Source organism: Leguminivora glycinivorella, chromosome 15, assembly GCF_023078275.1.
Source record: "Leguminivora glycinivorella isolate SPB_JAAS2020 chromosome 15, LegGlyc_1.1, whole genome shotgun sequence".
NCBI classification, from domain to species: Eukaryota; Metazoa; Arthropoda; class Insecta; order Lepidoptera; family Tortricidae; genus Leguminivora; species Leguminivora glycinivorella.
Genome location: NC_062985.1, coordinates 17,014,507 through 17,086,595, shown reverse-complemented (window position 1 = coordinate 17,086,595; position 72,089 = coordinate 17,014,507). Strand labels below are relative to the sequence as shown.

Below are 72,089 nucleotides of genomic sequence, written 5' to 3'. Positions count from 1 at the left end.
AAATGAATCGTCCGAATTCAAACGATATCAATTTATTTCATCTCGACTTATAATTCAACCTGAGCATAAACCGATTATGCAGCATCTAAAAATAATCCTGAGCGATCAAACGGAACAATGGGAATCCCGTTCTGTCAAGTATTGTAAAATGAACAAGTCATTTTACTCAATTAGAGGGGTGGCAAGCGAAGATTTTTGCCTTCCTAATTTTGCCTTTGGGTGCAGAATTCGCGAGAAAATTATGTTGAACTTTTTACCCTCTGAGTATTTATTATGACCAGAGATCAGACGGATAACATTCTTAGTGACTTACGTTATTTTAATGACTTTTAGTATGAGATGACGCACAAAAATCCGATCTCTGATTATGACCATGAGTTCTTGACGATTGAGAATACGTTAGTCGATAGTTAGTCATACGACTCTTACATACTGTATCTTATAAAACAGTCACTAGGTATACGCAAGAAGAAAAATAAATCATCTTTTCTGTCCTCCGTTCGGAAAACGTCAAGTTTCAGGCCGCTGAGCTAAATAAAGTTACGTCTCCATCAAACAGAATAATAAAAACTTTTTACAAAAAAATACAACCGACTTCAAAAGAACAATCATCATCATGAGGTTTACAATACAATACAAATACTCTTTATTGCACACCTCAATACACGAAACAACATAGCAAGTATAAACAACAACTTAAGAGGTAAAACAAGAGGCGGTCTTATCGCTAAAGAGCGATCTCTTCCAGACAACCTAGGTAGTGGAGAATAAAAATTTAACCTTGTAAGTAGGTGTACTAAATGTAGACTTAGAGGAAATCTATCTTTATAAAAGTGCTAGTTTTTTAGAGTAACTACTCGAGTTACTTAAGAAAACACCGAAATCACCATACATGTGCCTTTAAAAATTGAAGAGTTCCTCAACTCTTCATGGATCCCACCATCAGAACTGCTCCAGATTAATATGGGACCACTTTGGCGATAGCTTGTGAAAATGCTCGTTTTCGAGAGAAACTGCTCAAGTTGCTTAAGAAAACGGCGAAATCACTATATAAATTTGCCTTTCAAATTTGAAGAGTTCCCTCAACTCTTCCTGGATCCCATCATCAGACCAGCTCTAGATTAATATGGGACCACCTTGGAGGTAGCTCCTTTCAAACAAAAAAAAATATTAAAATCGGACGACGGGTCTCGGAGAAATCAGGTAACATAGGTACATAAAATGATCCCGAATATACAACCTCCTTCTTCTTTACATTCGGTAAAGAAGTCGGTTAAAAATAGTGTGTACACCTTGGCCAGTAAATAAGAAAGCCTGAGATCACATGTCTATTGTTGCCCTGAGCTTCACCTAGCAATGCACGGTCGAGAAGTTTCCAAAGTTGCAGAATATTCCTAATGAGAATTTTCGGTGACTTCTGAGAATGTTCTCGAGAACAAGAATTTATCAGAATACTTAGTAACTTCGTAGTTTATACCATAATTTCGTCGAACTCAGCAAGTCAAGACGTAGTCCCGTGGTAGTGCGCTGGCTTCGTATGCCGATGTTCTCAGGTTCGATCCTGACAGCGATCTTTTTTTTTTGTTTAATTATATTGGCATGACCAAAAACAGGCATCAAGAAATAATAGTTCGGTGCCTAATTTAAAAAAGTCAGGACTAAAACTCTGAAAGTCTGAAAGTCGAAATGTTCCCTGAAGTATAGTGAGAATTTAAGCAACTTATAGTGAGCATTTAGGTAACTTATCACTTATCAACAAAACAGCTAGACTAGTAATAGACAATATTATACCTATAATAACATATAGTTTTATATGCCCATTTAAACATTATTTCAAGTATATTCTCTTGTTTAAATAATAAATTGCATGTTGCGGGAATGTTCTGCGAACATTCTCAAGAATGTTTCCGCTTTTTGGGAATGTTCTGCAATTTCTACATTACTAGCTTCACCTCGTCCGAGAATAACATGTGATATGAGACATATCTTACTTCACTGACATAATCTCACATTACATCCAAGTAGGATGTATTACGGATTCAAAAGTTTAAAGAAATTTTTAACCGACTTCAAAAAGGAGGAGGTTTCTCAATTCGGCTAAAGTTTTTTTGTATGTATGTTACTCGATATCTCCAAGAATTGTGAACAGATTTTCAAAAAAAAAAAATAACAGTAGGTACGTTACGGGTATAACCCCGAAATGGTCCCGTTAGCACCAAGTCAGGGTCTGATGATGGGATCTTGGAGAAATCGAGGGAACTCTTCAAATGGTATAAGCAAATGTATAATGTTTTAGTGTATTTTTCAAAGCTACACCAGTATTTACGCCTGATGGTAAAGATTTTATGTGGCTGAGCTGATGATGGAAGGTCAACTACTAAATGGTTAAGAGTAAAAGGATCTGGATCATTCTTCCACTACAGTACGCATATTCAGACTTCTACTTATAATATCAATAGAAACCGCTAAAAAGCAAGAAATAAATAAGCTTTAAAAAATAAGCGCGTTAAAAAACACGGAGAAACGAAAAAGCAAAAAATAATATAATGATTTGATATCCTACATAAACTTAAATATCTAAACATCCAAATTATAAAATAATCTATTGTTTTTGGAGTCAGGGCCAGCTTGCGTAAGGTTGGGTGGGGCAATTGGCGTAGGCACTAGTTTTTACGAAAGCGACTGCCATCTGACCTTCCAACACAAAGGGTAACTAGACCTTATTTGAATTAGTCCGGTCTCCTCGCGATGTTTTCCTTCACCTAAAGCGACTGGCAAAATATCAGTCAAATGACATTTCGCACATACGCTCAATTAGTTTTTGGATTGGTACGAGCCGGGGTTCGAACCCGCGACCTCCGGCTTGAAGGTCGCGCGCTCTTACCGTTAGGACACCAGCGCTTTTTTATTCTTCCTACACAATTTCAATATAGCCAGGAAAAAAGAAAATAGGCATTTTATATACGGAGAATGTGCTATTTACGATCCGTAAGGCCTTAATGCTCAATAAGTTAAGTAAATTGAAACATGAAAGGCTGAGACAAAGGCTGACGTAGAAATTCACGGTGCGTTTATGGAACATGCTGGTGATTTCACGAGATATAAAACGTAACTACGGTGTCCAAAGCCTTGAATATTAGGGAAAGAAATTTGTTGGGATAAGATGGAGTGACTCCCGTAAATGTCGATATAACATATTTCGACTTTTACAAAAAACCTACATCTAAAAACAGAATGGACCCGATTGTCTGTTTCATTGTAATTTTTGATACTGACACGATTAATGTCACGATCATGACACGATCAATTTAAACTTGATATCTTGAGCTGGCTGCTAGAATTTACCTTATAAATGACGATTTTGAATCATAAATATTGAATAAATTGATATATTTAATTTAGTTCGATGTTTTATAGTCAGTGTTTTGTTCGTGTTAGTGTGGTGTTTCACTCGGCTCATAACTATTTCGGGTTAAACCGTAGACTTCTAAGGTCAATGAGGAAAGAAAACACTATTACAGCTAGACACTGGTTTTTAATACTTACTAATTCAAGCTCGACTGTAGCGGAAAAGAACTTAACACAGCCATCTTTGATTTCCCTTAGGACCAAAATTGTTTGTTAAAGCGTTCACGGTAAAGTTGTCTACCGAGTGATTTGATTCTATTATTCTTTTATATTGAACTAAGGAGATTTCAAGTAAGACGATAAAAATCTCGGAACATTTACTAAAAATATTCACTGGTTTTCAACTATTTATTGATGTCGACAAATGAATAGAGAGAATTTTCCGTTACGTGCGATGCCTATGGATTTCCAGAAGAGTAGTTCACAGAACAGGGATGACGACTACATTAAAAAAATGGCATTCTGTTTTGTCCGAGTTAGATCGTCCAAAAATACTAAACATGTATTTTTCACTTTTTCTAATTAATAAAAAAATACAAAGGTATAGAGCATGAAAGTTCCGGGCTTGTGACGTCATTTCTAAGTAAAATTTGTGCCTAGACCTGACGTCTTGCGAAACTTCAACGCGCTGTACCGTCGTCACTTTTCGTTTAACAAAAAAAGGAAAAAAATATGTGTTTAAAATTCTTTGATAACTGACGGACTAATTAGTTTTTTTTATTCGTCTCGCCTATGGCTGATTGGACCTAATGTGTTATGAATGTTTATAAACATGATAAATAATATAAATATTCTTTGTCATACGATTGAATAAGTAAATGGGTGATTTCACGTAAAAGTAACGTGAGTCACGACTTCATTGAGTGGTTGTTTGAACTACAGCTGCAAATGAAAGGATCTATGCATGTATCGGAAAAGTAACACTTATTTAGAGACAGATTATCACTTGAACTTGCTTCGTGAATCAATGGAACATGCCATACAATCGTGACTCATGTTACTCTTGCCGCGGATTGATGAAATCTGTAAAGTAGGTATTTCTAACGGCCAACATCATTGCGATCTAACGCTCGACCCTCGCAATTAGATGTTAAAAGCGGCCAATCCATTAAAGTAGTGGACTAAATACAACTTTTTTAGGAAACTTCGGCAAAGTTTGTTTTCAGACTTGATTCGTCACAACTTTTTTAATTACATTTGTGTCTTGTCTCAGAATTATTTAGGGTCTTTTGATTTTTTTTTTGTAAATAGTACATGCGGGAGCATTGCTTTTTGTTATGAAGAGAAACCTCTTTTTTGGATTTGCATGTAAATGGGGACTTATTGCACACAAATACATAGTATCATACGAAATAGTATGCGATCGACGGATGCCCCTTAAACTTAAGGGGAAAATCTACAAGACGATTGTGAGGCCTGTTGTATTGTATGGATCTGAATGCTGGGCGACAAAGGTGGAGTGGACAGAATGGATCCGATCAGGATCCGATTAGGGGAAGTTTGAAAGTTGCATTTATAACGGAAAAGATGAGGAGTGGCAGGTTGGCGTAGTACGCCCATGTAATGATGAGGGATGAATGTCATATAGGCAAAAGAATGTTGGAGATGAAGGTTGATGGATGGAGAGGGAGGGGTAAACCCAAACAACGCTGGATAGATTGTGTGAAAGAGGATATGAGGAAGAAAGATGTGAGTGTTGAGATGACGAAAGATAGAGGAGAATGGAAGAGGAAGACGTGTTGTACCGACCCCACATAAGGTGGGATAAGGGTATAGGAGGAAGAAGAAATAGAATAATTTAATTAGTTGATTTGAATGATAAATATTGACTTGCTAGTTGCTACAAAAAAGCGCTGGTGGCCTAGCGGTAAGAACGTGCGACTTCCAGTTCGGAGGTCGCGGGTTCGAACCCCAGCTCGTACCAATGAGTTTTTCGGAACTTAAATGCGAAATGTCATTTGATATTTGCCAGTAAAGTTGCTTTCCGGTGAAGGCAAACATAGTGAGGAAACCAGCCTAATTCCAATAAGGCTTAGTTAACCTTTGGGTTGGAAGGTCAGATGGCAGTCGCTTTCGTAAAACTAGTGCCTAAGCCAAATCTTGGGATTAGATCTCACAGCGGACCCCAGGCTCCCACGAGCCGCGGCAAATGCCTGGATAACGCAAGAAGGATGATGATAGTTGTTAATAAATGGGAACATTACATTTTTGTTGCCAAATATTAACCTTGATTGAGGGTACTCCATAATATTATATTATTAACATAAATATATTAACCTTACTCTAGATATCGCAGCTAAGTGTGTTTTCTAATTGGAACTTTAAAGTGTTATTTGTGTGACGGCTGAAATTATGTTTTGCACTTAGCAAGTTAGCATGGCGCATCGCAATTAATTTGCATCCTTGACGCGGGCGAGCGTCGTCGCTTGCACGTGGCTACTGAGCCTTTAGCCAACAGTACATAATAATGTTAAAGCTCCGTGGCCAATACGCAACTGGCTAGAACGATAGGATACGGAATTTCAACGATTGGATTTTTGACTACAGGCATAATCGCTTACGCTTCATAATATAGGCTCCCGATGTATAGGTAAGGTACCAGAGAGTCGAAGCTGTTTGTTTTAACACGTTCACGGACGGCTAGTGACGTCATCTGTCATACATAGACCAAAGGAAACAAATGACTACTCGTATGCTATATCATACGTATCCACGAATGTGTTAACCTACACACACCTGACCAGCCAATTTGAACGACTACTACTGATAACAGAATGAAATTGATGTTATCTACCAGGGTACATTGTGACATGGCAAACCTGCATGTTGCAGCCGCCGCGCGCACTGGCCGCTGAGAAAAGTAAGGCCATGTCGCGCGCCTTTTTTTTTACACAAAATTTCCTCTGCCGGGAAAGACAAATGTACGTCTGAATTTGCATTTGAATTTTATCTAATGCTTGTGTTTTACTTCTATTGTATTAAATGGCGTGTAAAATGGGCTGAATAGGATAAATAGTTTTAAGTTTGTTCGTTTAAATGTTGAAACCTAATCCAAGTCTTCTAGGTTCAGACTGCAAAAAGCACGCACGATTGTCACAGCCCTTTCTGCTACTTTTAAATTAAAGAAAAACTTTTGTGGCTGCTTATACCTACTGAGTGCTGGAACATCTTCATCCTGGTTGTATTCGACGAGCGCAGTAGCACCCGTGGACAGACCACTTTTGTACGGCTAGATGAAGACCAGCATAAGGAACGTTGAGGCCAGTGACGACCTTTTATATAATAATTATATACCTTCTACTACTCGCGTACCGACCGATCTTCTTTATTTTATTGTAGATATTCATTTTATATTAAGCTTTTTCCGGAGTCTTCGCTCGCTTTAGAAAGAAGCAAAAAGTAGCCTATATGTCACTCACCATCCCAACTATCTCCACCTAAAAAATAACGTCAATTCGTCACTCCGTTTTGCCGTGAAAGACGGACAAACTGACACATACACACTTTCCCGTTTATAATATTAGTATGGATAGTATATTATTTACTCAAAGAACCTTTGTTTAATTTCTCCGCTGGCTAGCCGGCAACATTGGCGCCCCACGTTGGGCGCCAGTGTAGCTACCATCACAATCGTTTACGCTTCTTACCCCTAAGCGTATCGTGGTTAACTCTTCCTATCGTTCCTCTGTAGTAGCGCCACATAGCGAAACTGCGTTTCGATCGTCACGTATAGCGTCAACGATTTTGACTTTGGCTAGGCTAGTAGCAGAAGCGATATGGAGCGTCAATAACTGTAGGTACTTTTGGCTACAGGCTTTGAGAGCCTACTGCGAAATTTACGTCTGTCGCACTAGTAATTATATTTTCATTAAGTTTAAGGTCAGACTAAGCTAAGTTGGCAACGACTGTGCATGGGTTAAGTAACCGTCATCGTCATTGTTTCATCGAATTATTATAAGATTGACATATTTTATTAGGTCGTTTAATATAGTTTTAAAACAATGTTGTTAATTGCATAAATAAATTGCTCTGATATTTATAATAAAATAATATAATTGTACATAGTAATCGATTTGACAGTGCTTAATGTATGCATATTTGAATAAAAAATATTTTGACTTGACTTGAAGTTTGACGGATTTGATATGTGCATCGGTGAAGTTGTTATAACTAGGTAGTTATAACAACTTCACTAGGTACTTACTTCAGTAGTTACTTAAACTCGCTGTCAACTACGCACTTAACGAGGCATGTTATCAAAATTGAATTGTCATTACAAGAAAATGTTGGAAACTCTCAACGAGTTAATTTTAACAAAGTAGCGGCAGAGTGTAATCCGAAACTTTTAAACGAGTTTTCATAATATTCTTCTCGGTTTCGCCCCAGGAGTTAATTGTAGTTTTTCTTCGACTAGTTTCGTAGAATTAATAAGCACTAGAAGACTCACGGATAGAGGAGGCTTCATTGCCAGTTTAATGACGAAAGTGTTCTTATGAAGAAGGTATGGATGCAACAAAACTTAAATGGTCGATTTTTAAAACTCAATATCCGCCATATTGGTTTGGCCATTTTGTTTAGCATACTTATAAGCCTATTTAACTTCTGTAAAAAGGAAAATTAGTACCTCCGCATTATTTATGGTACTGAATATAAAATATTGTATTTACCCATTTAGTCCGTAGCTAATTATTTTATTGTTACTGAATATTGAGAGGTAAATATAAAATATTATCTTCGGCTGTAAGGTACCCCAAACGTTCCCTGTTCCACAAACGTGTCCGTTTATATATTTTAATTATATTACAAAATACTTTTGAGGGCTAAACCATAAACATTGGCAGTGGATAAACAAGTGGTTTACCGTTTGGTAAAATAAATATTGCGGGGCACGCAGCGTAGGTTTGACCGGCCAATTCGGACATACAAAGGCATTAATTATCGTGTGTCGCAGTTCCCACAATTGATCTACGGAAATGTACAAGAGAAATGCAACATAGAAAGACATTCTGATACCAGTATACATTCAAATTGGCTGGTCAGGGGGTTGATTAACGTCACAATCGCTAACGCATCGTAAGCATTTCGCAGCTAAATAGCTCTCACTATCGCTCTTCTACTGTGGCGTAACAGAGCCAAACTGCGTTTCAAGCGTCAAGGATTGTCGCGTCGGCTAGGCCAGTTGGTTCGTGTAGTTTAAAACAAACAGCGAGCTAGCTTCGACTCTGGTACCCATACATAAACAAAGATGGACAAAGTCGAGCAAAGCGGCCCCCGCAAATATTAGTGTACGGCGGCAAATATTTAATTTCGTGCCCGTTCAAAAATTCCCTCGTGAAACCAGCACACTGTTAAATTAGCTAATGTTGCTTGCTGTGTCGAAAATGTACAGCGTAATGAATGCTTTTGAGGTAGATTTAATAAATATCACGCTGTGTGCTAAACCGACATATTGACCAGTCGGATCGTGAGAAGAGTGATTTTATAACTCTGCACTACTATTGAGCCATTTAAATAGTATTTGACTGGCATTTCGAAGTCCAAATGTCATATAAACGAATTCGAATAACCCGAACGGTGTCGTAATGGTTGTCTTCGGGATGTCCTCTTGCTGATCGGGATTTGGTTGTAATAAGAGAATAAGGAATAAACAGACACTAAAAAGAATCAGAATTAATATTTAGGTCACTGCGACGGACTTGTAGTGTTATGATGCGAATATGTAGCTACTACATAATATCATTTCTTTGTGCTAATATGTATTCTGTGCTTCTACTAACAGTTACAATCGGCCGCCTAGCCGAAGTGAGAAAATCGTTGATACTGTGTGGCGTTCGAAAAGTAGTCAACGCCACAACATAAGAGCGATAGAGAGAGAGATAGCTACAACAAACACAAATACGAAGCGTAAGTGATTTTGCCGCTGGCTATGCACTCTGGTTAACAAACATCAATCGTTTTATTCTTCAGTTCGTCTATAAATTACGAAGATACGAAAAAGCACAATACAAAGAGAAACGATATGAATAAACATTCCTGCGACGCTTATTTACTGCTTCGTTGCGGTATAATTAAGTGCTCCGATTGCAAATCTGCCTGATAAGAAACAGTTGAAGAAACCGAACATAAATATTAATGTTTAAGTAGAAGATTTGAAACTAAGTCACACTCACAGATGTCATAATTATATACCATAGATCAAGCAAACGTATCTAGGTACTCAGCGTGTCAAATGAACTCAGTGAAATCCACTGATTTGTCCGTCTTTCTTTGCAGCTTTTAAGTTGAAGTCAACAAAAACATAAAAGATGCCTCGTTACTTGATATTTAATTGCAACAATACAAAAATAATGCACACTCAAGGGCCTGAGACATATTTAAAATCACAGGCAAGAACAACTTCAGTACAAAATCTGACACGCTCGGCCCCTATACAAATAGATGAACTTGTTTCTTCTATGTAAATCTAGTTTTGTGGTCACACTCTTATATCATGATGATTCCGTGTGGTGAGGCGGGTTATGCTTTACCACCCGCTTTTCTCTCACGGGAGCCGTAGAAGTAGATGGGTGTGGACGATGGCTAGTAACTTATGTCCCTGCAATGTCACAATTTTGTTTTCTTTCAAACTCTTAATTGTTAATTAACCCATTAATTAAGGGTGACACTGAAATTTCATCATACGCTCTGATTATTTCAGAATAGGTGCTCGAGTTTTTCTATGTTTTGTGATTTTTTTTGAAAAAGTCCATACTCACTTCTAAATGTAACGCTCAAACATGACACACAATTGCGACCAATGAATACATTATCCATTTATTTCAACATTACCTTCGACGGATAAAAAGTTACCTACCAAACTTGCCCATACCCCGACGCCATGTCTACATATTTCACTAAAACTATTTAGATCCCTATAGTATGCTCTATGAATGTCAAATGCGGGAAAGTTCGAGAGGAAAAAAGGTAACTTATTCGGCTAAGGGACGTGATAAAGTACAGAATTTGGCTGGAATATTTTTTATAGTTCCCCCTATCACTTCACGAGCACGTTGGTATATCATGTTTGAAACTTAAATACTTAGGTACTCATGTGATGTGCTAGACATTTCTTTTGTCTTATATCTATCTATATCCTTGGTTAGACTTTTTCTGTGGTGAGCGCAGCTACGTTTTATGTAAAATTATCGCAATAGGTATCGAGACAAACCTTAGTGGTTTAACGATACTTATATTAATTAGAGATTTTTGTTTGTAATTACCTAAAATAAATAATAAAATAAATAATAAATAAAATAATAATAGGAACTCATACGAAAAAAAATATGTACCTTTTTAGGGCTAGTACGCACTAGTCGGCTAGCCGCGTGCGTTTGCGGTAGACCGCATAGTGCGTAGTGTTTGCGGCTCTTTTTTCATACATTCTTACTCGCTGTGCGTAGTGCGTATCTATTTAGATTTTGGGCCAAAATACCTGTTTACTGAACTGACGTAGCCAAAGTGACATTGGTTGATGTTACATGGCGACCACGCCACTACAGAAGAGTGATGGGGAGAGCTAGCCACTATACGCTTACGAAGCGCAAGCGATTGTGACGTTACGTAGGTTCCCTGGACATCAAACACTGGAAAGTTCCAGGTCTCTTTAAAGCAAGAGTAAATAGGTATCTCATAGGTAAGCGTGATCCACCGTAGACCGCATCATCACTTACCATCAGGTGTGATCGTGGTCAAACGTCTGCCTATTCATACTAAAAAAAAAAAAAAGTTTCTACAATTTCTGTCTACATCTGATATCTAATACAATTTATAATAAAATATCACATTGAATATTAAAAAGGCATGATAATAACCTAACCACAAAATTAAAATTTTGAAAAAACCCCCAACCACGACATAGTTGTCCGATTTTCATGAAACATGGCTAAGAACACTCCCGACTAACTCAGCTTTCAAACAAAAAAAAAACTGAATCGAATGAATCGAACTGGTCGGTTCATCCGTTAGGCAGCTACGATGCCACAGACAGACACACACACACAGACAGACAGACAAACAGACAGACAGACAAACACGTCAAACCTATAACACCCCGTCGTTTTTGCGTCGGGGGTTAAAAACAGGAACGACACAAACATAAGCCGTGAATTTAAAACCTCTGTGACCTTAATCTCGCTATTATACACAAAAACCTTTTACGTAAAATCCTATGAATCAATCACGAATATTGGGCGTATGTTCTCATGAGCATAACCACAGCTACTTTTAAACCCCTTTTAATATTAACAAAGGGTAAAGGGTAGAATGATTATTGAGCTAAAAATAAATGGGAACTGTTAAATAAATAGTGAGGTTTAGTATATATCTTATACTAAGAGTTATGAACGTTTTAGAATACATTACTCTAGGGTAAAACGTCACGGAATATAAAAATGTATGGAGAAAGTGAACATTGCCTTTACTGCAACCAAAAATCACATTCATTTTAGTCGGTAGTGATCCTACCTGCTAAGCCGCGGTCCCGGGTTCGAATCCCGGTAAGGGCATTTATTTGTGTGATGAGCATATATTATATTTGTTCCTGAGTCATGGATGTTTTTCTATGTACCTCTATGTAAGTATTTATATATTATATATATCGTTGTCTGAGTACCAACAATACACACCTTCTTGAGCTTACCGTAGAACTCAGTCAATCTGTGTAAGAATGCCCTATAATATTTATTTATTTATTATTATTTATTGTTTTCCGTTTTGATAATACCAAGTAACGTAGGTATTCTTAAACAGCAAAATCTTAGTTGTGGCGTTTTCGTAACATTTTGGGCTCTAACGGACGTGTATTAAAGCCATGTATATTTGATACCTTATGTTCTTTTATCAAGTTACAGGTAAATAGCCTGCCCTGACTACACATGGACACCAACACAGAAGAAGAAGAGGAAGAGGACAATACCCACACTCCACACTGAACACCAACATCGCCACCACGCCCACGCTAGCCCGAGCTGCCGGTCGCCATTGCGGCCCCGAGCCTGGCCCCGCTCAAACGGTATCACCAGGCTAGGGGTCGCGGGGTTGGATAACAGTCGGTAGCGGTAGGGCTAGCAATAACCGGATCGCCAAGTCGTCCCCAAATAGACAGCGTCAGACCGCCCCACATGGATGGGGCGCGCCCCGACACAGCCCCCAAAGTGCCCAGCGCGGAAGGGGCCACACTCCCCAGCAGGGGTGTCGAAGGACATCACAGCAGGTAAACAGCCAGGTAATCACGGTCGCGCGATAAATGATAAGTGACGTTATCTGGGTAAAGAAACCTTATTGTCGATGGCGCTTACGTCCCTCTCCCTCGGCGTCGTGTTTGTATACGATCATCGCCCTTAACGCCGTAAGCGCTATCGACCAGAAGGTCCCTTTTCCCAAATAACGTCACAATTATACTTAGCATCCTGATGCCGTCCCTTTCTACACTATTGAGTTCCATATGTATCCACTGAACACGCGTGCCATGTATAACCAGTGGACACTCTAATTAATAATGCAAACGTTGTAAAACATGGAAAAAATGGTTCAGTTGCATTTGTCCCCGTAGTCCAAATTGCCCCGCAGTACCTTATGTAAGTTTTTATGTGAACAAATACGGGAGCTTAAAACATACCATAAAAACAGCGTCGATGTTTTTGATTGAGGCGCGACGCAAAAATATGCACCAGTGCACAAACTCACGCTTGCGTACCTTCTGAATTTCTGATGTTCTTTGTGAGTGGATGTACGAAATATTTTATTAAAGGAATTCTATGGGATGGTGAATTAGTCACCGGCAATCTTTGTTACAAAAACTCACACGATCGACCTTACCTTACTCAAATAATATTTTATGAAACTGGTTATTAAAAGAGGTCAAAAAAGGCGAGTAGCGTGGGTAACAATTTGAAGCGAAGCCGAAAATTGTTAATAAAGACGCCACGAGTATTTTTTCACTCAGTTAAACATCTTTGCATACAATACTTTTTCTACGACCATGGACTTACTTGTTTTTTAGTTTTCTAGAATAACTTTCGTGAAAACCACACTATTTCTTGGATTTTGACCCGGGAGGCCTCCACTCAACCTTGTCGCTTGCTCTTTCCCAAGCACCTCCGCCAGTCATTTTTGGGGAATAGACTTATAGTCTTTCTTGACAACTTTTATGAAGGTTTTTCAGACCCATGACCCTGTAAATGACGAATATGAGAGTAGAAAAAATACATTGCAATGTGCTAGAGATTGCAAAGCGAACTTATAAATACAGATACAGGTAGGGATTACTTTGTAATACAATTACGAATTAGTACCTTACCTTAGAATAATAATTCTGTCTCCTTCATGATAGAGTAATGGAATTTGAGACCGAACGCCTCATTGAACTTGACAGTAATTGAGATGAGCTTAAAGCCCACTCGCCATCCTCAATGTCCTACAATTATATAGGTAGTATGCTGACGTGATCTAAGTGCGCTCGGAAAAGCCATAAGATGTACGTGAGACCAGTTAAAGGCACACCAGAGAGTGTTGCACTCTCTTGGAAATTCTTCAAACTGTCTATGACCAAACATGTAGAACTGTTATACCTAGTATTAAGACCTTATTGTAAATACCATGTTTCAGCAAATAAATTTCTGAATCTGAATCTGAATCTGCTCCAGAACACACAGACGCTGTGACCGAAATCAGTCCCGACAAGATGCTGCTGACTTTGTTAGGACGTGCTCTGCGATCCTTAAGCTTCGATTGGTGCTGATTAATGAGCTTGAATATCAGATCTCTTTGATTGACGTCAAGAGCGCTTAGTCATGTCGCAACTTGCACAGTAGAATATTTACGACCATCGTATGAAATGTCTAATCCATATAAATGAATATCCAATTTACTCAAGAAATTCTAATTTTAAAAGTCGCGAGCGGACAAGCATATTGATTCGAATTTTCGAGAAATGTGGACCTGTCTAGTGAGCCTTGACTAAAGTAAATTGATATCGCTTATCTCTCTGTAGTACTTCAATAAGTAAATTCATATTATAAATGAAGTTGTTGAATTTAGAAGTAAACTGAACAATATACTGCATATTCATGTAGTATGTAAACAAGGATGCATGTGACAATGCTTCACCGTACCATGGTCCAGTACAACATCCCAGAAAGGACTTAAACGACATCTTAAAACTGTTTAAACTTATATCTATATTAAGAGAGTTTAAGGTTTACAAAGCTTTGACCGTTCGTCCCAGCTCTAAACGTTTTATTACCAGGTCACGTATTGTTAAAGTGCAGACTCGAGTATACGCGGGAGATTTTTCACAAAGATTTCGTGGCTCTTAGAATATTTTCTATAGAGTTGAGGTTATATGTAAATTTAGCAAAAATATTGCTAAGGTATAACTTAAAAAATGGCATATTTACAAAAATGTCCACAGTTTATTATACTTATAGGTAGGGTAAACTAAACCAAAAATCGTCTTTCGGAATAGTGCTTCAAAGCTTGTATCACCGAATTAGGCGTGTCATCGAATGAGGCGAGTTTACCCTACTTTATACTGGGATTAGAATACCTTTTCGATTACACTTACAACTAGAATCTTCCCTTTTGATTATTAGTATTCAATGTAGACTCAATCATTTCTTAAGATTTTCGATAAATCGGTTATAATTATGATGATTTTTTTTTTTTTGTTAGCCTATTTGAGTGTCCCACTGCTGGGCAAAGGCCTCTCCCCTGGCTCTCCATGACTCCCTGTTCTCTGTTTCCTCCGGCCAGTTCTTCAGAAAGGCGTCAAGATCGTTTCGCCATCTTTGCCTGGGCCTGCCCGGCCCTCGCTTCTTCGTCGGCATCCACTTGGTGGCTATGTTAGCCCACCTATCCGAATGCATGCGATAGACGTGACCGGCCCAGTCCCATTTAAGCCTGGCGGTTTTTTTGCCAACATCAGCAATGCGAGTTTTGGAGCGCAGCGTAGTGTTTCGGACTCGATCGGTCCTTTTGACACCTAGAATGCTGCGCTCCATAGCGCGTTGGCAAACCTTCAGTTTGGACTTCTGAATCTCTGTGAGTGACCATGTTTGGGCGCCGTAGGTTAGGACAGGCAGAATACACATGTCGACGAGTTTTCGCTTGAGTGACAGTGGAAGGTTTCCCTTCATAAGCTCCTTCATGGACCAGTAGCTCTTCCAAGCGTTATCGACACGGCGTTCGACTTCTTTGTCTTGCCTGTTGCTGAAAGAGACTAGCTGGCCCAAGTAAATATACTCGTCGACATATTGTATATTCTGCCCATCTACCTCGACCCTACGTTTCTTGCTGTTGGTCATCACTTGTGTTTTTGCACGATTCATTCGAAGTCCAACCTGAAAGCTTGCGTTGCTCAGATCTTGGAGCATTTCTTGCAGTTCGGATTCCGAGGAGGCAAAGAGGACAATGTCGTCGGCGAAGCGAAGGTTTGATAACCTCTTGTCTCCGACGACTATTCCTCTATTCTCCCAGGAAACCGCCAGGCTTTTAAAAACTTCTTCAAGGGTGCTGGTGGTGGTGGATTTTTTCTAAGTCAGAAAAACCATGCTGCTGGCTAGGATAATTAATTTTCAGTACAGATGGTGTTTTTTTTACGCACTAGTGCGTTAAGTGGTTCATTATATGCTAGGTCGAAACTTTGGAAGCTCATCTGTACTGAAAATCATCCCTTCGGTCGTGTTTTAATCTATCGCCACTCGTTTCGAACTTCCTTTTTTATGCACTTGTATCGTAATGTACTATTTTAACACAACTCAGGTACCGTCGCCGAATGGCATTTCTGCGACGCGAAACGAAAACGAAACGCCGCGAAAGATAGTCCGGCTCTGTCGCGCCAATACGCACGAGCGATAGAGATAGATATCTGCGAGCGGAAACGCTCACGAAACGAAAGTTTCGTGAGCGTTTGTGCCATTCGGCTACGTACCCAGGCTACCCTTTAAGGTATAACCACCTAAAAATTGTGAAATTGTCTTCTTCATGCCTAGGTGTACAAAACAATCCGTGCTGGCATGTGTCTATCTTTTAAAGAAAAAGGCCGAAGCGAAGTAAACTGCTTAAATATAATCCCTGATAGCTCGTGCAGGTGCACGTTAGTTTACTTTTACCTTATTGACACCGAGAATTCCTCTTTCCTTTGTCCCTATCGATTTTACCGATCTAGTGCCAATACAGGACTCGAAAGAAGAAAGTCAATTGTAATAAACTGCCAACAAAATTCCTCAACCAAGAATAATTTTTGAAATAAAAATCAAAGAATTTCGTAATAACGCTGGAGTAGTGAAAAGAATTTAAAATTGCGATCAGAACGGACTGGGCAAATAAGCTCTTACAGAAAAATTCTCGTTTGTAAAATAGCGCAAATATTTACAAATCAGTATGGAGGATCCAAGCTGATTGTTGGTATAACAATGTCGATGATGAAATGAATACCTACATTTTCGTTTCGGTAATTAAAAAGTGCACAACCCATAAAAAGCTGAATGACGGCGTTTTCTGAATAATATAGAGTTAATCCTGATCAAGTGAGGCATCAAGGAACGTGCAAATTTTCTCACTTATGAATGATATCCTCAGAAGTTATTCAACTGTCTCAGATACAGATGCCAAAGCCATAGTTCCTGGTATAGACTAGAGGTTTCTTATCCGAGTCCCCTGTGTGCATAGCCGAATCGAATGCACAAACGCTCACGAAACGCTCACGATAATATCGATTTCGTAGCTAATCTCTATAGTTATTTCGTGGCGCGATAAAGCTAGACTACGTTTTTGCGGCATTTCGGTGGCGTTTCTCGTCGCAGAAATGCCATTCGGCTACGGGGCCTGTACTTCCTTTGGCAGAATATTTTTTGAAAAAGTAAAATTTATTAAATAAGTTTTCAATTATGTCACAAGCATTAATCCGAATTGTAATTAAATAATTACTTTAATAATTATTCTATTTATTAAAAGATAAAATGTTTTACTCGTTATTAGTCTGAGCATTTCAGGTTAATTTCTGAATCTAGTCAGACTGAAAATATTAACTAACTGGGTAGAATTTAGTTACGTTTAGGAGATAATTAAGAGAATTATTATTCAAAGTAGGATTAGGTATAATAAAGTGTTTTATCTTGCAAATAAACACAGTCATTGTGCCTTTAGATCTGTTTCTTTGTTTGAAAGCCTTTGAAGTAAGTTATCTAGTAAAATAATTGAAATTATTCATACTATTATAATCTAGTTATTTATCAAGACAGTAGCATTGTTGTTGAGCGTGACAGGTTACTAAGCTATGTACAGTCCGGCATAAAGAAGTGATGATTTCTGTACCTTGTCACTTTTAATCGTTTGACAATTTCGTATGACATTTCAAACAAGACGTTAATATGCAATGGTACAGAAATCATCACTTATTTATGCTGGGACTGTACAATGTAAAGCCTGACCAGAAATATATGACTTTGCGCCATGTTGCGGATGTTCAATAGAACTATTTTCTTCTTATTAAACTGAACTGTCACCCCATACATCAGAATAACAGCGCCCTCCTCACAAAAGTCATATATTTCTGGGGCCCATTTCTCGAAAGGTACAAGCCTTGTATTACAAGTGTGTTTCCATGACAACCCATACGATTTGACAGTTCGCGCACTTGTAATACAAGGCTTGTAGCTTTCGAGAAACGGGCCCCGGGTCTCGTGGACTGAACACTCGTTGTGTTTGACAAGGTTATGCTGCTATGGTTGAAAAAAGGCGCTGTCATTCAAGTCTACACATTCAGTTCTTACCGCTCGCGCGTCGAGTGCGGCCATCACGAGCGTCACGAGCGGTGATGCACGCGGTAAGATCAAAATGATGTACGTATATTAAAATTTAATGCAGCTGATTTATACACCAGCAATACACAAAAGACTTAAAACCGCATATTGCTATTTTGTTATGTGTTTGCGACATCTAGATTTCTAAAGTTATTTTACTTACATACTTATTTTTCGTGAAATTTTGACAATGATTAAATACAAATATTTTACTTCTATCCATTTGCCTCAAACCATCTGTCTACTTAATCTCGTTTTCCATATAACCAAAGTACCTAATCCTTTATTCGTATTTAAGAAAAGATAAAAAGTTTATTCAAGCAAGCCATACCAAAATTGAAAAGTATATTGAGGTTTACCAATCGACGGCACAATGGCAGCAATCTTAAACCTCACATTGTTAATAGAAACATCGGCGTCAAAGCCTCACGATTCTTTATTATCAATTGAACTCAGCTGTATAATTGATTTTCTACGCCGGCGACCCCCTTTCTCATTTTCCTGAAGGGAAATATTGAAAGCCAGAGCGATTTATATTTTCAAGGTGCGGTTTATCGCTCAAAAAAGATGCTGGCGTTCTGAACTCACAAGACGGCTTCGCAAGGAGTTCAAATACTTACAGAAGGGACTATTGACATAAGTTTATTTATGTGTAGGTAAATATGTTTTTGGAGGGGGCTTCAGGGGAAACCAGCCACTCCAATTCGTAGATCTACTACTGGAACTGCTGGCTCGTGTACAACTGCTGCTGTCTGGAACTCAGGAGCTCGAAGCCCGAAGCGCGTCGAGTTAGCGTGATCGCGAAATTCGAATTACTGGGGGATTTTACGATGATTTCAAATAAAATATGATCTTTGGATTAAACTTGGTTTTTTAATTAAACCAACACAAAATAAGACAATTTTTACTGTTACAGTTTAACACGTTATTTTCGGCTAGGCCGAGGATAGAATGATGGTGTCTAGGCGGATAAGCCTTATATACTATCGGTTGTGCTCGGGAGTGGGAAATGGAAAAATAATAATATGATGAAATCTAAGTTTGATAAACAAAATCATACATTTTAACGTGACTAAATGGGTCCGTCACGCTGGGGACACGAAGTGTCTAATTAATAAGTTTTCCATCGATGAAAGTTTTTCATCAATTTTTCAGACAACGAGATTCGTACAATGTGGTTACATTGTAGTTACATTGTTGCTTAGTACTTAAATAAAATATATTTGTTCATTTCCCAACTACGCGATAAGGAATAGACTTGAAAGACAATATTGTCGTCATGTCGCGATGTGCATTGGTACTGGTACACCATCATAACTAGGTAGGTACTTATAGTAGGTACCCTAAACTTTTCCCAACATTTTGCTGGGACGACAATTTTGACGCGGCCACGACCAGTGTGCAGTGAAATCAGTGTCGTAACGTAGCCTAATAAAGCTACATAAGTAGTACATTTTCGATGGGCCCTCTTATTATGGGCTTTCATTTATTGAACAAGTGAGTTTAATTCTGAAACTCCCATGAGACTAATATAAAAATATTTTTGACATATTATTTCGATTCATTTTCCGAAGATCGTCTTCATCGTGAACGACCTACCTTCTTGCTTCAAAGGTGCGTGCGCTACGTACTTACTATACGAGCATTTGCTATGTATGTGTGAGTGTATCCTTGAAATTTTAATGAATGAAATAGGGTAGTAAAACAAATGTTGTTATCCTTATTAGATTTATTTTATAGATTTTACAGTTATTATAACCATAGTCGCCTTGTTTCTGTTAAAAAAGAGAATTTCAGTGTTTTTTTTTTCATAATTGTGCAACAACATATTATAAAGTATTTTTTAAAGATCTAATTGGCTTTGCCTTTTTTGATCGTTATTAATACAGATAATTATCTATTCCTTATTAACATTAGTTTTTAACTGTACACTTGCTTTAAGTATTACGATAAAGTGATTATCTACTTACCTACAAATATAACATTGAGATATATTACGAATACATATAACCTTATGTTATTTCTTTACATAGAAAATAATCTAGGTATAGAATAAAACCCACTATTTACAGTCTACGTGGTTATATTAAGGAGCATAATGTATCTTAATATAACAATGATTATACTAATCACAGTTTCTGTAATATTTTTATTTAAATATTTAATAATTTACAAAGACAAGTTTGACCATCTGTTGTTATATGAACTTTTATTATAAGTAAGGGAAATATAAATATTTTAAATAAGCAGGTTTCATCCTAAACTGAATCCGTACTTACCATGTGCTGTGGTCAAAGGTTTTAACTATCTCCAATTTATAAAAAAAAATGTGCAAGAATTGTCTTTTGAATATGTGTCAAACAATTAAAATGTAACTTTAGTTTCAAACAAATCATTTACGGAACTGGTATGCAAATTATTCACTGTTTATTTTTAGGATATATATTATTATTAGGATATTAAATATAATGTTTATCATAACTTTTTTGTGCATGGTAACATTCAAATACACAAAAAATACATTATAAATCAGCTGAAATACAAATATCCACGGTTCGATATTTGCACCATACATTGGCCTTGTTTTATTTTGTTTGTCACAGACAATTCAAAGATTGTTCTTTTCAATTATCAAATAACAAAAATAAATTTAAATTAGTAATATTTCATCAGTACTAGTGAACATTAAATACAATACTCCGAAAACGCAGTGAAGTAATTTACAATTTTTAAAGTCGCTAACGGGTCGGAAGTGATATAATTATTTTTTTTTAATTCTTTTTTAGACGTTTTTCAGCCAGGTCGCACTGTATCCTATACTCTGTCAAACAAGTCTGTCATTAAATAAGAACAAAGAAAACTATAGGTATCCTTTTGTATAGCACCCTAAAGAAAGGGATGCATATACTTTTCTTTGTTCTTATTTACTGACAGACTTGTTTGACAAAGTATATTTTACAGTAGTGACAATTGTCGCCCGACAGTAACACTTCGCAATTCATTGCCTGTTCAACAAGGAAATATTGACGCTGAGTAACAATGTTATTTATCAACACTGAAACAGGCACAGACTTGTCAATGTCACTACGGGGGAATAGCCCTCAGGCGCCCATTTCTCAAAACTACAAGTTACAATTTACAAGTGGTTGTCAATGTCTAATATGACGAGTTGGAATGAGACTTCCGCTTGTAACTTGTAACTTTCAGTTTTGAGAAATGGGCCCCTGGGGGCTATTCTTCCGTAGTGACATGGACAATTCTGTACCTATAACATAAACAACACCAAACTACCCATTCGTTTTTAGAAATGTTCGAGGTAGACAAATAAAATTGGTGGGTAGATTTAAGTTTAATATTATTCGAAAAAAGTTGTGCTACTGTTTTATCGCTTTCGACCCGTGAATGTCTTTTAAAATGTGTAGTAATTTACAATATTATCTAGTATCACCAATAGTGTACAGTCACGAATTTTAATTCGTCACTACTTTTAAAAAATCTCGTATCTCACGCTGCTCCTCAAAGTTAAAACGCAGTAAGTCTATATGCATTCCATACATACTTACTACAATTTTCTTCTCATTGACAGACGAAGATACAAGTTTTTTAAAAAGTAGTGACGAATTGTTGATCCACTTCTAGCTCATTTTATACTGGAACGTCATAGCTTAACTATGCTTAACTATGAGTGATCCAGTATAAAATGAGCTAGAAGTGGATCAACAATTAAAGTCCGTGACCGTACCAGCAATAGTGAAGCGCTGGTAGCCTAGCGGTAAGAGCGTGCGACTTTCGATCCGGAGGTCGCGGGTTCGAACCCCGGCTCGTACCAATGAGTTTTTCGGAACTTATGTGCGAAATGTCATTTTGATATTTGCCAGTCGCTTTTCGGTGAAGGAAAACATCGTGAGGAAACCGGACTAATTCCAATAAGGCCTAGTTACCCTTCGGGTTGGAAGGTCAGATGGCAGTCGATTTCGTAAAACTAGTGCCTACGCCAAATCTTGGAATTAGTTGTCGAGAGCGGACCCCAGGCTCCCATGAGCCGTGGCAAATGCCGGGATAACGCAAGGAGGATGATGATGATCACCAATAGTGTACGATTTTCAATAAACAAAGTCTTTACATTGTCTTAGTAACCACTATTTCAAGTAGCAAATATTAGTAACATTGAAAGGTAGATTAGAGAAAGGCTTTGCCAAAATAAGGTCCCCTTGTTCCAGGTGTCATGGTGAACGGCTGCTTGGTTTTCACCTGTCAATAGAGAAAAACCTTTAAATAATTGCACTAAACATAATAGGGATGACGACTACATAAAAAAATGGCATTCTATTTAGTCCGTTTAAAAATATGTTTTCAGTATTTTTGGACGATCTACCAAAAATACTGAAAATATATTTTTCGCTTTTTCTGATTAATGAAAAAATACAAAGCGCACTGTACCGTCGTCATTTTTCCCTTACGACAAAAAAGAAAAAATAGGTGTCTAAAATTCTTTCATGATCTAACTGACGTACTAATTAGTTTTTGTTAGTCGTCTCACCTATTTTAAATAAATGAAACATTATATTTTAGTAAGACTGAGTCGGGCCCAGGCCGAAACGGCTGGAGCTTCATTTACTATCGAAAGCATCATGTTACTAATCTAATCTCTTTTATCAATAATTATATATCAATAGTCATTGTCAAAACCTTCTGGGGCTTTGAGGTCATTCATAAATTCATAACCACAATCATATACTACAGTCATAATTATATTATACAGAATTCATAATTATATAACCTAACCACAAAATTAAAATTTTGAAAAATCCCCCGACCGCGACATAGTGGACCGATTTTCATGAAACATGGCTAAGAACACTCCCGACTAACTCAGCTTTCAAACAAAAAAAAAAAAAACTAAATCTAAATCGGTTCATCCGTTCGGGAACTACGATGCCACAGCTGTCTGTACACACACACAAACAGACAAACAGACAGACAAACAGACAGACAAACAGACAGACAAACAGACACGTCAAACTTATAACACCCCGTCGTTTTTGCGTCGGGGGTTAAAAAGAGTAGAAATTAAAAAAGTGGCAACATTGTAATATCATCCCTTTCAAATCAATATGAGTGAGAAAACGGGACGACACTACGATGTTGCCACTTTTTAATTTCTTTTCTTTTTTTTACTATAGTTTGAATCTATGCACACTGTGCAAAAGGTAAAATTTGATTGAATTATGACGTCACCAGACCTCACAGATTCTAACGCGAGTAAACTGAGTAATCCATAAAATATGGAGGATATTCATTAGGTTTAGAATGCCAATGGTCACTATACAATACACGGTATACATATGTATACCTATAATAAATACAGATATACAGCCTGTATTATATATGCTATTGAGCGTTCCTTACATCCTGGCTCGCTAACATACACGGCCGCGCACACGTTTATCTTATTTATTGCCGCTCCTCCGAGCTGCACCCCTCGGCTCTGGCCACAGACTAGCCTACGTTCCGCGCGCCTTGCATGCCCGAGACAGAGGTATAGGACCTCTGTGGTGTGCGTATTACGGGATGTTTGAGACCAGTACTTAACTGTCCAAACCCGTACATACACTACACAGCCAAATCCGTATTATTATCGTAAATTATTCCCAGGTTTGTTGACATATTAACGCAAAATACATTTCCTAGAAAACACGATGGTAATGGATTGAATGTGACCTTTGTGTGTACTTTGATAATTATACTGTTATTACAATGATAAAGTACATCGAAATGCCACAGTATATTATTTAGTTGCGTTTTAATAGCCTAACCGCGTTCACGGTATTCGTTTTATTACAAAATGAGGACAAAAGTTAACCACACATCAATTTGCCAATTGGGATTTCTCTTTCCAAATATTTATATAAATACATATTTCTGTTTGTGTTAGTAGTTGTACTAACTTAGAACCAACATGTATCTAAGAGTAATTTTATTATTTATTAATGGCTTATAATTTGATATATCTTACTGTTATTTATAATAATCGTATTAAAGAATATCAATTGACTCATTCCAGTCACTAATTCCCGCCAACTCGGATTGTTACAAAAAAAGCGGGAATGCAGTGATGGTTGGCCAGTTCGAGTACAGACGAGTTGTAGTGAGAAAGTCTTGAAATACTTATTGTAAATTGGTTGCTATTATGTTTGTAATAAACTAATAAAGTAAACTTGGTAATATCAATGTCGTATAAAATTAGTAGTAGTATTTTTAGGCGTTATTTATTCCCGTACACGACTTATTATCGGATAATGTAGTGGCGGTGAATTTTTTATGGCAACTTTAACAATCGTTTAAATGACGTATTACAAGAAAATCTCGTATTCTGCGTAAACTATTTTGAAAGTTGCTATAAGTTAATAATTGATAAAATTTTGTAAACGGTAGGCGAAAAAAAAAACACCGTGTCTAGCCTGAAATCAATTTTAAAACCTAAAAAACCATAAAGACGAGCCTGGGTAAAGAGTACCATTATGTAGCATTTGGCGTTGACACTTTAAAAATCCATGGTGTCCCAATGTGATTTTTTTTTTTACCGAAATCGCTGAAATTAAAAAAAGGTACTAAAATGACATGTGAACTTACCGATCAAAACATGAACGTTGATTATAACTTGCGAATGGTTCTGTAAGTGGCACGTGTATGTTCCACTGTCGTTCTGCGAAGCCGACGCTACGCTGATCGTGGCACTGTAAAAAATATTACATTAATTTTGACAACACACTGATTATAAAAGAAGTGTTGACGGATAAGAGTTTTGAATAATTCACGGTTTTTATCATTCGACTCATATTGACCGGGATATAGATACCTTGATTACGTTTTTGATTTTTGTCGAGCTCCCGATATTTCGACGCAGTTGCATTCGTCATGATCACAGAAAACTGAAGAAGGCGGGTGGATGAAGGAGGGTAGATCGCGCGCTGTCTAAGCAAGTTTGACATCCACCCGCCTTCTTCAGTTTTCCGTGATCATGATGCATGCAACTGCCTCGAAATATCGGGAGTTCTACAAAAATAAAAAAGGTAATCACGGTCTATATCCCGGTCAATATAAATCTAGTGTTGATGGATTACTAGTACGAAGTACGACGGTCGCTATACGCATTAGCGGCAAGCAGGGCTCGGATACCGGTTAAATTTTCAAACCGTTATCATGTACTTGCGGACAATCCTTTAAATTTCGTTTTTGCTCGAAAAACCGCTATTTTTAAACCGGTTTATAGGAGAACTCTTTCATAAAGGTTCCGTTCGATTAACCGGTTTAGAACAAAATAAACCAGTTTATTCCGCAGCATGATAGGTAATACTGTTCTAACCAAACAAAAAACTCGCTTCGTGAACGTAGGTATTTAGGTGTGTCTCGCCGCTCGTCGAATAAACCGGTTTATTTCGGTTAAAATAAAGTTCTCATAACGTTCGCGTTCATTAAAAAGTTCGGAGTAAAATCGAAATAAACCGGTTTTAACCGGTAAAAAATAAACCGGTTCCGATCCTTGGCGGCAAGAGCGTGTGACTTTCAATCTGGAGGCGGATTTTAGACGGATCATACTAATCGACTGCTCGTGCTATGTTTTTGGGAACTTACAGTAATTCCATTTGACATTTTGCCAATTTTTGGTGTAGGAAAACATGGTGAGGAAACCAGAATAATTCCAATAAGGCCTAGTTTACCCTCTGAGTTGAAGGGTCAGATGGCAGTCGCATTGCTAAAAACTAGTGTTTACGAAGAGAGAAGATTTTATAAAGATTTAAATTACTATTTTTTGGTTGCAAAAGCATAACTGTATTTACTAATATCGAATATTGAAAATCGCGTGTATTGCGCAATAGCCCAATAGGAGTGTTCATCTACAAGTGTGTATGTGTGCGTGCGTATTCAATACTAATAGCGCGGCTTGGCCGATCTCTTTCCTGTCTATATTTGTGTAAATTACTTACCTCATATTCCGCCACGATACATTCTCATTGAATTCTTTCCCCTGCTTCTTCCAAACCATTCCGTAGATGTTGTTCACCACCGTCGGAACAGTCGAAGTTATCACAGGCGTCACCGTTGTCTTCAATTCCGCCATATTTTTAGTAGTTGTACTAACACTAACTGTCGAAGTAATCGTCGTAGTCTCGACACTCCAACTTTTATTCATCATTAGATCTATTCTATTAAAAATTGTGCTCATTTTTGTAGTCATTTCTGTAGTTGTGGTTAAAGGAGTTGTAGTTGTGGGAACTGCTGTAGTGAGGGGGACTTTTGTGGTCAGCGAGGCTACGTATTCATCTGATATGACGCAGGACAATTTTATAGAGCTGCCCGCTTTGTAAAATCTATCCTTCAGTTCATGGGTCTGGTCTCCGTTTATGGTTAAAACTGGAGCTGCAAAATAGAAAATATAAGTAAATACGAGCGTTTGTTGAAATTCGCTAGAAATTGAAAGGCCAACAAAAGAATTCCAACGTGTATTTGATCAATGGGTCGCCTGCACAATAAAACATTTGTGCACTAGTTTTAAATTGATTGCTGAGTTTAACTTTATTGGTTCAGTGTTTGTCCCGCTTATTTTGTGTAAAGGTTCATAAATTCGTTAATTTAAAGTATTTTAATGAGCTCAACCAACCGTGATTATTGGAAAGGGCAAACAACTAAATTTTATCCATGAAATAAAACTATGGAAACGGATTAAATCGCGTATAATGAATTTAAAATTCATCCCGACGTTCGGGGTCGGCATGAATTTTAAATCCATTATACGCGATTAAATCCGTTTCCATAGTTTTATTTCATGAGTAACTATCGCGGTAACCGAAAACAATATTAAATTTTATCCATTTTTTTAAAGAAATTTATAAGTAAATTTTAATGTATGATATGAATATGTGATATCAATATTATTATAAAAAGATAAATTGATATAATGCAAATATTCATTTTGATTTAGTAACACGGAACAAAAATGAGGAAAATTTAATCTGCCTATTAAATTGGTGATTCAAAAAAATACCCTTCATTAATTTGCTTTAAGGGAGACATTTTTTTTGCTTTGGAAGCTTGATTTATAATATTTTCATCATACGGCTTTTATATACTTAAACGATGTTTTTGAGTTTCAAAAAAACATTTCAAAGTAGAACAAGGTTAGGTCCTTAGGTGAAATACAATCAATTTCTCTAAGAAACTATTGTCTGTATGAGTTAAGAAATAAATAAAATTATAATTATACAATAATTTGTTATGTTCAATATCAAGTAGAAACACTACTTTATAAATTAATCACAAGTCCTTCAGTTCCCTAAGGTTAAAACCGGCCAAGAGCGTGTCGGGCCACGCTCAGTGTTCTCAAAAACTACTGAACCTATCAAGTTCAAAACAATTTTCCTAGAAAGTATTTATAAAGTTCTACTTTTGTGATTTTTTTCATATTTTTTAAACATATGGTTCAAAAGTTAAAGGGGGGGGGGACGCACTTTTTTTTCCTTTAGGAGCGATTATTTCCGAAAATATTAATATTATCAAAAAACGATCTTAGTAAACCCTTATTCATTTTTAAATACCTATCCAACAATATATCACACGTTGGGGTTGAAATGAAAAAAATATCAGCCCCCACTTTACATGTAGGGGGGGTACCCTAATAAAACATTTTTTTCCATTTTTTATTTTTTCACTTTGTCGGCGTGATTGATATACATATTGGTACCAAATTTCAGCTTTCTAGTGCTAACGGTTACTGAGATTATCCGCGGACGGACGGACGGACGGACGGACGGACAGACAGACATGGCGAAACTATAAGGGTTCCTAGTTGACTACGGAACCCTAAAAACGAACCACCGTCCGCTACTATTGCGGCAGATGGCTGAGCTATTCGGCCACGTGGGTCACGACGACAGTCATATCCGATCCAAATTGTGTTGATGTATCTTGAGTTCGAACCACAGAGAACCTAGGGGTTGGTCTGTGGTTTGAACCGTGTGTCAGTGCCATGCAATACTTACGCAAAACAGTTAAATTAGCTAATATTGCTTTCGGAGGATGCGTCGATATTTGGCACATATACAGGCCCGCATCAGCCCTCTTGACAGGGTTCATGCTGAGCCTCCAATTATTGGGGTACTGGAACTTGACAGCTATCCGATTATCGCCCGCGTACGGGGATCTCCCAACCGTGAGCAATTGAGCTGAATCTGTCGTCCGCCGCAACCACATCACCTGTAAATGAGGAATCAATTAAACTGATGAAGCTATCAATTCAATGATCGGGCTTGATTGCACTTCGGACAAGATTTTCTTATGAAGTTTGAAAGTGCTTTAAAAAATTTATGACACACATTTAACAGTGATATTTTTAGAGATTTGTTTACACCTTAGCAATCAAACTTACTATAGAACTTATGCCAATAGTTAAAATCAAATATAATAGAAAATACCTCTCTTATTATTTACCTTTATAGATAAAAAATGTCTTTAAAAAATGATTATTTAGATAGTGCCACAAACCTTTGGTTGAATTTTAAAACATATCTAATAGGTATTGGTCAACTATCATATGGATACATTGACTTTTTGCCATTCATTGCCTGTTCGACAAGGAAATGTTGATGCTGAGTGTTAATGTTACTTATCAACCTAGAAGTAGGCACAGAATTGTCAGTGTCAATGTCACTGTCAAATAGGCTACAAGAGGTTCTAAAAGTTTTAAATCTGTGTCTAAAGATGACAGTGAATGTTCTGTGACTGTACTTCGTTCTTTTAGCATTAGAGAGACCTGTCAAGAACGAGATATAAGGTTTACATACAATACTCATTGTGAACAGATAAGAAACATAACAATTCAATTCAATTCAATTCAAAACCTTTAATGTCATAAACAACACATGTAAAAAATACAAAAATAATAATACAATAAATAAGGAATTAAAATAATCTTAAACTTTAACTTCGGTTAATTTATATTCTAAGATAAAAAGTTAAGAATTTTAATAAATTGTGTTTGAAATTTTTCATGGAAAGGTTGTACATTAAAAACCTAAAAAGGCATAGTTCTCACACTATGCTCTATTTTTAAACGTCACTGTCACTATCTACAACTACATACACTAACTACACTATGTACATAAGTACCGATAAATCAGTGGTATCGGCCAAAATCGAAGAAGGAAGGTTTACGACCACTGCTTGTTCGTTTACTCGTTTGACAGATAATTCTAATTTTAAAAGAAACGGAGTATACAAAATATACTTTGAAAATACGATAAGCTAATTCTCAATTTTCTTTATAAAAATACAACTTATATTCAAACAAGGTTACAATACTGATTTGTTCTAGAAAGAGCACGTAGAAAACCATTTTACATTTTGCAATTCCTGGGGCCTCTGGGAAACAAAGACGGGACTCAATTTACTGTTTACAATACTGAGTCAAATCACGTGGTCCGCACTAGAGACGGCTGCCTAGGTGTCAGCGTTTATAAGATGCTGTGTGAATATTTTATTTTCAGGATAGAATAGAATATTGAACTTTGTTTAACTTTGCTCAGTTGTTAGGTTTTCAAATCATAAAAAAACGTCGTAAAACACCACAAAAACCTTAAATATGCATTAAACTAATATGTATAAAAATATCCTGCACTTGTATTCTAAATTTCATTCGCAAACGGATTTTAAACTTCGCGTCAACTAGGCATTTTGAAAACCATCTGTGTTTCCAAAACGCAATCAGAAAAAAGTAATTTGAAAATTCGAAACGAATGAAACGCAGCTGGTCGATGGCGTAAACGTCACATAATTATTATGTATGTGATGTTTGGTTTTATAAAGTAACTAATTTAGGGAGCTTATAACTTTCTCCATATACAATAATATCATTTTCGTGAAGTTTGCACTATCAAGTAGTAAGTATTAAAAACTCTTTAAACAGTGCCACCTTCGGAAATTTCGGTTTTTATCGCCCTACCCTAATTTTATCGGTTTACTACCACACATATTGTTCCACTTACTGTTTTATCCTTCAGCATCCCAACCCTACAGTTTAGCAGGGCCTCGGCCCCCACATGGGCCGTCACTTGCATCGTGCCCTCCGGATCCCCCACATCGCCCTCGAAGTAGGGCCCCCAGTGGTGCTCGTGGTGATGGTAACCCTGATATTGCCCATAGTGGCGGGAGTCTTCTAGTTTACCTGTGGGAGAAAGGTTTTATTATAGTTAAGGTGCTCACTATGAGAAGAGCTATATTTTTTTCACGGTTTGTACAAGGTGTTTGACCAAATCTCGTCGAGCAAGCTTAAAGTGTAACACTTGTTTTGATTTCCGTTAAATTCAAAAAAACGCTTTTTCCGTTTTCATTTATAAATTTACCCAAATGAACATAAAACAAAAGTACGAGAACCTTAAGAATAAATGAAACAATAAGTGTGCGAGAACCTTAAGAATAACATTTAAGTTAGTGTTGTGTTTCTGATGGCACCATGTCAAGATTAATAACACTTTTCACAACCTACACGAGTTAGGTATATTTATTTATTCGTATGGCATACATGTTAGAAAATAGAAACATAGAACATGAAATTTTACTTAAATATCTAGACTAAGAGCAGTCAGCCATTTTGTGGCTTCGTCGCACAGGGCGATCAGGGCTTCGGGAGGGCCGGCATAGCGTGTTATAGCCCTAATAATATACCTTATATAATATATTCAAGACTGCCCAGTCTTGAATATTATTATATAAGGTATATTATTTATCTTAACCGTTTACTATGTTTTCGTAAAATATCTTTAAATAAGAAGTCTTAACATTCTTAAGTCTTAACAGAAATTGGGACCCAAAATTAGTGACAGTTGTTAATAAAAAGTTAACTAGCTGTCAGTTTTGTGACGATGATAAAATCTGTATAAAAATGAACTTTTTTCACGTTCTAAATGTAGATTATCGCTTAAAGTTTATGTAATTAACACAAAAACAATATTTTTATTGAATTATTTGCTTAATTGTCGTTACAAAACTGACAGCGAGTTGACTTTTTGTTAACCTGTCACTAATTATTACTGGGTCCCAATTTTTGAAAATACCCATTTACATCGACAGATGTTGATGCCACAATTTAAATATACTTATACAACGTGTTTCCGGTATCACTCAAAACCTCAGACACCCCAACTGATTTTTATTTTTTTAAACTCATCTAGAGTATTCATCTTTTAATCTGATGGTTACTTTTTTTTAAATTGAATTTTTAATTTTCTGTACAGCTCTACTTGACTTTTAGCTCTACACTTAATAAAATAATTGCTAACTACCATCATAAACCATAAAACTATTTATTTGTGTACGTTACTGCAACGACATAAGGTTTACCAATAGACAGCTAAGATGTCACTGTAAAACACTTTAAAGCTTTGTCACAGTAAACTTCAAATTGGACAGGTAATCGCAGTACGCAAATTTAAACCCAATATTCAAAATGACAAGGTTGTAATTAGGTACGAGTTCAATTTGTTATGACTTATGATAAACATTAAGATTAAACTGACAAACATCGTCAAACTTGCAGCGGAAAAAATAATCGTCCAAGTAACCAGCCAGTATTAATACCCCCAAATACTGAAAAAGGTATACAACCTCTAGCAATGCGATATACACAATGTTGTATTACGAATACAATAGAATAGGCACATAAAAAATAACTAATAATACTAATTCAAATAAAAATATTACCCCCATCAAGATGTAGCTCAATCGATTCTACTCTCGATTCTGAACAAACGGTTTTCAGGTTTTTAGTGTTAAGTGAAACACGGTGTATAAAAAAATAAAAAATGCTATAAACCGACTTTACAGTCTAAATAGCGATTGCGAAATATTTACGAAAGTCCTCTTTATATTTTAGAAGCTACACTTATTTTTGTTCCATTTCAATTAGTCGCTCCAAAATCATGACTGGCGTTGAATCTATAAATATTGGAATTGTGTTTCTTTTCGCTTTGTGACACTGTAAAAGAAAGATTTTAGAGAGGTCACTTTTATTTTTGCTGGTTTTAATGTATTACTTTCGTTAAATCAGATAATTATACAAGCTATTTGCATTAATCAGGCTCTGTGTATTTCATTGTATTACTACATCAGCGGCAAACACGCTTACTGCCCGCCTAACATTAAGCAGCTGCAAGTGCAACCCCGGGTAACCTTACTCTACAACGGTAGGAACAGCAAACTATGAGAAGTTTACAGTGTTATTTGACTAGAATTTTCAGAAGGCTTAAGAGACGTCAACCAATTTCAATCTTAGGTCACTGTAGAACCTTGTCATACTAAACGTCAATATGTCTTCTATAGCAAACTATAGCAAGATGTGAATAAGACATGGTTCTAGAGTGGCATGACAGAGTCAATAATAATCCTTATTGACTGTACTTCCCCAATTGAACTCTGTTCTAGATCTGTATATTATGATATCTGCTGAACTGTTGCAAGATGCTACTGTATCCATATCTCTCTTTTAGACTTAATAGTTTATAATAGTTCAGCGACATATCTGAATCCATTTTTAAACAAAAATCGATATCATTTTATTTCAAGCATTTCTATCGAATCAAATTGAAATCGAGTTATAGCGATTGATGACAAAACCGTAGAAAGCTTCAATGCAATTTATCGATTGTCTGCCAATCGTGAAAGTATACGGCACAATTGAAACTAGGTCAGGAAATAAATAAGTTGACGTCTAAATATGGATGAATAATATTTTTTATACTACGTCGGTGCATAACCTATCTCCTGTGCATAACCTCGCCTGCAACTCAAGGAGTGTCACATGCGCGTTGCTAACCCAATAGAAATTTGTACACTGCCTTACAAAGTACACAGCAAAAAGGAGTGCACAAGTTCTAAGGAGGGTTCGGGTTGCCGACGACTCACAGGACAATAGACGGAACAAATTAGTTCCGTAGGTCCTTCCGTCGCCAGCACACCGCAGCTCTGGCATGGCAGTCTTACTCACCGGCAGGAACACAACACTATGAGTAGAGTCTAGTGCTATTTGGCTTCGATCTTCTGCATGTAAGGCGGAGGTACTTCCCCAGTTGGGCTCTATTCTAGATTCGAGGGAGATGATATGCGCTGTGCTGTGCCCCACCACACAATGCGGAATATCATTCGCTATTAAGTAAATCTGGAGCATTAGTGGTCAAAATGGTAGAAGTTTGAAACAGATTTTATACACATACATACACAAACTGAAGTCAAGCCTGTACATCTAAGGGGATAGCAGAGCTGCACAAGAGATTGTTCAAGTTTCAGTGGCAATCGTTAGGAATTAATGGGTTGAAAGGATACATTGTGATTTTTGCGTAGACTTGTTCCTAGTCCATCAGTTATTGACACCAAAATGGACATCATATTATTAACTAGCTGTTCCCGCGGCTTCGCCCGCGTACTAATCTGATCTTGTTTTCCCATACAAACTTTGGACCTCTATTTTACTTTATTTTAGGAGGTGACTTTTGAAAAATTCTTTCTTAGTGACCACATGAAGGATCCTACGTGCCAAATTTGGAAACTTTAGGACCAGCAGTTTCGGCTGTGTGTTAATATGTCAGTCAATCAGTCAGTCAGTTTCTTCTTATACATATTTAGACTGACAGTCGACTTCTATACACCATTATATTGACCGTTGGATGTTAGATGAACTGCAACAATAACATCATCGCTTCTAGAGTTGCCGCTTGAAATTTATGAATTAAAACATTTTGTATTTATTTGTATTTATATTGTATACGTTGTAAAATTTTTGTTCGTAGAAGAAATCCACTTAGATTTTTATGAGTAATAACAAGTCTTATTTTACAACCTAATTCAAATGGCGGGCTCAATAAGTTATTAATTCTTCATTACATTAAAATTTTAATAATGCTATAAAAAAATCCATAACGACCTGTAAAACCTTATCAATCATAACTTTTGTCGTAAACTGTGCTTAGTGGTTTGAAGAGTCGTATAAAACTTCAGAATAATTATGGTATGCTATAACTAGTTTTGATAAATTAAATAGGCTATAAAATGTTGAGAATATTAACAACAAAGTATTTTAAACGCTTGATCCATTTAGCCAAATAGTTAAGTAAAGTTGTGAATGTGAATCTTTAGTCTTGTAACCAAGAACTCATCCAAAGCCAGGTAAACCATATATAAGAATCTAGCAACGTCTATCGTACATGACCAGAGGGCTGGCCAATATTTCGCTCAGCGGATCAGCATTTGCTATCCAGCGGGGCAATGCGACCAGCCTTCTGGACCTTATCTACCAGAGAGGACTTAAGTAAAATTTTTGAATTTATACGTTTTTAGTATTTGTAAGTTTATTCATAAGCGCTGTTGGCCCAGCGGTAAGAGCATGCGACTTTCAATCCGGAGGTCGCGGGTTCGAACCCCGGCTCGTACCACTGAGTTTTTCGGAACTTATGTGCGAAATGTCATTTGATATTTGCCGGTCGCTTTCCGATGAAGGAAAACATCATGAGGAAACCGGACTAATTCCAGTAAGGCCTAGGTTACCTTTCGGGTTGGAAGGTCAGATGGCAGTCGCTGTCGTAAAAACTAGTGCTTACGCCTTCTTGGGATAATCATGGGATTAGTTGTCACAGCGGACCCCAGGCTCCTATGAGCCGTGGCAAAATGCCGGGATAACGCAAGGAGGAGGATGATGACGTAAGTTGATTCATAAGTTTTTAGTATAAGTTTTTTCTATTGTGTTTTAGAATGTTGCTGAATGTTTTATGGAATCAAAATTTTCATAGGTCTTAAGAATTTAACTCACTGTGTAAAAGATGGTCACTCCTATCCGTCGGTCCTTCCCGCTTGATGTTCTCCCGGAGCTGCTTCGTGATGTTCCTGAATATTTCTCTGGAGAGCGCAAGACCGTCCTTTTCGTCGCGTCGGAACCGGCCATGCGTTTGGTCCTCGGGGTAGCGTAGTGGTTCTGTATAAAACATGTACTAGTTAATAAAAATATGGGGATAGTTGCAAGTTTTAGAATTAGTAGTCTGTAATATGTCTGTAATATCTGTATAGCTACTTTGCTTATGATTAATATTTTTAGTTAATATTTCTATTAATTTCATTTGTTTAACTTTAATGTTGACATGTAAAAGTGCCCCCGTGGCCTATTTGCTGAATAAATGATTTTGTATTTTGTATTTTGTATTTTGTATTTTTGTAAGGTCAAGCGGGGGAACTGCGACTACTACAAATACAAATACAAAATACAAAATCATTTATTCAGCAAATAGGCCACGGGGGCACTTTTACATGTCAACATTACAGAGTATTCATTAAAGTTAAACAAATGAAATTAATAGAAATATTAACTAAAAATATTAATCATAAGCAAAGTAGCTATACACTGATATAGAATTAGAGATGTATAAAGTCTCTAAATGTCATATTATTACTAACTATAATCAATACATAAAGAAAGTGCAAACAGATACAAAGATAAAAGAAATCTATTACTAAAATATAAAGTACAACTTTGACTGCCTAAAACTACTATCAACGGTAATTTTAATGACAATTGATTGCCTTCACACTGTAGATTAGTTATCTAGGTTTTATTTCATCTGGCTCGACTAAAATAAGATTTTTATACGATATGGCAGAAATAGTTATAATTACCCCGCCGAGGGTGAATTCCAACTATTGATGATAAGTTTCGTTACGGTGAACTTACACTGTTAAACCGGATATAATGTGGTTTGTCAAAACGTAAGGATCCTAATTAAACACTCACTCATTTTTATGTAGGTCGGTTTGTGTAAAAAAACACTTTCAAGATGTCAGAGGGGTAATTAAAACTGTCTCCATACTAAGTAGTGATGGGAATCGTGCCTATTACAAATCTGTCGATATTGTGTCTATAGGTGCATACCGTGTACCCGCGCACACCTTATTCTCTGCTCATAATCAGACCACTAAGGGACTAAATGCTTAAAATAATCGATAATACACAATGACGTTCAATAAAATATACTTTTAGCCCTTTCCAGAGCCAGAGTCACTAAATAAGGTATTAATATCGATACAAAACCTCGAATCGAGTACATCACTAGTGTTGTTGATTTTCATATAAAATATGGCGGAGCAATTAAAACTACCAAATAGTCGAAATTAGCCTCTATCGTAATTTAAGGGGGGCAATTTAAACTATCGCTTAAATACTATTAAAACATGAAAATTAGAAGATTGAAGGACATACAAACATAAAAAAAGTTTATAATTATGCAACTAACTGTAGAACAAAATGTTAAATCATATTAAAACCATATTTTTTATGGAATTTTTGAGAGGCTGTCTCTCACGCGCATACTACCAATTTCGTCGAAAACTTCACGGTTAGAACCATCAACACCATCTACGGTGAAATGATGAAAGAGCTTATACGCAGCGCTATCTGGACATATATGGAACTACGGTAAATGATGTAAAAATATGGAAGATATTTCGATTAGTTACAACTGCCCCGTAGTTACTATTATCCCGACTGACCTTATGTATAAAAAATTGATTGGCAGGTAATTTATAAATATCCATTGTTTCTTTTGATTGGTGATAGAAAAAGATAGGCCGCGATGGGATGGGCCGATGTGTGAAATTCTAAGTTTTTACTAAGTATGTGAAGAGTAAGAGCAAGAGCTTTTTAACCGACTTCAAAAAGGAGGAGGTTCTCAATTCGACTGAATGTTTTTTTTTGTTGTATGTATGTTACTCGATATCTCCGAGAATCATGGACCGATTTTCAAAAATTTTTTTTCAATCGGTCAGGTATAACCCCGAGATGGTCCCATTGGTACCAAGTCGGGGTCTGATGATGGGATCTTGGAGAAATCGAGGGAACTCTTCAAATGTTATAGGCACATGTAATGTTCTTGGTGTATTTTTCAAAGGTACACCAGTATTTACGCCTGATGGTAATAATTTTATGTGGCTGAGCTGATGATGGAAGGTCAACTCCTCAATGGTTAGGAGTAAAAGGATAATTCTTTCACTGCTGTACATATATTGGGACTGATATATATAATATCAATAGGAACCACTAAAAATAAACAAACAAATAAACTTTTTCACAAAAATAAAACCGCCTTCAAAAATAAGCGCGTTACAAAACACGGAGAAACTAAAAAGCAAAAAATAATAAATCATTGAAGTCAGATTTCTTATCGGATTGCAATAATCTAAACATCCAAATTATAAACAAATCAATTATTTTTGGAGTCGGGGCCAGCCTGCGTATTGGTGCGGTTGGGTGGGGCAAACAGAAAATAGCAAGGTGACCAAAAATAATTGATTTGTTTATAATTTGGATGTTTAGATTATTGCAATCCGATAAGAAATCTGAATTCAAAGATTTATTATTTTTTGCTTTTTAGTTTCTCCGTGTTTTGTAACGCGCTTATTTTTGAAGGCGGTTTTATTTTTTGTTAAAAAGTTTTCTTCTAAAGTATGGGTAAGAGCATTTACTTCTGTAGAATTTACAATTGAGATTCGTTAATTGTTCTAAAATATCCTCTACAGTATTCATCACCTATGTAACTATAAATATTTTCTTTATAATGATATTGAAGTTGAGCAACATAAGTACATAGGTATGTAACTGAAATAAAGTAAATCAGGATTTCATCCCCAACTTTTCAACTCAATTTCATTACAGATTCGATTGAATTAGTGCGTCTAAAGAGTTAATCAAGTTGAAACAGAAAAGAAACTTGAAGCAGTTTTCTAAATGAATTCCCTCTTTACTACGAGTTACGTCTACTTTCGTACTTATTCCATTTAATTCTGGACTTAACAAGTTTTCTTTAACCAAAATAGACCATTACTATAATAATTTTATTTATTTATTTATTTAAACTTTATTGCACAATTAAAAAAGTACAAATGGCGGACTTAATGCTAGCAGGCATTCTCTACCAGTCAACCATGGGCTAAACCGAAATCTTTTAAGCTGTGATAATTTGGTGTACAAAAAAGCACTTAAATAAAATGAAAAATGTTTCAATCTGACACGATTGAAATAAATACAAATGTATTCAAGCAAACATGTTGAAATAATTTGGCTTAAAAAATACTCATGCAAAATGAATGAATTTTAAATATTTCAATTGCAATCGTATAAGGATTTATAAATTTTAAAGAGTGCGGTTTGTATTAGTCAAAATAACATGTTGTGAACTTTCAAATTACTTTACAAACATGGCCTAATATTTAGGTAAAATATCAACATATTGGATAACAAAGAGATGACTGTGAAATATACTGGATTATACCAAAAGTCCCAATATTTCATTTCATAACCATTTATCCCATCAATTAAAATAAAATAATTTTTAAGAAAAAAAAAACGCCGCCTTTGGGGTTCTGATGAAAGCTACTTGCGAATGTTGGATTATGTAGAAATGAGTAGGTATTTTTTAAAGCTGCTTTTAATAGGTACATTAATTATTTGATGGCAACACATTTGTCATTTGATATTTGCCAGTCGCTTTTCGGTGAAGGAAAACATCGTGAGGAAACCGGACTAATCCTAATAAGGTCTAGTTACCCTCCGGGTTGGAAGGTCAGATGGCAGCCGCTTTCGTAAAACTAGTGCCTACGCCAAATCTTGGGATTAGTTGTCAAAGCGGACCAAGGCTCCCATGAGCCGTGGCAAATGCCGGGATAACGCAAGGGGAATGATGATGATTTGATGGAAACACAAATGAATATACGTATACCGTTAAGGTTTCAGGAGTTTCCTCAATTCCTCATGAATCCGATTATAAGAAATCGAAGTTTGACAAAATTTGACTTGAAAACTCAATATTCTTAACAAACATAACTAAATAAATGTCACTGTTCTGAACTTAAATGCATGCTATTCTTATAAAAATACTAAAGTCACTATTATGTGTGCCGTTCAGATTTAAGGAGTTCCGTTCTAATCTTCATCAGCAGTTCCACTGCACCAAATGTCACTGTTCTGGACGTAAGTGCATGCTGTTCTTATAAAAATACCAAAGTCACTATAAGTGTGCCGTTAAGATTTGAGGAGTTTGGTTCTGACCATCATCAGCATTTCCTTTGCACCAAATGTCACTGTTTCGTACGTAAATACATGCTGTCCCTTAAAAAACACAAAAATCACCATATGTGTGCCTTTCAGATTTGAGGAGTTCCCTCGATTTCTCCAGGATCCCACCGAGAACCGTCCTTCCTTGAGAGATTTGAGGCGGCGGTTAAAAATATTCTACTTTAATAGTTATGAATACAGTTCCACACCGTGTCATAAATGGCTTCATATGCATAATAATGGATAAGGAATATCCGGGTAAAACCCGGACTAGGTATTTTCATTATTCTCAAAATCTTCACAAAGGTTAATTCATTCTCGCTAACTATCACCTCCACCATCTTTCTTTCTAATGATAATAAAAAAGGAAACAAAACATTCATTTACTCTATGCTTCTTAACAAAAGAGTTTAAAAGAAATGCACAATTGCACACTCATAGTTGAATCACAGAATTCTTTATGCACTAGGTATACTCATACTCTCACTTCTCCCATTTTTATTATAAGAAGCTATTATTTCTTACAAGCTTTTATTTAACTTGCCTTGTTATTAATATGTTAGTTTGTGTCAAAACGTAGAAGTTAAATTTGACCCACTTCCCGTTTTCCGATTGAGCTGAAATTTTGCACACATATTTAAATCACGTGATAATGCGTGTATCATGGAGCTGATCTGATGATGGAGTAGAATATATAATAGACAATTTAAAATCATTCAATAAATAGCCACAGTACAGTAGTACACTACATTATAAACCAAACCTAAACAAAACCCACACTTCGTACCTATCTAATGGCAATCGGCCACCCGTTACTCCTAGCGAGGCGATTGACCCTCACCAAGCACCGAATTAAAAAAAAAAAAGGTGGTCATAGGAACTCTGTTATGAAACGTCGTATCCCCATCGAGTAAGGGGTTTTTAGAAACGTCTCGGAGACCAGTAGATGACTGTTGAAAGAAAGGTACCTACTGTCGGCGATAAAAGCTTGTGCCAAAAATTATTTTATTGCAAAAAACTTATAAACAATTTACAACACAATGACTAAGCTAATATGGAGTGAGGGGCATCATGGTGAAAAGACGTCAAACGTAGGGTAGTCATGTAAAATAACTATTATTTTGGAACGCAATTGGGTGAATCAACTTTTCTTTGCCAGCAAAATTACGCATACTTCGACTACATACATACATACATACATACATACAATCACGCCTGTATCCCATGAAGGGGTAGGCAGAGCACATGAAACTACTCAAGTTTCAGTGCCACTCTTGGCAAATAAGGGGTCGATAGAAAACGAAAGTGTGACATTGCAGTGACAGGTTGCCAGCCTCTCGCCTACGCCACACTTCGACTACATGTGGTCAGAAAATTTAATTTGTATTTAGTGTAATTAGTTTATACTTATTATATTAAAAACAGATATACAAGCTATGCAATACATCATGTTTTTATAGGATTTGCTATTTTATTACTTTATTTCGAGCAGTGACCCAGTGGACATAGCTGTCCCTCACTTTTGTATGAAAAAAGTGTCTCTTCCACTGGGTCACATATAGATTTAATTGTAAATTTTTTTTTTTAATTATTCCCTTAATGTAAAATAAAAATAAGGATCTTTATTCACGATGGCCAGGTTAAAACTCACAAAAGTAAAGCTAATAATAAGTATGGGCAATTCTTGCAAAAAGCAAGAAAAAGTTGATTCACCCAATTGCAAGTATACCTATGATATTTTCCTCCGATTTTATCCGCTTATAGTTACCTCACTGAAATATCGTGGAAATATCACTCGTAACACAGAAAACGAAGTGTCAGACTCCTCAACTCACACACGGCCGGGTTGCTATTGTAGTAGATAAGAAAACTTGAGTGGGTAAGGACGTTTCGATTTTGCGCCACTCTTGCCATTGATACAGTTGGCGATGATCCAAATAGCGCAGAAGGTTAAATAAATCAATAAGATGAAAATTTACGACAGTTTACCGTGTTTTAAAATGCGGATTTAATAGTAATTAATAAAGAGATAAATGACACTGAATATAGTATTACTTACGCGCAAAACAAAAGAAGTTAAACATAAGTAGTACCTATGAGAAAATATAGAAGACGAAGTATCTAATTATATTACGAAGAGCTGGCGACTTCCTCGCACAACGTATCAGCATGATTGCGATACAGAGAGGAAATACGAGTTTTGAATGATTCACGGTTATTTTCATTAAGTAGACTTATATTGACCGGGATATAGACCGCGATTACCTTAAATATAAGTCAGAGAGGAAATGTCACTAGAATCCTTGGTACAATGACTAAAGGGCCTATTTTAGATACAAGCTAACTTTTAAGTTTAGTCTTAGTTTCTTAATATATTTTTATGGAACAAGTTATGTCCATGTAAATAAATTCTGTTTATTAAAGATTGATTTCGAGATTCTGAATTTCCGAGCTAAAGCGGAAACTAGGCGTTGCTAGACTAAGTCCAATCTCATAAATTAAAATGGTTAGTAACATATCCAATTTTATTTCGTACATAAATAAGCTAGGGGTTCGAAACCGCTTTGAAAGTCGAATATTACAGCTACGCTACCAACGTATATTGCCGATCGATGCATATTTAGCATCCTGCAAGTCATCGCTTACAAAAAATGCTTGCGTGGCGAGCTGACGAAGCTCGAAGCTTATGGATTGATAGACAACATTAAAATTCAATCAGAGTATGCGGAGTTGATGACAAAAAGCAAAACTTTGTAGAAAAAAATGGTATAGGTAAAGATAAGTAAGGTAACTATTGAAGTATTTTCCTATATCGGGTCACTTTGAAAGGTAATATATTTTTGCCTTGTATGTTTAAAAATAACATTGAAATTCTAGGTAACAACTGATAGGTAACAATGATAATCCTTGTTCGACTATGCAAGAAGAAATGCGTTCGAAACTATGCGTTTTTAAATATTAACAATTTGTGTGTGTTTACATCGAATGAAGGTTCCAGGCCCCGTAGCCGAATGGCATTTTGATCCATTGAAATCGTATCAATTAAGGGGTGTCGCCTTGCATCAAATGAGGTAGTTCTAATTTGTATTATATATTATTAGAGATGAAATAGTAATGTCAAATCCAAGTTTTCCACCTCGAAAGCCCATGGGGTCATAATTAAATTCATGAAAATCCGTAAAATTTTATGACTTTTTCTGACTTTTGTTAAATTTTACCATCAAAAACTTTTTTAACGGCAAAAGTGGCTATGAACAATTAGATGTGTACTAAATTGTCGTTATTATGAATATAATTTTGTCTAGGTAAGCCATATATTTACTAAGATACGGCCATTCAAAGTTTTGCACAATTTCAACAAAAGGGAAAAGTAGTTGGAGCTGTTCGGAGGTGTATAATCTTTTTTTAATCCATACTGAAGATGAATTCTTACGGAGTCCACAAGGCTTCATTTCTCAACCAAAACTGGAACCACCAACTTCTCAGGTTCTGCTTAAAATGAACAATTTTCTGTACTTACAAAGAGGGTTGTACCAGCAGTTGTGGTTGCGAGAAAGTAGGTGTCAACAGCTCAGCTGTTTGCACCTACTGCAGTGGACAATTCTGCGGTAATGTACCAGGTCTGGTGTGTGCCAATGTTGATAAACCACTCGTTGATGATCCACCATCAGATGACGATTTTGACCTTCCTGGTCAGTTGACAGAGATATACTACCTCGGTAAGCTTTCTCCTAAAGGAGTGCTGTGGATTCGAAGGTCCAGTCTAGTTCATTTATCGTTAACTATGCTTATTTCACCAACTAACCCTACTTCATATTGCGAACCTTTGAGAAGCCGAATCTTCGAAACTATTTGGCGTACCAAGACCAAATTAGTCTCATTTAATTACAAATTTTGTCTACTTTAAATTGTGTATAGTGACTTTTGCCGTACCATGGATACTTTGTTGAAAAAACTCACAAATGCTGAAATTTTTTTAGGTTTTTCGTGTATTTAATAATGACCCCATTGGCTTTCGAGGTGGAAAACTTAGATGCCGTATCACTATTGCATATACAACAATATGGAACACCAATTAGAACTACCTCATTTGATGCAAGGCTGAATGTACGATTTCAATGGATCATTTCTCCGACGCCAAACGAAAGCGATACGCCGCTGGCTCTGTCGCGCCAATACGCAAGCGCGATAGAGATAGATATCTACTAGCGCTTCGTTTCGTGAGCGTTTCGTGAGCGATTGTGCCATTCGGCTAGTCACCCTGGATAGTAAAGTTTTTGGCACACCAACAAAATTAACTAATTATACTATTTCCAAAATTAACAACGTGATTCGTCACATACACGTATATTTTCAAAACAACGGGAATGAAAACAAAGGTGAACATAAAGTGAATAAACCAGAGGGAAAATACATTAAATATTTTCACGCCAGCTGTTCCACAGAGCTCGCTGTGACAAACAAGTGCATTGGAAGTGTATGTTAACCTCAAAAAGGCATAATGAGCAAGTCATTCACAACCAGTCTAAACCGATCCAAAACGTCACGTATTTTATAATTCAAATTCATCACAGTCATTAAAACATACTAAAAACAGATTAAAATCTTACAAACAAATAAAACTAAATTATAAATAAATAACTACTAAAAATAAACTTATAATAAATAATAATAATTAAAAAATAATAAAAAAGAACCCAATTATAAAAAGAAAAAAACATCTATCAAATCTAAAGGAGGAGGAAGGGAGTTGAAGCTGGCAGGCAAGCACGGTCGCGTCATAAACGATATAACGTCAGGCCGTCCTTTTCGCACTATTTGTAAGTGCGATAGAGACGCACCGATGCGATAGTTTATCGAACTAGTGTGCTACGTCCGCTGGCACATCTCGGACACTGGCGATCAAATATATGAAAGAGGCGCGTTCCTAGTACACATTCGAAGCTCGTGTAGGTGAACGCGTACTATGCTTGTGTGAGTGAGATATGACAGGTCGACTGGTCGCGTTTTTGGCAGGCGGTAACTGTGAGGTAACCGAGAGTGAGTGGGCGGCACTTTCAGCGGCGAGCAAGAGTGGCCATACTGTACGATAGAACTCTTTATTATACTGTGCCGCTGGTTTGTAAGCTTTAAACTTTAAAAGGTTAATTACCAGACGTTGTTTGCAGGCAGCACAGTGCTAAACACACGATGTAGAGGCTGCCCCACTGCATATTAGAGGAAACATCACAGCGTGCATACGCCTCGGTTACCTGTAATGAATATTATAGCATTAGTTCACTGGAGAAACGAGTAGCTAACGTGCATAATGAGAAACTTTATAGCGCCGCTACAGGATTTGTAACAAGCCAATCGTTTAACCCCTGAAACGCCGTTGTCAGAAAGTTGTTACTGAATTAATAACCTTCAATCTGTTAATTACAGTTTAAATTGTCTAGGACAGATCTGGAACAAGGCGTTTGAGGGGTTAAAAGAGACTGAGGTGAGTTGAAACAGAGGTAAAGTGAAACAACATCCATTACTTGTGGTTCGAGGCAAAAACGCATAATAAATAACTATGACCATGTTTGTGCCTTTTACAGATTCGATAGGCTACTAGACTCGTAACGAATTTGGCACAGTAAATCAGACGAGGCTACATTTTTTTGTCAGCTCGATAATGTGACAAAGTAGGTGTTTTTTATTTTTATTATTTTATTTTATTTTTATTTTTTGGAGAAACAACAGAAGTATGTGACAGGTATTCAGATTACATTAGTAACAAATCTCGATGTATAGATTTGCACACTTACTTCCTTAAAAAAACGTTCTCACTAAAACTATTACGTATCCTAAAATTGACGTTGTTTCATTTTACCTCTGTTTCAACTTACCCGTCTCCCTTACGCCACAGTATAAAGATACATAGAGTCACTGTACACTGTCACGTGTGTGTACACTGTAGCCGTACTGTAGGTATGTAATTGTCATATTGGCTAGACACCCTTCTCCAGTCTGCATGAACGTCACTGTGATTTTTCATTGACCCGTAATATGTAAAGGTTACTCTTTTTTATACCCAACTTTGTAAAGTTACCTACGATAAAAATAGTATAAAAGACACCTTGTTATTTTTTCTTTCCGTTACATTATACACGTCGTTGGGCTCATTAACTGAAGTTACCTGGTATATCGCTTTTTTTTAAATTTGAATAAATATATTTTCGTTTTCATACATAATAAATGAAGTTATAAGTTTGACGTGTCTATCTGTCTGTCTATCTGTTTCTCTGTCGGTCTGTCTGTGTGTGTCTGTCTGTGGCATTGTAGCTCCCGAACGGATGAACCGATTTCTATTTAGTTTTTTTTTTCTCTGAAAGCTGAGTTAGTCGGGAGTGTTCTTAGCCATGTTTCATGAAAATCGGTCTACTATGTCGCCGTCGGGGGTTTTTCCAAAATTTTAATTTTGTGGTTAGGTTATTTAATCGTATTTATTCATAAACAGCTCGAATAATTCACTTGACATTAAATCATGACTTGTAAAATCTAGGTAATTTTGTAAGAAGGTAATTTGTAACAGATAATTTTGTTATATCTAGGTAATTTCATAAGAAAGATAATTGTATCATTATTAATGAATACATCTAAAATCCCATTTAGAAACTCATTCGACGAAACGCTTCAATATTAATATCCTCTAATAGAGTTAAAACAACTTAGATTACTACGCTAAGACGTATACTTAATATTTGAAGTGTTTCAAATTGGTTCATGCGTAAACGTGAATTAGATATGACATCGTGTGGGGTAGATTATGCCGAAATTATGTAGGATGAAGGTTTTTGTTTATGTTTAGTTTGTTTAGTTGTTATAAATATTTAATGTGTTATTTATGTGTCTGTAAAATGTAGGATTTACCGATTTACAATAATTCATCCCGACGTTTCGGCTTGGGATCCAGTAGTACATCTGATAATGGAACAAGCACGACGAAGGCTGTGAAGCATTTATTTTGTGTTGTATGGTGTTGGACATTTGCAGTTTGTTTTTGTCAATTTTGTGTAGATTAATTGATTAATTGTTTTTTAACATAGTAATGGTCATTTTTTTGAATATTGTATAACTAGCTTTATTTATAGTGTGTGAACCTGCCTTAAAAATATTATTTATGGTCATGGTTCGTTAATATTTCTTGTATGTGGGTAGCTTTTGCATATTGTAATTTTTCCTTAGTCACCCGGTTGACCACGAACGCTGTAAAGTGTTCGAAACGTTGGGATGAATTTTAAATTCATTATACGCGATTTAATCAATTTCCATAGTTTATTTCATGAGTAACTATCGCGGTAACCGAAGACAATATTACGAAATGCATTTTTTACTGTTTCGAAGCGGATGTTGTTTACCGAAGCGCAGATGTATTCGTAGATTTTCTTCGATATTAAAGCTCATCATTGCGGCAAAATACCACAGAAAATACGGTGGCAAATGTCACTCATTTTTATCGAGGGAATTGACACATACAGCGACGGAAACGTTGATGACTCAACAGTAACGACGTTGCAGTTGATATACGAACAGTTAAGTAGTAATACTTACAAATAATGTTATTATTTCAGTAATTATAATAATTAAAATTGTCGTAATAACACGAATAGTAATTTAAATTAACAACCTTAAAGTAGGTTATTAAGTTGTGTAATTTGAAATCGTGTTACATTAATTTTTAAATATTCCGTCGATTTCAAGCATTGTGAATAGTGCTGCGGTCAAGTGACCAAAACGTGGATAAATTATACATTCAGCTGATATTATTATAAGAACTAGAATTGTCTCCGTATAGCGCGATAGTTACTCATGATTTTCATGAAATACAAAAACGAAGGAAAGGGATTGCGTATAATCAATTTATAATGTCAGAAGTTGTGAACTTGGTACAGTGCGAATAAAATCAGTAAACGATTCGGGTTTTACCCTTCAGCTTCGGCTCTTATCGGAATCGCATAAGTGCGAGCAAGATAGATATAAAACCCGAATCGTCAACAACTGATGTTAATCGTACCTGTAAATATAAACACCTGTCATATTTTTTCATACCTACAAGTTTTACAGTATATTTGCATAAAATGTACAATTGCACAATATTATCTCGTCCTTAACTAAATTAAGTACCGAGTTTACATTCAGGATATTAACTGTATCACGATATCATCTTGGATATTGCAATTCCAGCGACTAAAGTAATCAGTTTATGACTTAGAAGCCAATTCTGAATTTCACAAATTGAACAGACAATCGTTTTCCGTCAAGGACTTTGATGCCTTAGAAGTTGCAAGGGACTGAAACTGGTCTGTCATGATCTTCAGTAAGACAGCGAAGCAAGGACAAGCTAAAACAAGTCGCACTAGTGATATGCTGTTTGCGGGAAAATTCCCCAAGTTTAAGAAGGGGTTGGAAATTTTCACAAGAACGGGACTATGCAGGGCATTTATTAAATGCTTGCAGGACACTAGGCTATACTAGCCAAATGCTGTGACTGAGTGGCACAGGATGGATTTGGTCTTCAAAACGAATATTGCGGGGTGACCTAGATATTATTATGCACATTTTGTGGCGGATGTGTGTTTTAGGCATGACCTTAAATGGCGGGACAGAGAGGTGTCAGGGGAGGTCTTTCTAGCAGTTGTGTCCAGCAGTGGATCCTATCAGTGGTACAGAAAAAAAATGTGTTTCGATGTCTGCTGGTGTTTAGATATTTAGAAAGAATTTCATCATCATCAGTATCTAAGCTTTTCATGGTATTTTAAAAGCTGGAAACTATACCAAATTATTAAAAAAGAATAGGCCTAAAGACACGGTTGTTTCCACGAGACTTGAGCCGAATAGCGTTCCGAACTCGAGCCGGTATCGATGGATGAGGTTATCCATCTTCTGACGCCAACTCACTGATTTTGTGAGGCCATTTCAAAGCTAGTTCGCTACACAAGAAACTACGTAATAGTTTATAGGTAGCTTGTCGATATGATATTGGAGTTGAGATGTCATTTCTAGCAGTTTGTAAATGGCAGTTATGTAGGTGTACGTTGTGCTGGGAAGTTGGTTTTATTGGCTGTAGGACGTCGGGTATGTTTGCGGACGCTGAAGTAGACGGCTTATAGTAATCTCACTAGTTTTATTTTTATTTATTAATGTCACATGTGCATTTTAGGTTGATGGAAGTTCCTACTCTTTTTAAAGGTTTAAAATTCTGTTTTAAATACAGCACCCTTAGCACATGAGTATGTCACTGCGAGATAGGTATAGATCACGTCTTATTCTAATCGTATTGATATCGCGCCAATCATGTGCTAACTGTAGAAGTGACTATTTTTCTACATTCAGTCAAAAATGTCTCTCTCTCTTTTTACACAATAGGCTAGTTAAGTTTCCTATACTTAAAATAAAATATTTTATGCAGTGCACGAAATAAAGCATCACATAATTAGAAGAAAAATATTTACACTAGTTATGTTTAAACATAATTTATATTTAATAAGTCAAAGAGAAAGATATAAAGTAATTGAATTGACCGTGACGTCACTCCTCAGTATTTCATAGTAATTCCATATTAGCAAATCGTTTTGACAGTTCTTAAAAAGAAGCTGATTTGACTAGTAGGAAACTAGCCTATTGGTTGGGAAACAAACTTAGAGCACACTACATCGTTCCTAAATAATGCAGCCTGTATTGTAAACGTTCATGGAGTAAGAAAGAAAATTGAATTTGTAAACTAATGAAAATAAAGGTCTAGTTTCTTCAAGTAAAGAAAAAGGCAAAAGTTTGGGCCTTTCGAGCCCACTTTAGAGATAGTCTTTGTAGTATATTATAAGAAAAGAATAAAAATAAAATTACCCTCAGAAAAATCCTTTCATAAGAATTGCAAATTAAGTACCATTCGATCGAGAATGTTTGATCAAAAAGGGAACAAAAAACAAATGACTGCTGAAAATGTCGTCATAGCCTTTACAATGATTACTCGAATTTGTAGAATTCGTTACTCTACATTTTTTTTAAATATTTTCATATGAGTTCAATAAAAAATACTTCTTTTATTTTTTCATACAAAATCATTCAGCAGCAATGTATTGCAACTTTATGTTTGTTCAACGACGTGACTTGACGTAAGAACTGTCAATTAGTTCTTCGAATTTTCAAGGATTTTTTTTTTATATTATTCACCTTTATTTATCGAAATAACGAATATTTTAAAATCTCAGAAATATCTTTAAAACATTTAAAATGCGATCAAAATATGCCTTTTTACGTAAACATATTTTCACCATTCATTTCTGTCAGCCAGAATAAACATTACAGAATATGGAAAAAGTATTTCATATCCTTGTTAAAATAATCATAAAAATAAATTGAATTTGTTTTACACACCGTATCTCTTTATTTCCCATAAATTCGACTCGTCGTTAAGCTTATTAAAAAAAGCAACCTATACAATACAGGGCGTATTTTTGATATTACCTCAAACTTTTACCAGACCAAGATTTTAGTGCTAAGAACCCATACAACAACTTATTATAAAGTTTGGTCCTAACTGTTCTGCCAGAGCCTAGGTATTTTTTTTAAATATTGGGCCGCAATGTATTGCGTGCACGTAAGTATTTGACTTCTTGAATGAAAAAATAAAAGTAGTATCTATTTTTTAATCAAATCATATGAAAATATGCTCCGTAGGGCTTATACTAATAAATCTTTAATTATGAGGTAATATCAAAAATACACCTTGTACCTATAATTCTTTTTCATTTTCATAAAAAATATTTAATGTTATGTAAATGAAATTTCTTGAATTGAAGTGAAATAAGAAAAGCGGTGAACAATGCCTAATAAATTATGCGCCATTTAAACACATTTGCATTGTCATATTTATAAAAAAACGTTTCCTTCGTGCAAAAATTATTTGAAGCTTGTTTTGAATGAAATATCTCATAAAATAATCAATAAAAATAGTAAAATGGAGGCATGAATGTACATTTCAGTGAAGGAACGAAATGACTGACTCCTTTTAGTGAATGAAATAAATGACTTATTTTGGTTCTTAGGGTTCCGTACCTCAAAAAGGAAAAACGGAACCTTTATAGGATCACTCGTGTGTCTGTATGTCCGTCGTCACAGCCAATTTTCTCCGAAACTACTAAACCGATTAACTTGAAATTTGGCACGCATATGTAAACCTGTGACCCAAAGACGAACATGTAATTTAAATTAAGAAAATTTAATTATAAGGGCCACTTTTGGGGGGTAAAAGTGAAAATTAAAAATCAAAGTTTCTAGAACTATAATTGTGTTACATATCAAATGAAAGAAGTTTTCATAGGTATTTAAAAAAAATTTTTTAATAATTTTCAGTAAGGTAATTTTCAAGTTATTTACGAAAATAGACAAATGATGACCCCCCCCCCCCTTATCTCCGAAAGTACTGTACGTAAAATTTTCAAAAAAATACACGAGATAGTTTTCAATCCATAGATTACAGGAAAACCTATTAGAAATCTACAGTAAAGCGTAAGTCGGACTTAAACGAAAAAAACTCAAATTACGAATTTCACTCACTGACGCTGCAAGAAGTTACCAAATCTCTTGAAATTGTTTGAGCGCGTTTGAATATCCATACTAATATTATAAATGGCAAAGTGTGTGTGTCTGTTTGTTTGTCCGTCTTTCACGGCAAAACGGAGCGACAAATTGTCGTGATTTTTTCAGTGGAGATACTTGAAGGGATGGAGAGTGACATAGGCTACTTTTTGTCTCTTTCTAACGCGAGCGAAGCCGCGGGCAAAAGCTAGTTACATATAAACTCATTTCTGTTTCGTTTTGTGAGGCGCTTAATCCCTTCTTATAGTGTACGGAACCCTTACAACGCGAGTAGAACTCGCACTTGGCCGGTTTTTTACATTCTCGCACATAAACTTGCCTATATTGCCAAAGGGAGTCTGCAGAGCATAAGTTTCCCAGTAGGCTAAATCTTTATAATATTGAACCCATGTTTCATAGTCAACTTCTACGACACTCACTGGAGAAAATGGTGTTGTAGAGTTATAATTGTTATAAACTGGTCATCACTACATGAGTACGCAATGATAGGTATTTTAACAATGTAGGGTACATGGTTTACATTAAATTTCAACCTCACTGTAAACACGGTAAGACATTGAAATGAAGTAGTTACTTTTAATGAAAATGTCTACTTTACATAATTTATCAAGATTTTTTCAGATAGTAAAACTTTGTTTATTTTTTATCCATTGAAAAAATACGTTTAAGCTGGAAGATAGCTTCGGTTTGAAAATGGCACATTAACTTAAATTGCAAAAGTTTTGCAAAACTTAACTTGTAAACTTCACAGCTTCAATCTCTTCATCTTAATAATATTTCCGGTTTAAAACATTACAAAATGTATTTTTTTTAATTCATAATTGCTAGCTCAGCAGGGGACCGCTTTAGAGAAAATAAGATATCACAGAAACCTGCAAAAATGAGGCCGCACCAGTCGTGCAGGAACCGAATACAAATTCCTTAATTAGTCTCCGAGCGAGAGATTTATACACTTTTGACGTTCCCTTAAAATACCTCAATTTGAGCCTTCTGGGTATTGATACTCTAATCAAACCCGGTCACAAATTAACTTCATTGATCATGAATTGAAAATGCCAAAGAAAAATACGTTTAATTAACACGCAGACTCAGTGATGATCTGGTAAATCAGTGAATAGGATCTATGGGACTCGCTCCGAAACGCGAGCCCAATCATTTCGACATGGAATGGGAGCTTTATAAAAGTTAATGAAAAGGCTATTCAGCGTTAGGCTTTCATTGGCTAATAAATACGCAGGTAAAGGGAATAAAAAAGTGGCTTTGAGAATTAAGCTAACGCTAAAGTAAAATCCACAATCGTACGGACTAAATTGACAAATGACTGACAGGTAAAGTGTTACCAGGAACAGCAAAATAAAAATAGTGAAGGGTATATGTTGATAACAATATATCGATAAGTTGTAATACACATACGAAGTCACATAACAGACTAGTTTAAATCAAGAATAAGTAAGTATATTAGTTTCAAATAAGAGGTACAAATTATGGTTTGTTCGATTTTCGAGGTAGTGGATGGATAACATGCGTTTTTACCCACGAGTTTTAAAGCATGAAAAGGTTTCCGAGCCTGTAGGTAAAAAAATAAAATACCCAGTCCGACGACAACTTAACTAGTCTTAATTATATGTTGTACATATATGCTTCTAATATGGTGTATTGTATATGCTTCCAATTTTATCACATATCAGTGGATAAAGTATCCGTCACGCTTTGGCAATAGATAAAATAAATATATATATTATATACCTTTTGATCTGTCGAAATCACTGAAAACGTTGGTATATTGATAGCCGATCAAATTGCCAATTTGATTGTCCCGTCTGGGTGCACCCTAAACCTACGTTGTAATAATAATTCTAATATCGATGAGAACGACACTGACCAAACTGTGACAACATTTCTTCACACTTACTTGTCAATTTGGTCCGTAGGTTTATGGATTTTACTTTAGAATGAACAGCGTGGCTAGGACATGATTAATGAATTCTTTTTTTGCCGTGACATAATCTCGCAGCAATATCATGTGCTAGCCCCACAAAGGGGGACGATCGATGTGTCAATTTCTATAAACTGAGTAGTGGCGGGTTAAGAACTTCTCCACCGGGAAAAGTAGTGTTCAAAACGTATTTCGGGTGAATCCACGTAAAAGTAACGTGAGTCACTACTTCATTGAGTGTTTATTTGAACTAAAGCTGCAAATTAAAAGACATATGCATATATCGGGAAAGTTATTTAGAGATAAATTATCACTCGAACTTGCATCGTGAAAAAATGGAACATGCCATAAAATCGTGACTCATGTTACTCTTGTCGCTGATTGACCTTTCAGTTTTACTTAAGTTTATGAGCTCATTATTGTTTTTATTTCGAATGATTTTTATAATTTATTAGGTAAGTGTGGTTCGTACAGAGATGTCACCGTACTATAAAAATATAAATACTCGTATACAAATGATTTTTCGACCAATGACAATTAAAACGAGTTCAAATAACTTTTGGAATCACCGTCCATCATCAATATATGATTGATACGAATGCGTTGGTTTTGTACCGTAATTTATATTCAAAAATAACGAATGCGAATTTAATATCAAAAATATGCAAATAAATACTGACAATAACGAAAGCTTGATTTATTTTCGAGCTTCCATTAAAACTGGTCGTCGATATATTTTTTTTTTTAACTTGAGGACTAATGCTTTTCAATCGTAAGACTTATTGGTAATGGAAGTTAGACTTATTTGCAATGGAAGTTATTCCATTAAGGTGCCAGATGATTATTTTAAAACACCACATTGTTTTTTTATTTTATTTTATGCGTAACAAAGAGCATCTCATTAATAGAATCGAGCGACAGGAGATACCTACGAACGGTTCAACCCGCGATTTTCTTTTGTTTGTCCGACTGTTCTCCTCGACAGGTTGCAATTCTCAACTAATTCCCGTGAAATATTGATAACTAATTCCCGTGACCTCGTGTAGGTAAGGTGCATTAGGGTAATTACGAAAGTCGCATAAAAATCACCATTATTTCCATCATATCAAGATTCCCCTTTCGGAATTATCAGAGCATTTCTGTCATTCAGAATGACTCTAATGCACCTTACCTCGCGTCATACTAATAGCCGATATTGCCAATCGATATCATAGTAGTTGTGTTTACAGAATAATGCTTCGATGCGAAAAATTCAGATCTTTTGGAATTTGTCAATTCTAATACCAGAGCACACGTCTTCGTCCGGCCCCGTTTCAAAATTTTAGGAAAGATATTCAAGCACGTATATTTTTGTTCTCGTCATGTATTGTTATCTAAGAACCAACACACAAGTCTCCCTTGCTGACTGTGAGACTTAGGGCCAGTTGCATGAACCACATTTGACAGACACATCATCGTCACGCAGCAGAGATCTATCATATGGAACTACCCATACAATAAAATTTAACGAATGCTTTGACGGTGACAGACGGTTTGGTGCAATCGGCCGTTAGTCTAGTTTATGTATTGTGTTTATGTGTTATGGATTGTTTAAACTCCCTTAATAGTATTATTTTTCAAATTATTATAAATTTTCTTACCTACCTACTTTTATTTTTTATTTTAATTACACTTAATAAATATAATAATTATTATGTATGTTTAGTATTCAACCTGCTTTATTACATAAACTAACTTTGCTAACTCTACTGGCCTGTCATGTGAGTCAAAATGATTAAATGTCAAATTTCAAATTAAAACATCAGTGTCATCTAAAACCTTAAGGAACATATCTAAAACCTGAATTCAATAAAACAGTGTAAACCAAAAGGGACTTATCACCAACGCAGAGGCCTCGGCAACAAGCAGACTCGTAGACCAAGTTAGAACATTTGAGTTAGTATAGCACTTCGGTGAAGGTTCATCGTGAGGAAACCGGACTAATTCCAATAAAGCCTAGTTACCCTTTGGGTGCTGTTTGGGGGGTGGAAGCGCTGGTGGCCTAACGGTAAGAGCATGCGACTTACGATCCAGAGGTCGCGGGTTCGAAGCCCGGCTCGTAGCAATGAGTTATTCGAAACTTAAGTGCGAAATGTCATTTGATATTTTGCCAGTCGTTTTTCGGTGAAGGAAAACATCGTGAGGAAACCGGACTAATTCCAATAAGGCCTAGTTACCCTTTGGGTTGGAAGGTTAGATGGCAGTCGCTTTCGTAAAAACTAGTGCCTACGCCAAATCTTGGGATTAGATGTCACAGTGGACCCCAGGCTCCCATGAGCCGTGGCAAATGCCGGAATAACGTAAGGAGGATGATGAGGATGATGATAACACTTCTTAAAAAAAAACAATTTCTACTGCCGACAAGTACACTTTATGCCACAGATGTCAAATAGTTATTTGTTATACAAGGGGGCAAAGTTGTATTTTAACGCCGAGTGTGGAATTGAAAAACGAGCAAGTGAAAGGATTCTATAGTTGAACCACGAGCGAAGCGAGTGGTTCGAGAATAGAATCCTGAACTGGCGAGTTTTTTAACACACGAGAAGTAAAATACATTTGCACCCGAGTGTAACACAAAACTTTTCCCCTCACTATAGCGAGGAAACTACAACGCAAAAAATGCGTTTATCACTGCTTCCAGTAGTTCCACAGGTGGTAAATCATCTGTTTTACTAGATTCATTTACTTTTATAAATTTTAAAGCAGTTAATTTGACTTTATTCAAGGTCAAATTACTTTACCCACTAGTGGATAAAATGCGTTTTTACCCGCTGGTATTAAAGGACAAAACACGTGTTTCCGAGCTAGTGAGGGGAAAAGAAATAAACATAGTCATCACAAGTTAAGAACTTTGAACAATAATCCATAATCTGGAAGATATTATAAGGAAAATTACTCTGTGAATTTTCTCATAAAAATATCCAGGTATTTATACAATTTTGTAAATGTTTTTTTCATAAAGTTTTTGAAGTGTGGAAATTTCGTTAAGTAAACAATACTTACAAAAGTTTGAAGACTTACAATTTTCTACTAACCATTTAGAAATAAAAATAAGAATATTATTTCCGACTACGTTAAGTAGAAATCTAAAAATAAACTTCAGAGAAAAGGCGGACAACAAGCAATGGAAAAGGTAATAACAACTTAAAAGAATTCTTAAGATAGCTGAAGTTATATTTTTAAATTATAAACGTCTAATACCTAATATAATAAATTAATGTCGTACAAGAATAATATTGTTAGTATCTTTCATAGCCTACGCATTATTGATGACGCCGTTGTAAGCGTTCAAATTATTTGTATTTGGTTAGCTAAGCCTCCGGCTCCACCCACCTGAGATTAAATTAGTCCGTATAAAACTTGAAAAACTTGAGTGATAGGATAAGAAATAGCGTGATAAGAGAGAAGTGTGGAGTGGATGTAGATGTGGTGACAAAGATTGAGATGGGTATATTAAGATGGTTCGGGCATGTAGAGAGGATGGATGAGAGGAGAGTAACGAAGAAAGTATATGAAAAAGAGTGGAAGGGTCAGTTGGAAGTGGAAGACCTAGCGAACTTTTCTTGTTCAAATCGGGGAAATATTGCAAAAAGGCCAGGTCAGAAGTACTCGAAACCGACGAGCGTGTAGGAGAAACGTTATGAAAGTGTGTGAAGCGAAAGTGATTTGTCAGGATCGTAGTAAATGGAAATCCGTGATCTCTGCCTACCCCTCTGGAAAACAGACGTGATTGTATTGTATGTATGTATGTAAAACTTGAAAAACGGGACCCTCAAAACTTTAGGGGTAAGGCGGGGGGAACTTTGGATATGTTAGGCAACTAATTAGCCCAAGCAAAATTACGATGTCAAAAGTTTTGTTTCTTGAATTTACTTTTTATATCTTGGCCGTATAAGTACTCAACGAGTTCAGATGGGTGAACGGTAAGTACGGGAAAGAAAGAATTCAAAAAGACTACCAAAGTATAAGTGCCGTGAAGTAGTACTATACACGGTGTTTCCGGTATCACTCAAAACCTCAGACACCCCAACAGATTTTTAATTTTTTTTTAACTCATCTAAAGTATTCATCTTTTAATCTGATCGTTACTTTATTTTTAATTGAATTTTTAATTTTCTGTACAGCTCTACTTGACTTTTAGCTCTACACTTAATAAAATAATTGCTAACTACCATCATAAACCATAAGACTATTTATTTGTGTACGTTACTGCAACGACATAAGGTTTACAAATAGACAGCTAAGATGTCACTGTAAAACACTTTAAAGCTTTGTCACAGTAAACTTCAAATTGGACAGGTAATCGCAGTAAGCAAATAAACTCAATATTCAAAATGACAAGGTTGTAATTAGGTACGAGTTCAATTTGTTATGACTTATGATAAACATTAAGATTAAACTGACAAACAACGTCAAACTAGTAGCGGAAAAAATAATCGTCCAAGTAACCGGCCAGTATTAATACCCCTAAATACTGAAAAAAGGTAAACAACCTCTAGCAATGCGATATACACAATGTTGTATTACGAGTACAATAGAATGGGCACGTAAAAAATAACTAATAATACTAATTTAAATAAAAATGTTACCCCCATCAAGATATAGCTCAATCGATTCTACTCTCGATTCTGAACAAACTGTTTTCAGGTTTTTAGTGTTAAGTGAAACACGGTGTATATTTTCAAATAATCGATGGAATTAGGCGTTACTTTGCGGAAATTTGTAATTTTTGTAATGGGTTGTTATATTTATTTGAATATTTATTTTTGGGGTGGGAGGGTGGGAAAATTTATTTCATATAAAAATACGCAGGTAAGTATAACAAGTTAGCACTGATTGACTTGCACTGCACGTTACTTGTTCGCGTATTAGCAAAGGAATGATCTAGTTTATGATTACTATATATTTTGTCGTACTAATTCTTTGAAGTAGGTACCATGACACTTTGCTCAAAACGATTTGTAATAGAATAAAAATAGAAACAGCAATATAATATATACTAAAACGTAAAAACTCATTTTAAAGGCTCTGTATCCTTCAGAATAAATCTATGGACAGTGACTTGACAGATCATAAATATTGATATTTATGAAATTCCTCGCAGAAGCGGGAATGTCGTGATTTAAAGGCAGCTGATGCAAGCTGATATTTGTGAAAAATGGTGATGTCTGCAGCTAAAGTCAATGTCAGTAGTAAATAATACGACGCGGTGCTAGAATTTATCTTTTTTTAGGGTTCCGTAGTCAACTATTAGCCCTTAATGTTTCGCCATGTCTGTCTGTCCGTCCGTCTGTCCGCGGATAATCTCAGTGACCGTTAGCACTAGATAGCTGAAATTTGTTACCAATATGTATATTAATCACGCCAACAAAGTGGTAAAATAAAAAGTAAAAAAAATGTTTTGTTAATACCCCCCTTACATGTAAAGTGGGGACTGATTTTTTTTTCATTCCAACCTCAACGTGTGATATATTGTTGGATAGGTATTTAAAAATGAATAAGGGTTTACTATAATCATGTTTTGATAATATTAATATTTTCGGAAATAATCGCTCCTAAAGGAAAAAGAATTGTGTCCTTAACCCTTAACTCGTCCTATGTCCCGTTGACAAGTTTGTAAATGCAATATTGATTATGTCGGGCAGAAATAGGCCACCGATTATCTTTAGTTCTGAGAAGTGTTGTCGATTGTCATTAATGATTAATATGACCCACTGTGTCTATCGATCATTTTAGGCCATAAGTTTAGTATGTAATGTTCTTAGTAGTTATCTGGCCCCGTAGCCGAATGGCATTTCTCCGACGCCAAACGAAAGCGATACGCCGCTGGCTCTGTCGCGCCAATACGCAAGCGCGATAGAGATAGATATCTACTAGCGCTTCGTTTCGTGAGCGTTTCGTGAGCGATTGTGCCATTCGGCTAGCCACCCAGTACAGAAAACAAGGAATTTATGTCAGATTCTAGAAGGTAAAGTAAAAAAAAAAAAATTTATACTACGTCGTTGGAAAACAAGCATACGGCGTTGCAAACCCATTAGAAACTTGTACACTCCTTTTTTAGGAGTGTACAAATCAACTAGTCAACTAGGAACCCTTATAGTTTCGCCATGTCTGTCTGTCCGTCCGTCCGTCCGCGGATAATCTCAGTAACCGTTAGCACTAGAAAGCTGAAATTTGGTACCAATATGTACATCAATCACGCCAACAAAGTGCAAAAATAAAAAATGGAAAAAAATGATTTATTAGGGTACCCCCCTACAGGAAAAGTGGGGGCTGATATTTTTTTTTATTCCAACCCCAACGTGTGATATATTCTTGGATAGGTATTTAAAAATGAATAAGTAAGGTATTTAAAAATGAATAATAAATAAGAACAAGAACACAACACTATGACTAGGGTCTAGTGCTATTTGGCTGCGGTCTTCTCTAAGGCGGAGGTACTTCCCCATTTGGGCTCTGGTCTGGATTCTAACGAGATGATATCCTACCATACAAAGCGGAATATCATTCGCTATGCCCTACCTCCTAAGAAAAAGTATTTTCGCACTGAAGTATCTCACACTAGAAATTCAAACTTAAATTAGTACATCATTAAGAAGATTTGGTCGCAGAACTCAAGATAAGTTCGAACATGGACGAAAAGTGATGTCATGTCGTGACTATGACAATTAGTCAGGCTTAGTGGATAGTGATTCTTCTTAGCAGAATGGTCCCGAGTTCGAATCCCGGTAAGGGCGTTTATTTGTATGATAAGCACAGATATATCTAACTCATGAGAATTTTCAGTAAATATAATTATACTAGCTTTTGTCCGCGGCTTCGCTCGCGTTAGAAAGAGACAAATTGTAGCCTATCTCACTCTCCATCCCTTCAACTATCTCCACTTAAAAAACCACGTCATTTCGTCGCTCCGTTTTGCCGTGAAGGACGGACAAACAAAGAGACACGCACACACTTTCCCATTTATAATATTAGTATTGATGTAACTATCGTTGTCTGAGTACCCAGAACACCCTTTTTAACTTACCATATTATTTAGGGCTCAGTCGATCTGTGTAAGGATGTGCCATAATATTCATAATTAATTGTAGTATGAATTTATGAAAATTGGCTATGGATTATAGAGGACGGAAATTGAAGCAGACTCCTCTGAATTTACGGCAGATGCCGAGAAACCGCTTCAAATCCGGGTAACGTGATGCGATGTGCCGTTTCCGAAAATTTCCCGGGAACTGAAATTTATCAGAAACAATACAATACAATATAAATCCACTTTATTGTACAACCTCGGAAATGTACATAGGAACACACACATTACAATAAATTGTATTACAGAGGTAAACAACAGGCGGCCTTATCGTTAAAGAGCGATCTCTTCCGATCGCTAAAGAACGATCGCTAAAATCTCGGAAAAAATCCGGAAACGTTCTCTGGGAGCTGAAACCTTTTTGACGCAATACGTTATGTTTAATCGCTTAGTAAAAGCAAAGAGGATCGAGTATTATAGAGAGTTACTGTTAAAGTAAAATGTGTAATAACAGTGCATTGACTGCCATCTCTCGACACAAGCTTAAAACTTTTAAACATCAATTTTGACAATTTGGACCATATTCTTAGCTTGATATGTCTTAAAATGTCATATATTAATATTAGCGCCATCTAGCCGAGCGCCCCCCAAAGGTGTAACGCCATCATTGCCACCGTACCTTTTTCTTATATGGTTCTGAGGTACGTTTTTTTCTTAGACTGTAGCTGTCTATACGGAGTTTGGAAAATGACATAAGACAAATGGGTATCAGAAGTGCTCTAGAAACTTGAACGCAAATACTTTTTAATTTTCATGGTCATAATCAACAATAATCATTGATGGAAGACCGGCTGTGTATGTTCAGAATTCTCGAAACAGGTTATTTGAAGCATGGATAAATTGATTATCACAAAAATGTGGGTAGGCTAATCTATCAATGGAGAAAGTACTTTATGCTGGTCGTTTCTATATATCGTCAGTACTTTGAAAAAATCTCGTATCTCACTTTCCTACTCAAAGTTAAAACGCAGTAACTCCATATGCAGCCCATACATAGTTACCACATTAAATTTGTCTTTAAATTGACACAAGAAGATATGAGATTTTTTCAAAGTAGTGACGATATATCATGACATGGCGCAGTTGGTAGGATAAATAAATTAAAGGAAAGAAAATAAATTTACTGACATTTAAACTTAAAAAATAGTGAACTTGTTTTTGCTCGTTAGAGGGAACGTTCTAGAGAAAATTCGTCAGGATTTTTTAGAGACCAGGACATCCTCATCGCCACATCACTAGTCACATCACGTAACGGAATGGTGGAGAAAACACAGTTTCCAGTATTCAGAGTGACCCGACTAGGCCGTGTACGATTGCATTGTCGCTTTCAGTAGACCAAATATCTTACAAAGCTTTGTACTGTGACATGGAAACACAAAGCCTAAATGTCGGCTTTATAATGCAGATTGTTAGGTGTTTACGAGTAATTTAAATTAGAAATTTCATTTTAATTAAATTAGAGAAAGCTAGACTGGACACTTTTTATTCTATGAGACAAAAGACATAGCTACGCAAAAACAATGCCTTCATGCTAAAATATGAATCTAAACTATATGCCGCAGAAAGTATACTTTTTTTCTAAATTATACATGTACTCAGCAAAATTAACTTTTTCGTTGAAGAACGTACATTATGAAACACCTATTTTACATTTTTTCAAAATGTTATTTCAGGAAAACTCGGGGAGTAAAGTATTTCATTCTATGCAAATTTAGTTTTTTGCGTTGCATTAGGCTTTCAAAAAAGTCTAGGTCATTAAAAAAATCTCCTTGAAACGTGAATTTTCCGCCCGGAAAACCTGGCTTTAGTATTCAATTTGTCGTTGTAAGTTTAAAAAAAAAAATTGTTTAGATCGTGGAATTTGTCATCAATAGCATTTAAAATTTTAAAGAGATAATAATAGTATTTTATGCAACTGGTGGTTAAAAGAGGTCAAAAAAGGTGAGTGGCGTGGGTAACAATTTGAGGCGAAGCCGAAAATTGTTAATAAAGACGCCACGAGCATTTTTTGACTCAGTTAAACACCGTTGCATACAATACTTTTTCTACGACCAAGCACTTATTTTGAAAGAAAATTATAAATCAACAAATACCTACTTTCAGTCATCTTAGTTATCTAGTGGACCGCCTACCATTTTGAATATGCAGTTTGAGTGCAAACATGAAAATAAAACTGTCTATGGTATGGTTCTTTGAAGCCTGGCCACTAAGACGAATCGAGCCGAGTTGAATCGAGTTCTCATACATTTGAATGCGATTCGACGCGTCGCCAATGAACGCAGCAGAAAACGAAGGAGTCTCGACTCTGCGAATTGGTTTGTTAAGTTGGTAGCAATGTATTTACTGAACTGTAACAGCTATATCGTGCTACTTCTACTAAATGTTTTCAGGGTATAGACTAGATAGACTTGTCCTGACATCTTTTATGTAGGGTTTTTAAGTTCTATGCACGACCTTGTAACTCACGAATAACAGTACGGGAGTAGAAAAAATTAATAAAATAAAAAAAAATCACAATACGTGGTTCATTTTAGCTTAACAAACATATACATGAATATCTTTACTATTTTTTACATATAAGGGAAGAAGAAATTGAAAATGGAGTAAACATTTAACACTTTCGCTACCAAGAACCCGACTGTCGGGCACACCACTCGTAGAAGCGTAGCCGATTACATGGGTTTCCCCGTATGTAGCGAAAATGTCGTAGCGCCGCGTAGAGCCCGGTTTCGAAAGTGTTAGGTACTTAAAAAGCTTCTGACATTTGAATAGAATTTGACTGCGCATGCTAGCAAATTTTAATGTTTTATAAATTATTATTATTGGATATTATAAATTTTTATTTTAAATTATAAGAATTATTGAGTTATCGAATTATTTGATGAATCATTGCACAGTGAAATTGATTTAAATGTCTATCCTTGATTTAAGTTAATGTAATTTGATATACCTAAGTTTTCGTTGTAATTTTCTTTATTTGTGAATATGTGTACCTATGGACTAAAGTTGCCTGAAATAAATGATAACATAACATTAACACAATAATAATAATATCGTGTAAGTAGGATACTACTCCTTACAGGTTGAAATAAAAAGGACTGTTCAAACTTTACATAGTGAATTTTGAGATCATAATGAACAACTGTTATTAAGGAACCAATGCTGAAATCGGAAATAGTTATTTGTTATACAAGGGGGCAAAGTTGTATTTTAACGCCGAGTGTGGAATTAAAAAACGAGCAAGTGAAAGGATTCTATATTTGAACCACAAGCGAAGCGAGTGGTTCGAGAATAGAATCCTGAACTTGCGAGTTTTTTAACACATGAGAAGTAAAATACATTTGCACCCGAGTGTAACACAAAACTTTTCCCCTCACTATAGCGAGGAAACTGCAACGCAAAAAATGCGTTTATCACTGCTTCCATTAGTTCCATAGGTGGTAAATCATCTTTATTACTTTTATCAATTTTAAAGTAGTTAATTTTTTTTTATGAAATAGGCAGCAAACGAGCAGACGAGCCGCCTGATGGTAAGCAGTCATCGCCGCCCATGGACATAAGGAACATCATGGGAGCCACTTATGCGTTGCCGACCTTTGAGAACCCTAAATACCTGCTTCTTGAAGAACCCCATGTCATAGCGCAAGGGAAACACCTCAGAAGGTAGCTCATTCCACAACTTGCACGTTCTAGGCAAAAACGAGCGGGAGGCCCGTTTGTTCTTGGTTTGCCACGTGTCGAGAAAGTGAGGATGAACTTTGTTTCTTTGGCGGGAGGGGCATGTCTGACTTTATTCAAGGTCAAACTACTTTACCCACTAGTGGATAAAATGCGTTTTTACCCGCTGGTATTAAAGGACAAAACACGTGTTTCCGAGCTAGTGAGGGGAAAAAAATATTTGGCTGTTCCATAGAAATGAGCGACATCAGTCGAAATGTATGAAAGACAATTTTTAACCCCCGACGCAAAAACGACGGGGTGTTCTAAGTTTGACGTGTCTGTCTGTGTGTGTGTTTGTCTGTCTGTTTGTCTGCCTGTCGTATGTGTCTGTCTGTGGCATCGTAGCTCCCGAACGCATGAACCGATTTGGATTTAGTTTTTTTTTTGTCTGGAAGCTGAGTAGGTCGGGAGTGTTCTTAGCCATGTGTCATGAAAATCAGTCTACTATATCGCAGTCGTTTTCGTTTTCGTCGCGGGGTTTTAAAAAAATTGTGGTTAGGTTAGGTTATTATTTTGCGATATCAGCATTGGTCCTCAAAATACACTACGCAAAGTTGGAATTACGGTCCTTTTTATTTCACTGTGTTGATGTTGTAAGTAGATTACCTACTTAAAATATTCTGAATATTGAACGTATTCTAATAACGAAGTTCTGATTATTATTACAAATCAAAACAATCCACAGAAATGCTTATACATTTTCTTTTCGAATTTAATATTAAAAGCGTTCTAGAGAATTCTGCGCAAATCACTCGATCAATTCATCACCGAGGCTTGAACAGAAACACAAATCACGGACCCCTTTGGGGTCCATAGATCATTAGGAACACGAGCTAGTGCAGTGAATTCGTAAGGTGTACCCGGGTAAAACCGGACTATTTGGCGGCGAGTTGAAAGGATGGCATTTAAAACTACCTACATGTAAGTTATTCCTCACAATTTTTTACAGTCAAAGAGCAAAAAGAGCGACCTTTTAAAATCTACACCTACATTCTACATTCAAAACAAAAAGGATCGAGTATTAACAGAGAGTTACTGTCAAAGTAAAAAGTGTAATCACAGTGCATAGACGGCCTTTTCTCGGCACAAGCTTACGAGTAAAACTTTTGAACCTCAGTTTTGACAATTTGACCCATACTTACCTTGATATGTGTTAAAATGTCAAATATTAATATTAGCGCCATCTAGCCGAGCGTCCCCTAAGGGTGTATTACCATTTTGGCTACCGTACCTTTTTCTGTATGGTTTTGAGGTACGTTTTTTTCTTAGACTTTATCTGTGTATACGGAGTTACATTGTCTTTGAGTCAAAATAAGATTTACGTTTTTTAAAATCACCTAACCGAAAATCTCTTAGTGATCAGACAAATTGGCAATTTACGATTTGTAATGGACTATTGACTTTTCACACTTTAATTAAACATAAACATCATTATTATCTTATAAAATTAATTTCTGTACATATTAAATCAGAAAACGCCTTTTCTTCACGTCCAGAATTTTCCATCTCCCCATTCATTTGTTCTTTCTCTATTCAAATTCCCCACCATAGAGGTAACTAGCCAAAAAGTCCTGAATAAACTAGATGAACAAAACCTTTATGCTGAAACTATAAAATAGACTGAAAGTATAGGAATGTAATTTTATTAATTTAACTAGAACATATTATTTATTTATTAGAAAAAATAAAATCATAAAAGTAAAAAAATACATACCACGTTAGTAACACAGATACTCACTAGGTGTCGCTACGTGACAGCCATATGCATGGTCCACTTTCCTACATAAACCTTCTCCGCTCTCCCTGGTCCTTAAATAGGTATTTAATAAGGTATATAATTAGTTTTGCTATATAATAGGTGGGTGCCTATATAGCTAGTGATTTATAATAATTACTATTTTGCAATAGCAATCACGCGGTCATTACCCTCCATCCCATTTCTCCCGCGTATACCTTACCTATTTCACGTTCAATCGTATGGTAATTTATGATAGTGCCAGTAAGTAGCCCCTAATCACTAGTACTAATTACTCGTACAATTAATTATGGAGCAATGCACTAATGTAAATTATTTAGTTTCCTGAAATTCGAATTTCAGTATACTGGGTGTAAAATGCTTCATATTCGTGCAGGTTTATTATGGTTTGTGGTTGTACTCTTATTTAAAATAACTCATTGAATACGTGATAGATAATTATCTGACATTATGTGTGGGGAGTTTTACGTGCTGCGAAGCCTTAGTGGGTTCGATAACCCGGCACTTCGATTGTACGGCACGCCTATTCTACACTCAAGTTTACTTTATAATGCTAAGATAATGGTTGAATTTTCGTTGAGAATATAATTAATTAAATAATATAACATAACAACATAACATATAATATAGTAAATACATAATTAATTAGCTGCTTAATTTGTTTTTGTTTCTTGTGCATTACTTGTAAACTATGTGAGGTGTGCAATACAGAGTATTGTATTGTATTGTAATTTTAGTGAAGTAGATATTTATATGTACATATTTTACAGCCCGCGTGAGGATAATAATTTAACCACCCTCTTTCTTCCCGTCGCGTGGGTATTGTAGAAGTTGACTCTGGATCTGGATGTGGAATCAATTATGGTGTGGGCAATAATGGACAAGCCTGTCATTGCAATGTCACAAATTCGAGTTCTTTCTACCTCTTAATTGCCATAAGTGGCACAAAAGCTTGAGTAGTTTCATGTGCTCTACATACCCCATTTGAGAAAGTAGGTGTCAGTTTATACGACACATATATACATATTGAATATATGGAGATTTGTTCCGATTTCCGATATTCCGATTTATTCCTCCAATTCGGCAGACAAATGAAATAAAAACGTGATTTTATTATTTGAGTCTCCGTCAGAAATTTTTCTATTCGAAAGATTTCCGGTACTTATATAAAAAGTTTGAGTGTTGCTTTGAGTGTATTTAGGTGTTAATTGATTTAAAAACAATACGAGTTGTGTGCAAATTCAAGTAAGATAATATAAATAGGGTTATAAATATAGGAAGACAAAAATTATTGTTATTAATCATTTTATTTTAGTCAATGAAATATATTTTCATGTCAACCTTTCTTGTCAAACAGTAATTTAAAAAAATATCTTGTTATAAAAAATTTTGGATTTTATAATTCAATTAATAACTGGGTAAGGTGCCCAGAAGGCTGGCCGCATTATAAGTTTTATTGTAAGTTTTAATTTAAGTGTTTATTATATTATTTTATGTTGATTATAAATAAATGAAAATTAATAACTTATTTCGAAATTCATACGTACCTACTTAATTTTAAGCATACCTTCACAGTTTAATCAATAATAATAAAATATTATTTAATCATCTAAATAAAAATAAGCTTTATTTCTATCGCAAATTGAAACTTTATTTACGCAAATTCCAAAAAATATATGCACGCAGCTTTAAATACGTACGTTATTTTAAAATAGTTTTCAAATCCAAACTTTACACGCCTTCCCAAAACTCTCTTCATCAAAAAATACCACTTTTAAAAAATAACCACTTTAAAATTGTATCATATTCGTACTTACATCTTAATTCGTGTATCAAATATGAAACAAAACACTATCACTGCACTCCTGACCGCACGATCGACGCGGCGGCCTAAGCGAGAGGCTGCGTGGTACTGAACTGGGAGAGAACTCAGAGAACTGACGCCGTCAGTGTTCCTCGCTCGGCGTACACTGCGTCCTTTATTGGATGTTTATAGGAAATGCTCTTGAGATCGAATGAAGGGTTCTGGGTATTCGTTTGAATGTGTGCCTATTGAGATCAGTGGGATCTCGTGGTGCAATGCAAATGGGTTGTGTTGTGCTAAGAGAGCTTTTCAAGCAATTTATTAGTTGATTTTGATAGGTATTTGCATCAAAGGTTAAAGTTTTGTTTTGATAGCATTAGTAGGCTGCGTGGTACTGAACTAAGAAAGAACTGACGCCGTCAGTGTTCCTCTCGGCTAACACTGCGTCCTTCATTGGGCGTTTATAGGAAGTGCTCTCGAGATTGAATATGTCGGGTTCTGGGAATGCATTTGTAGTGAGATCATTTATTTTGAGATTTGATTGAGCTCACCGTGGTGTGTTGCAAATAAAATTAATTTTGACGATTGGAGAGCTTCTAAAGTAATTGTATTATGTTTTCCTTTATTTTTGTAATTTTAATAGGTGAAGTTTTATAACGTTTTATGTCTTCTAATATTTTTACATGAACGAAAACAATTTAGTTCTAAACGACTGTTATGTGAAAATCAACTGCCCAATTTGTTTCGAAGATAAATTCAAATTACGTCTAAATCAAATCGATATTTCAAAATGATATTTTGCTTGTACAAGCAATCACATAATTACGTATTAGTCAACTTTAAATTCATTAACCAAAAATAGATTATGCATTCAAATATTAGGTGCTTAAACCTCATGAGGAGACCGGATTATTTAATCCCAATAGGACTAGTGTACACTCGGGGTAGGAAGCTCAGATGGCAGTCGAGTCGATATATCTCTCGTTCAAACTAGTGTATACGCCAAATACTGGGATTAGTTGCCACAAATGAACCTCAGACATCCATAAGTCGTTATAAACCGGGATAACGCTAAGAAGAAGCAGATTAAAATATAGATGCTGTTGTTCCTGATATCGCATGGGTTGATTTACCAATTGTTGGCAAATTATTTTAATAGTATTTTTGCTTATACTAAGCAAATTTGATATGTCAATGATAGGCAATTCGAAAAATTATGGAAACTGAAATATTTTTGTTTAGATGTCGACCATTCGAAATTCGAGATCTTGATAAATCTTGAAATCTTTGTTCTTGAACAAAGAAATTCAAAATTAATTATTATGATTATTTTGATTTTAGTATCAGTATAAATCATATTTATGACGATTGAAAAAAAATGCAGGATCTCGTAGTTGAGTCGATATTCAAAATAATTATACTTTTTGTAGATGTTCAAAATAATTATACTTCTATTATAAGCATTTCATGTATCTTACAGTTTACTCACATCTTAGATAACCGTATGCTTTCAAAATGATCAAACCATAACCTTTAAAAGTATATTTTTACTTAACTGTGACTGCGTGAAACAGATTCCTTTCTATTTTTCTTCACTTTCCTTGGGGTCGCAGTGTACACCAACCCGCCTTGCGGATACAGTAACGCCGTCGAGATGACGAAAGCGTCATTTAAATACGCAAAGAATAGAATGATTGCCTAACGACTCAGCTTTACATATTAATTAAATGTATTTATACAAAATACCCTCATTTGCATTAACATTGTTGTGACTGAACAACACAATCTCCCCAGCCAGACGTCGAAAGTCGATTGATATTAAAATACAGTACATAATAGTGCGAAAAGGGTTTCCTTCGGAAACGTTCGTATTTGTCATGCTAGTTCAGTCAATGTCAGCACATCTTGTATTGACACTGACTGAAATAGCATGACACTTTCGTACGTTTCCGTAACATTTCGAAGGCAAATCTTTTCGCACTACATCTGTACTCCTTATTGTACTCCTCACATCATTTACACATACTTAGTTTATAATTATGTAGTCACATAGTTTAGTGGTATTATAGATTAGACATTGCTTTTAATAATGTATAATGAGCGCGAAATTGCATAGAGAAATTATGACTGAATTTATTGATAAATTCTCCAAATACTTTTGCAGCTCACTGTACCCACTGATTTGTATATAGAAAGTTATAATTCGGTAAAGGTCAAGTAAGACATTTATTGATATTATCGACGTTTCTAAGACGCACCTACTATATAAATTTGTATAAATATACTAGGACATTCTTACTATTATATACATTGATTGACTAAGTCACACGGTAAGCTCATGAAGGCTTATGGTGTAAGAAAATTGTTATAAAGCCTGTGTTCTTAGCCGACTGCACAAACGCTCACGAATTGCTCACGAGAATAATATATCCTCTTTCGTAGCTATCTATCTCTATCGCTCTTGATGCGTACGCGCGCGACAAAGCTAGACAACGTTTCTGCGGTGTTTCGCATCGCAGTAATGCCATTCGGCTACGCGGCCTGATCATAATTAAAGAATTATTCGATATGCCACTTATGTCGTCCATTATTTTACATATAGTAGGTACTAATTGACGGATGTGCAATTGTAAATTGATTATTTAGATATGCGTATTTTATGTAATCTGTAAAAGTTTAGTTCAACTAAACTCTTGTGCTTATAAGCTGACTTGTAACCATAGTTATAAATAAATATTTCATTTCATTTCATTTCAGAAATATATGGCTACGCGCCAGGTTGCGAATTTTTATTTATTTATTTTCTTCATACTATACCGAACTGTCACCGCATACATCAGAATATCAGCGCCCTCTTGATAATATTTAGTCATATATTTGTGGTCAGGATTCACCTACCTATTAAAGCACTAATTGTGTTAAAAACCAACGACCGTCGCCCACGCAAGACACGGCGTAACTCCGTATAGACGGATAAAGTCTAAGAATAAAACGTACCTCAAAGCCACAGAGAAAAAGGTACGGTGACCTAGATGGCGTTACACCTTTAGGGAACGCTCGACTAGATGGCGCTAATATTAATATTTGACATTTTAACACATATCAAGCTAACAATATGGGCCAAATTGTCAAAACTGAGGTGCAAAAGTTTTAAGTTTGTGTCGGGAGATGGCAGTCTATGCACTGATCCTCTTTGCCTTCACAGACTTTACGTGCAAAACAGTCCTCCCTAATAGGTTGATTGATCATTCGTTTAAATTGACATGTTTCAAAAGTTCTATCCATCACCGGCTTGTCAAAGATTTTTTAAATGTGAGAAGTCACATACATCAAATTCATTAAACTTTTCGTTTTTTTTTTTGTAAATTGTATTTCACACGCATAAAACATTTATTTAACTGATATGGCGTGTCTCATAGTAACATTTGTTTCTTAGGTTTTCAGAATGTCAGGTAAATGTCAGATGCTCTTCATGTCAAATAATAAGAAAATTAAATATTCTAATCTAATAAAGCTTGACTAGAAATATATGACTGCGCGTCATTGTTGCGGAATTTAATTAGAACTATTTTCGTCATACTATACTGAATTGTCAACATACATACATCCTGAATCCCTGAACCAGCGCCCTCCTGACAAGTCATGTATTTTCATTAATTAATTATTTATTTATGTTTCATGAAATTTTGTGTAGATTAATTGGTTAATTATTTTTTAACATAGTAATTGTAAATTTTTTGAATATTGTATAACTAGCTTTATTAATAGTGTGTGAACCTGCCTTAGAAATCTATATTATTTGTGGTCATGGTTCATTAATATTTCTTGTATGTGGGTAGCTTTTGCACATTGTAATTTTTTCCTCAGTCACCCGTTGACCACGAACGCTGTAAAGAGTTCGAAACGTCGGGATGATTAAATTCATTATACGCGATTTAATCCGTTTCCATAGTTTTATTTCATGAGTAACTATCGCGGTAACCGAAGAATATATCATTTAGTTTCGTTAATATTTTTCATACACCTAATTGACAACATTTCATATTTTTGAGTACTACTTTTTATTGTTTGGTTTGAAAGAACTCAATACTAAAAGATACACGTATTTTTTTATTTTTCCAAAAACTGCTATTTTAATGAGAAAATCCCTTCTTATTACTACTTCGAGCAGAAAGAGCGTAAGTTACAAACGTCAAGACGCAGCTTCGTGACGTCACATGTGTTGTTTCATACACCTAAGAAAACGACAAAATCATTTCTAAAAAAAAGTTTTAACAGTCAGCTCAAACAGTCCGGTATGACTGACTGTCAAGTGTCACTGTCAACCAATAGTGAATGATTACGAACCATAGACTAAGCCATGAAATTTTTAATATCTTTGCTACGAACCAACGAACTGTGATAAGTGTCACTGTCAAACTCAAGTGACATCCCAACTGGAAGATTTTTTTGGTATAGTGGCAGCTCGAAATCAGCTATTTGACGTCACTTCCCCTTTAAACTATTTTTAAGATTTTTTTATACTAAAAATACGGAAAAAAAAATATTTATGTGATCTACAAGCGTATATCTCGAAATGGTTTTCGATTTAGGGACATTGAAAATTTTGAAACGTTGTCAATTGCTTCCAATGATGATAAAGAGATACATTATTACCCCCTTATTCATAAACGTTCACTAAAGTTATCAAGCCGATAATAGTTATTTGTTATACTAGGGGGCAAAGTTGTATTTT

The 72,089-nt window shown here is 35.9% G+C and overlaps 1 protein-coding gene across 2 annotated transcripts; it reads right to left on the bottom strand.

Annotated features, from left to right (window-relative positions):
* Positions 1-22,216: 22,216 nt before the first annotated feature.
* On the bottom strand, positions 22,217-67,449 carry LOC125233986. Of its 2 annotated transcripts, none has more exons than XM_048140165.1 (8): positions 67,368-67,449; positions 44,540-44,639; positions 35,101-35,262; positions 30,290-30,468; positions 28,289-28,502; positions 26,237-26,669; positions 24,882-24,985; positions 22,217-22,499 (listed from the first exon to the last, which is right to left on the bottom strand). In XM_048140165.1, exons 2-8 carry the CDS (start codon positions 44,598-44,600, stop codon positions 22,393-22,395), a joined length of 1,260 nt encoding a protein of 419 aa, XP_047996122.1. In that variant the 5' UTR covers positions 44,601-44,639; positions 67,368-67,449; the 3' UTR covers positions 22,217-22,392. The 2 variants fall into 2 exon arrangements, with proteins under 2 accessions (XP_047996122.1, XP_047996123.1); XM_048140166.1 differs by having other exon boundaries at positions 67,251-67,377.
* Between the last annotated feature and the right edge of the window lie 4,640 nt (positions 67,450-72,089).

What these genes read in the sequence shown, in the direction of transcription:
- LOC125233986 (XM_048140165.1), bottom strand. Translation starts at nt 44,600, where the DNA reads ATGCAGTGGGGCAGCCTCTACATCGTGTGTTTAGCACTGTGCTGCCTG. An exon ending in GGATGCTGAAGGATAAAACA is followed by an intron (nt 28,503 to 30,289) that starts GTAAGTGGAACA and finishes CCTCATTTACAG; the next exon opens with GTGATGTGGTTGCGGCGGAC. An exon ending in GTATCGTGGCGGAATATGAG is followed by an intron (nt 24,986 to 26,236) that starts GTAAGTAATTTA and finishes TATTTTTTACAG; the next exon opens with TGCCACGATCAGCGTAGCGT.